The sequence below is a fragment of the Vigna unguiculata genome, chromosome 5, assembly GCF_004118075.2.
Source record: "Vigna unguiculata cultivar IT97K-499-35 chromosome 5, ASM411807v1, whole genome shotgun sequence".
NCBI lineage: Eukaryota > Viridiplantae > Streptophyta > Magnoliopsida > Fabales > Fabaceae > Vigna > Vigna unguiculata.
In genome coordinates, this window is record NC_040283.1 from 12,917,086 (window position 1) to 12,989,174 (window position 72,089).

The 72,089-nt window shown below is 35.4% G+C and overlaps 2 protein-coding genes across 6 annotated transcripts; one reads left to right on the forward strand and one right to left on the reverse strand.

Annotated features, from left to right (window-relative positions):
- The first annotated feature begins 6,831 nt into the window (after window positions 1–6,831).
- LOC114183774 (E3 ubiquitin-protein ligase PRT6) lies at window positions 6,832–31,617 on the forward strand. 3 transcript variants are annotated; one of them, XM_028070901.1, is made up of 19 exons: window positions 6,832–7,193; window positions 7,431–8,498; window positions 8,712–9,880; window positions 9,968–10,114; window positions 14,295–14,538; window positions 14,617–15,327; window positions 18,331–18,525; window positions 18,657–19,342; window positions 20,713–20,764; window positions 20,861–21,500; window positions 22,131–22,336; window positions 22,418–22,959; window positions 23,039–23,143; window positions 28,707–28,773; window positions 28,964–29,041; window positions 29,549–29,617; window positions 29,707–29,813; window positions 29,903–30,034; window positions 30,982–31,617. In XM_028070901.1, exons 1-17 carry the CDS (start codon window positions 7,122–7,124, stop codon window positions 29,779–29,781), a joined length of 6,126 nt encoding a protein of 2,041 aa, XP_027926702.1. In that variant the 5' UTR covers window positions 6,832–7,121; the 3' UTR covers window positions 29,782–29,813; window positions 29,903–30,034; window positions 30,982–31,617. The 3 variants fall into 3 exon arrangements, with proteins under 3 accessions (XP_027926702.1, XP_027926703.1, XP_027926705.1); XM_028070902.1 differs by having other exon boundaries at window positions 30,985–31,617; XM_028070904.1 differs by having other exon boundaries at window positions 9,974–10,114.
- A 4,374-nt stretch (window positions 31,618–35,991) lies between these two features.
- LOC114185334 (transcription factor MYB3R-3-like) lies at window positions 35,992–45,614 on the reverse strand. Of its 3 annotated transcripts, XR_003604781.1 has the most exons (11): window positions 45,450–45,614; window positions 44,828–44,997; window positions 44,573–44,624; window positions 44,285–44,342; window positions 42,970–43,064; window positions 42,790–42,893; window positions 42,419–42,547; window positions 40,710–41,817; window positions 38,846–39,060; window positions 38,578–38,726; window positions 35,992–36,746 (listed from the first exon to the last, which is right to left on the reverse strand). XR_003604781.1 is itself a non-coding variant. In XM_028073002.1 (9 exons), the coding sequence occupies exons 2-8, from the start codon at window positions 44,974–44,976 to the stop codon at window positions 40,722–40,724; spliced, it is 1,683 nt and encodes a 560-aa protein (XP_027928803.1). In that variant the 5' UTR covers window positions 44,977–44,997; window positions 45,450–45,614; the 3' UTR covers window positions 36,307–36,746; window positions 40,710–40,721. The 3 variants fall into 3 exon arrangements, 1 of the variants encoding a protein (XP_027928803.1); XR_003604780.1 differs by having other exon boundaries at window positions 38,578–39,060; XM_028073002.1 differs by lacking the exons at window positions 38,578–38,726; window positions 38,846–39,060 and having other exon boundaries at window positions 36,307–36,746.
- Between the last annotated feature and the right edge of the window lie 26,475 nt (window positions 45,615–72,089).

Sequence of the window (72,089 nt, forward strand, 5' to 3'; positions counted from 1 at the left end):
AATCTGGTTGCTCCCATAGGATTTTTATCGTTCCTTAATATACTAATTGCTCTCATGGGATTTTAGGAGTCGTCTTCTTTATTCCTCAGGAGCCTGGTTGCTCCCATCAGATTTTTATCATTCCATAAGAGACTAATTGCTCTCATAGGATTTAAGGAGTCGTCTTCTTTATTCCTTGGGAGTCTGGTTGCTCCAATCAAATTTTTCTCCTTTCTTAAAAGAGTAATTGCTATGTCATTAAAATAAAATTTTCTTTTTGATCGTGCAATATTTGTCTTACAAATTACTTTGGTATATGCATAAGCATTTTTACTTTCTCTTTGTGTAGATAAAAATGGGCTTGCAAAATTTGGAACAGAGGTCCAAGCTCAAAGAGGTAAGATGAAAGATGTAAAAATAATTTTGAATTGGGAACTTGATGATATGAAGAACACCATCAGTATGATTACTGAAAAAATTTGCTCCTTACAATCAGAGCTTTCCAAGGAGATGGACTCTTTAATTAAGGAGAATGAAAAGCTTATGTCACCGGATTTTAGGAGATCTTTTTTATTCCTTAGGAGTTTGGTTGCTCCCATTGAATTTTTCTACTTTCTTAAGAGAGTAATTGTTTTGTCAATAAAATAAATTATCTTTTTGATCGTGCAATATTTGTCTTACAAATTACTTTTGCATATGCATAAATAATTTTACTTTCTCTTTGTGTAGCTAAAGGATGGGCTTGCAAAATTTGGAATAAAGCTCCTAGCTTAAGGAGGAAAGATAAAAGATGCAAAAATAATTTTGGATTGGGAACTTCATGATACGGAGAGATCAATTATGATTATTGAAAAAAGTTGCTCTTTACGATCATAGCATTTCAATGAGCTTAATTGCTTAATCGAGGAGACTAAAAATCTTATGTCAAGTAAGATTGATTTCTTTCTTTATTTTTCTTTTCATAAAAAATAATTAATTCTTTTGTTTATTCACCCTAGTCGCAACATAAATCGCGATGGAACAATGACAAAAGAATTAAATGTTAGAAAAAACTGAATTTGGAGTCACCACTATAGGTTATTTTGAAAAACCACGAAAAACCCATTAAATAAGACAGGTCTACAAAAATCAGATTTTGGGTCTGTGAGTGGCTACCCGTAGGGACAATTTAACATCCTAGAACACCCGTCGTAAGACCGTTAGTACCTTTAGTTAAATATGTGAAACAAATGTGATTTTTTTCAATGCTTTTTATTTCTAAAAAATAAGAATAAAAGAGTGCATAAAAGAAACAAAAATATATTTTTTAATTTTTAGACCCGACAAGGATTCACGTTGTTATTGCTCCTACATATTTCGCTTCAAAAATGAAAAATCAGATGTGATGTAGTTCGAATTCGACAAAACAGTATGAAAATGATTTTGAAGGATTTTTTGTTTTTTGGAAAGTGAACCCGACAAGAATCGGTTGCTCAACAAAATAATGATACAGAGTGTAAATCGTATGAATTATGCGAAACAAAAAGTGGGGTATGTAGAGGGAGTTTACAATCCACTAAATAAAACTCATGAGGTGTCACGTGAACAAAAAACATGAGGACATGCAAAGTAAATTAATAAGTAGCCAAGAAACATAAACAAAAAAAAAGGTATGATTTCTTTTCTTCTTTATTTTTTTCATAAAAAATAATTAATTTCTTTGTTTGTTCACAACATAAATTGTGATGGGATGGTGACAAAATGATTAAATGATTGAAAAACAGAATTTGAAGTCATCACCATATTTTGTTATGAAAAACTACGAAAAAAAATCATTAAATAAGACATGATCTACAAAAATTGGAGATCTTGGGTCTGTGAGTCGAAGGGTGTTACAACATTCATCCTAAGACGGTATTTATCTTTTTTTCCAAACATAAGAATAAAAGAATGCATAAAAGAAACAAAAAAAATTATTTTAATTTTTAGACTCGATAATAATTCACCTTACTCTGACGTATTTGTCTTAAAAATTGAAAAATCAAGGCCACTTAGTTCGAAATAAAAAAAAACTATATGAAAATGGTTTTGAAATATTTTGGATTTTGTAGGAAGTGAACCTGAAAAGAATTGTCTCGCAAACAAAATAGTGGTACAAAGAATAAATCATAAGGGGTGCATGAAACAAAGCGTGGGTATATGGAGTGAGCTTACAATCCACTAAATAAAACTGAGGTTAAGAAAACATGAGGATATGCAAAGGAAAATAAGTTGCTAATAAAAAAAAAGAGGTATGGTAAGTAAGTAATGGATGAGCTTGCAAAATTTGGAACAGAGCTCCTAGCTCAAAGAGGTAAGATGAAAGATGAAAGATGTATAAATAGTTTTGGGTTAGGAAACTGATCATATGAGCACCATCAATATGATTATCGTAAAAGTTTGCTCTTTATAATCAAAGGATTTCAAGGAGATGCACTCCTTAATCGAGGAGAATGAGAAGCTTATGTATGGTAAGCTTATTTTTGTTTATTTATTCACCCTTGCGCCACATAAATCGTGACGGGATGGTGACAGAAGGATTAAATGGTTGAAAAACAAAATTTGGAGTCACCACCATGTTTGTTTTTAAAATTTTAAAAAAAACCTTAAATTATACATGGTATACAAAAATCATAGCAAAAATCATAGTTTGAGTGTGTGAGTTGGTTACCCGTAGGAAGTTATTACCACCTACAATGCTAGTTCTAAGAATTAGTAATAAAAAATTAAACCTTTTTGTAGACCCTACCACCAAGAACCTGCTAAATAGAATATAAACGTCACAACAACTTGGTAAGAAAGTTACAAGAACATATAAGTTTAAATTCAAACCCCTACGGATAAATATGCCTACTAAAAAACAAAATGACTAGCAGAAAATTTTACTCTCATAATTGTAACACCCCATTTAATTTATAATCATAATTAAAGGTATCGTTACATAGGATAATACATAAGCGCAATCTTGGGGTTTAAACACCACTCCTTACAATAACCAAGGCACACCACGATGCCAAAAAGAAACAAGTTATAAAGTTTAATAGTATCAGATAGGAATTTAAAGGACAAACTAGTACATGGGCCATAGCGCTAAAGAAAAGCCCCAAATAAAACATGAAGTCCAGCCCAGGTAGACTATGCAGCAGAATCATCTCTTCCTTGTTGATCTCGAGTACCTCTCACATCTGTTCCATCAATAAATTGATGATCATCGTAAAGGTAGAAGGACAACATACAAAGCAATCAAACAAACAAAGGGTAAGATAAAGTAGAAAACAATTTATCATGTAATTACATGCTATTTCACAATCCAAGTAGTATATGTCATCCAAACATGTTATGACTCCTCAAACAATTTTCCATTGCTCAGGCATAAGGGTCTCACTCAGGCGAGAGGGACTCTCGCTCAAGCGAGCTCCCTTCACCTAGGCGAGATGGGAAGAAAACTACGTTTTCCCCATTTCATCCGACAACCACCACTTAGACATGACTAATAAAACGACTCCAACACCTATAGTCACTGGAAACTTTGCCTTTGTGCTAAGCGATATGTGTGCAACTGTGTAGATTGGTTTAGTCACTACTCTCGAAGTAACTTCCAACCTGCAACCTTAAAACTGGGATGCTCCTCCTTACCTACCCAACCAACTTGTATTTGATATACCGATTCGTCTATCATATGCTCTCCACTACCTCTTGTAGGTTTTATCAAAGTCTCAGATGACTTTAAGTCTCAAACTAAGCATGTTCGTTATCACTTCCCATCACCTTGTTTACTCCTTTAGGCCTCACTCCACTGACTTGATCATTATTGAGTTTTGGCCTACTGCCTCACCATCAACACTCTTGACCCCTTTTACGCATAACGATACTCATAACATCTTACTTCCTTTGTTGGCTTCAACCAAGGATACAAAGTTCCCTACCGAGTTATTCCATTTCCAATTTAAATCTCTCAACTGATTTCATCGCCATATCGTTTTGACATCCTATCGAAGATGTAACCAAATTTAATTTTTATATCAAAGTTATAATGATGTGAATTTTAATATATTATATAAAAATATTTAATAAAAAATGTGAATTTTAATATAAAAATTAAATTTGGTTTTAATTTGGAGAGGGACCAAATTGGTTAATGTTAACAAAAAATGGGACCTAATTGAACAAAAATAACAAATATAGGGACCAAATTGAATTTAGAACATTGACTTTGACACGTGGCACACTACTGACACGTGGACATTTAAAAAAATTTTAAAAAAATTCAAAAAAAAAATTCAAAAAAACCACAAAGTGACACGTGACACATTCCTGGGTTGACACATGTACATTTAAAAAAAAATTTTAAAAATTAAAAAAAAATTAAAAAAAATTAAAAAATTAAAAAAAACCACGAAGTGACACGTGGCAGTCACTGTTCATGGCCGTTAATGATTTAAACGGTGTTAGCAAAAAAGTATCCAATTGAATAAAATTGACGAAAATTAGGACCTATTTGAACACAAAACCAAAATTAGGATTTATTTGAAAAAACTTGACGAAAATTGGGATTAAAAAGGTATTTTAACCTTATTTTTATCTTAATATTTATATGTTTTAAGAAATTGATACAAAAACTTACAAAAGCCAAGAAAACTCTAATTTGTTCTGTGCAGATCTTACTCACAAATTAAACATATCACTGGGAACTAAAGTAACAAAAGTTCATTTATTTGGCGGAAATATCACATACAATAACTAAACCTCCCACATGCAAGAAAATTAAAAAGAAAAAAAAAAAATATATATATATATATATATATATATATATATATATATAACAAAAATAAATTCAAAACGAAAATGTTTAATAAGTAATTTTGTCCCTTATTTAGATATTTGATTTGTTTTAGTCATTATATTTGTTTTTGTCTTAATTGAGTCTCTATTTTTATGAAAAAAAAAAATTAATGTTATGTTAGATTGACGTTAACACCCAATAAAAATGTTATGTGTCAAAATCTAGGTTTATCATATATAAAAATTTAGATAATCTTGTATCTTAGAATCCCTATGACATGATAAACTTAGATTTTAACACGAAACACTTTCAAATAACGTTAATATTAATTTAATATAATTGAATATTTTTTACAAAAATAGAGATTCAATTAAATCTTTCTGAAAATAAAAACTCCATCGCATATATATATATATATATATATATATATATTATAATTATTAATTATGTCCAAAAAAAGTATACGTGCATTACTTTAACAAATTCTAATTCCTTTCTATCAAATAAATGATAAAAAAAAATCTTAAATAAAACAAAAAACTAAATGGTTTTATATTTAAAAAAAATAAATAAATTGACTCTATACCATATATAACCTTTAAAAATTTTATATATTAAAATATTTATTCTACATTTAACTTATCTTCCTTCTTTAAAATTATAAATGGTTTCTTATACAAAGTATAAATATAAATCAAATTAATCTATTTAAATAGAATTTCAATCTTATAAATCTAAATATAAAACATAAATTATAAAATTATATATTACATAGTTTTTAATTATTAATATTTTCCTTATTGAGAATTTTATTTTAATAATTAATCTAAAAATATTTAATAAAGTTACTAAAAATAAATGGTAAATAATTAAAATAGTCATCTTTATTATGAAAATATCAGTGGATGAATTAAAAAACGTATGCATAAAAATAATTGTTTATATAAATATTTATATTATTATCTATATCATTATAATAAAAGAAGGTTTTTTTATATTTTTTTATTATACTTCTTAAATGACTATTCTTTTAAATCTATACCATTATACTAATATATATATATATATATATATATATATATATATATATATATATATATATATATATACACACACCTATATATTTTAAATGACCATTCTTTTAAATTAAAATAATTATTTTATCAAGTTTAATTTTAAATTTAATCATTTTTTAAATTAAAATCATTATTTGTTATAAAAAAATATTTTTAGAAGAAAATAAAAACTATTTATAGCAAAATTGTTAATATAATATATATATATATATATATATATATATATATTTATATATTTAATTTGTAATAATAATAATAATGATTTTATTATTTTATCATAAATAATTGATTACACATGTGTAAAACATTATAGGTTCCCACTATAATAATTGTATAATAAGAATACTTATAACTTTTCTTCATAATAAAAAAGTTAAATTATACTAAAATACATCTAAAAAATAGTTATGAAATATTTTAATTTTTTTTTATCAATTTTTATAATTATACAATAAAAGCCTTTTTAGTTTTTACGGGTAGTTTTTTTTTTAAATAGTTAAAACTAAAAACTGGTAAATAAATATAAGGATATAAAAGATAAGAGGTAAAATAAGTGGACACAAAAAATAGCTGTACATTCCAATCTGCAATATTAATTTTTATAGACATTATAAAAAAATTTATGCCTAAAAATGACCATACAAATATATATTTTTTTGCTAACTTTAGAATGTTACAATTTTATAATAGAAATATCTATAACTTTTTATAAAATTATAATATAAGATGTATAAAATAATAGTTATAAATTATTTTTAATTTGATTAAGCATAATAATCATGCAGTAAAAATACTCTTAATATTTTATAGTCATGTTTTTAGATAATAAAAATAAAAGAGTTAAGCAATAAATATAAACTATTCATTAAAACTAAGAAACAAATCTAATTACTAATGACATGGATGACAGATAAGTTAAAGTAAGTGTTTACCTATAAATATCCTTATTTTTATGTACGTCATAGAGTAATACATAGAAGACATGAGACACGAGGAAAGAGTGTTCGAGTGTGAGTTGCTGCATTCAGCATCATCGTTATCACAATGATTCATGGGATTTCGTTGCGCACAAAAATTTGGGGCTTTCTTGAAATTCCATTAGGGTTTTAACCAGCGCGTATTGTCTCTTCGTTCTTCTCACCGTTCAATTTCTCGTTTTGCTGCGGAATTATTAAAGTGAAAGAAAATCAAACCTGGGGAGTGAAGGTTCCGGGTTCGATCCTCGCTCCTTGTGCTGTTGCCTCCTTCGGTTTTGTCGCTCCCTCATGGCCGATAACATGGAAATCGATTCGCCCTCCGATTGCCAACCCCTCAAACCTCGCGATCGTGTCGTTCGGGTAAGGCCTCTTCTACGATTCACCTGTTTTTTTTTTTTTTTTTTTTACTTTATCAAGATTCATATTCTTGGTGGCTTGGTGACTGTTTGATTCTCCTTGCATTTGACTAAAGAATTGTTTGGATTGGTTAAGCTGTTTTGAAATATTTCTGTCGTTTTGGATTGGATGAATTTTTTGGTTAATGGATACAGACTGTTGAATTGTGTGTTTGATATGTGGTTTTGGCTTGGTTTGCAGAGGCTTGCACAGTTTGGTGTTCCTGAGGAGCAGCTTGACCAGCCTGGTTTGGTTGCTTTTGTTAAGGATAAGAGGGCTTTGATACCTGAGCTGGTGTCTGTTATATTGCCTACTGATGCAGAAGTGGCAGATGCCTTTCAAGCATCTAGATTGACTTCTAAAAAGATGTCGGGTGTGATAATGAAAAAGAGGTTTCATGAGAGCATGGTGTGGTTGCAGTGGTTGATGTTTGAGGGTGACCCTGGTGGTGCTCTGAGAAGGCTTTCCGAGATGTCTGTTGGGCAGAGGGGTGTCTGTGGGGCTGTTTGGGGCCACAATGATATAGCTTACAGGTGTAGAACATGTGAGCACGACCCAACATGTGCTATCTGTGTTCCTTGTTTTGAGAAAGGGGATCACAAGGGTCATGATTATTGTGTTATATACACGGGTGGTGGTTGCTGTGATTGTGGGGATGTGACTGCATGGAAGCGTGAGGGTTTCTGCTCAATGCACAAGGGTGCTGAACAGATACAACCGCTTCCGAAGGAATTCGCGAGCTCTGTTGATCCTGTTCTCGGTTCTCTTTTCAATTGTTGGAGAGTTAAGCTAACATTGGCGAGTGAATATACTGAAAGAAAGCAGCCAGCAAATGAGCTAACCTATGCTGTGGTTGATATGCTTCTAGAATTTTGCAAGCACAGTGAGAGTTTGCTCAGTTTTGTTGCTAGATTGTTGCTTTCTTCTGATGGTTTAATTAACATGCTGGTGAGAGCTGAGAGGTTCTTAACTGAGGTTGTTGTAAAGAAACTCCATGAGCTACTCTTGAAATTGTTGGGAGAACAAAGTTTTAAGTATGATTTTGCTAAAGTTTTTCTCGCTTACTATCCAAGTGTCATAAATGAGGCCACAAAAGACTCCAGTGACTCTCCTCTTAAGAAGTACCCACTACTACCAACGTTCTCTGTGCAGATACTTACAGTGCCCACTCTTATCCCACGCCTTTTGAAGGAAATCAATCTACTAACCATGTTATTGGGATGCCTTGAAAATATTTTCGTTTCTTGCTCTGATGATGGACGGTTACAGGTAACGAGTTGTTACAATTTCGTAGTTATAATGTCAAGATGTGCCAGGATAAAGAATGTCTGTCTGGTTTTCATCCTTCTATAAACTTTTAAGTTGTTCTGGTATTGAAGTTGGTTAAGAATTTTATGTTAATGAATGTGGGTATACTTCTCAAGATTATTATGTTTCTAGTCTTCTTTCATGACATTTCATTAAAATAGGATTTTTTTGTAGGTATCCAGGTGGGCAAATATATTTGAGACAACAATACGTGTTGTTGAAGATATTCGATTTGTTATGAGCCATGTAGTAGTGTCCAAATATGTAACCAATGACCAGCAAGATATCTCGAGAACATGGATGAGACTTCTGTCCTTTGTACAAGGAATGAACCCTCAAAAGAGAGAAACAGGTCAACATATAGAAGAAGAAAATGAGAATGTCCACTACCCTTTTATTTTAGGGCATTATATTGCCAATATTCACTCTGTATTGGTGGATGGGGCATTTTCTGATGCTAGCAAGGGGGAAATAGATGGTGAAACTGCTTGGAACTCTAAAATTAATGATTCAGATGATGGGGATAATGTAAGGCTTGCAAAGGTAGGGAGGAGATCCGAGGAAAGCTCTGCATGTAATGTTACGAGCAGGAGTAGTGTCTTTGCCGCTCCAAAACTTTGTGAGATAAAAACTGATGCATCTTCAAATCTGCCTCTTCCACGTGCTGTCACTGGGTTGATGTGTGAGTGTTTAAGGGCTATTGAGAATTGGTTTAGAGTTGAGAATATCCATGCTGTACCTCCTAATTTATTATCTCCAAACAGTGGTAGTGCCTGTGATAGCAATTTTTCAGCATTTAAGAGAACAATATCTAAGTTTGGAAGGGGTAAATATGCGTTTGGTAGGCTTGCCAGTACAAGTGAAGATCATGGTAAGCAATGTTCTGAAAATAGTGAAATGGATTCGGAAAATACCTGTACTCGTGCTAGTTCTGATGATAATGCCATGGAAGAAGATTTTCTCGTGGAATCAGATGGTCCACGTTTTCTATCATTACCTGATTGGCCACAAATAGTCTATGATGTTAGTTCACAAGATATATCTGTGCACATTCCGTTACATAGATTGCTTTCCATGCTGTTACAAAAGGCAATGAAAAAATATTTTTGTCAATCAGAAGTCTCAGACGTGACTCATGCTTCTCCTTCTAATTCATTGTCAACTAGTTACAATGACTTCTTTGAACAAGCTTTACGAGGAAGCCATCCATTTGGTTTCTCTGCCAATATAATGGAGCATCCATTGCGGATTAGGGTCTTTTGTGCTGAAGTCCATGCTGGAATGTGGCGTAAAAATGGAGATGCTGCTTTACTATCATGTGAATTGTATCGATCAGTACGCTGGTAAGTCCATCTTGTATTACTATATACTTTATGAGGGTTGAAACTCATTCATTTCATTATACTATATTGTTTTGCTATTTCGACAAGCAACAGGTCTGAACAAGGTCTGGAGCTTGATCTATTTCTTCTTCAGTGTTGTGCTGCACTTGCTCCAGAAGATCTCTTTGTCAGTAGAATTCTGGAGCGCTTTGGGCTGTCAAACTACTTAAGTCTAAATCTTGAACGATCTAGCGAGTATGTAGTCTCTTGCAACAAAGAAAACTTTTCATGCATGTTTGTTATTTTGAAATCCTTAAATTTGCAGTACTATTGGAAGTTAATGGTATGCAAGTTCATAAACAATATAATGTTTTTCTGGATTGACCCGTTTTTGTTGTGGCCCTTTGTAACTTTAGTCAGTCCTTTGTTGTTTTGCAGCTCTTTTATGCTAACTCTGAATGTAAAAATGTTCTCATGAATTTCGTTGTCCTTGTATGGGATGCCTTTCTTTACTACATCTATCTTGTTGAACTCATCTAATTACCATCATTTTATAAATGTTGGTCTCTCTTCCAAGGATAACCCTTTCACAAAGGATTTCTCCTTTCCGAAAGCGTTTCTCCTTTTACAAAGGATTTTTCCATTTACAAAGAGCTAATGCTTAATATACAAACAAACAACTCTACCTCTATTCTGTCCTTCTTCACATATTTACACCTTACTAACACCTCAACTACCTAACTAATTAACTAGCCCATTAATATTCAAACGTCTTAACCAACTTCTCCTTTATACCCTAATAATACACCTGTCCTAAAATTCAGCGCCTCAAGCTTGGAATTGTGGAAACCGGATCCCATGGCTCATCTTCATTTACTGTCCTATAAGCATTGCAATGCATTCTTCCTATAGAAATTGGAACCCACTGGGATTTTAGTGTAATTCTCTGAGACAGTCATTAAAGTTGTTTACTTAGGAAACTTTGTAGCCTTGTTGTAGTTGTTATTTCTGGATAGCAGAGCAAAGTGACGACCCCAAAAGTGGGATAGAAAATAGAGGGATGACCACTACTCTAATATTTTGTATGTATAAATAATCAATAATATATATGTATGTTTGTATAATAGAAAAATAATCTAAAATTCATTCACTAATCATCATTAATTAGAACTCATAGTTCTTAAAACAAATATATTGTAGAAGGCCAAGGAAACAAAGTGCTTAATTCCCTTAACCCTCAAAAAATAAAGCCTCGAGTAACTAAAGACATTAAAAGTGCAAATAGACAAATGCAAAATGAAAATAAGAATGTTCAACCTCTTAAAGATCCAAATCATCTTGTCTTCCTCATCTATTAGAATTGTACCCTTTCGTTCGTGGTGTCTTCACTTGGTTCACTGTCATTCTCTTCTTCCCCAAATTTTCCCTACATTTGTGTGCACTAACGGCCTTCTTTTTTGTGTTTGTCTCCTAGTGTATTTCAAAAGCCCCCTAGTTCCTTAGCAACATCTGTCCGAGTCTAAACATCATCATAAAAACCAACTTATCTTAAAAATTATCATCTCCATCAAAGTCTAGCAGCGTCAATTTATTGTTATCATCATTGGCAATCAAAGGTAGGATCAATCATGTCATGACTTTAAGTAAATCTTTTGTGATTTTAAAAATAGGAATTTTACTGTCAACTTTCAATGCTTTATAATGATGATATCAGACTATAAGCACAACTTTAAACTGTTCTCTTTCACATTAATAGATTTAGTTGCATTCGCAAAGGTGTTTCAATTATGCTCCCATCCAATGTAAGAGCTTTGTTAACACTATGATTGTTATTGTACTTTACAACTTTCATAAATATGTTTTTTTGGGTGTATGTACCTGGTCTAATGATAGGATATGTTTTTTTTCCTTGTAATATACTCTTCGTATTTTTTCATGCAAATATACATCAGGTGAGCTTGGAACTCGTTATTTTTTTTATCACATTCCAAATTCAATTTGGTATGTGAAGCACAACCCAAACTTGGTTGATCATTTTCAGCTTTTCACCAGGCATGTGTCTCGTGCGCTGCCTTTCTGATGTTAGAATCATTCTAGATTATCGTTGTTTGTCTCTTTGTTGTCTTTTGGACATGTTTCTGTCTTTATTCTTTTGGTTCATTACACTTAGATAGCTAGTCAAGGCACTCCCTTCACGACTTAGTGTTTCTTCCCTTCTTAATTTTTGTGTCTCTGGAATGACTTCTACATGCTCCTTATTCTGCTGCTACGACTATTACCACGACAAAACTCAGTTGGAATAACTACTTATCTCGGTCTGTGTTTGTTGAGTTGTGATTTCTTGGTCAAATTTACCATGATCATTTGGAGAAGGAAGTAAGTGCTATTCTGAATGAAAAGATAAAACCTAGTTGCAGAAATTGGATTTCTAGTCATGTGTTGTTTATAAGGCAGTTAGTTGAATACGTAGTTGCAGAAATTGGATTTCTTGTCATGTGTTGTTATTATAAATAGGATGTGAAATATGAATAGACTGAATACCTTTCCTAAGAGCAATGGGGCAATTTGAAGTGGAGTCATGTGAAGGGGTTAATGGAGAAGGATCCATGGCATGTGAAGTTTTTGGAGGAACTGAGATTGGAACTAACTGATTTTTCATCACATCCAAATTCATGTAACTTTAATAGCAAGCTTTGGCAAGTGTGGTGCACACCCTCCACATATTCCACCACTCAATTGTAATACAATTCATATACATTGGGATTTATGCTGATTATCAAATAATAATTCAAGTTAACTGAGTTTTCCCACTTATCAGGAGCCATTTTAGTTCTTGCTTTTATTGCTGCAGGAATGCCAAACCCATATGCAGTTATGCAATAACAACTAAGTGTGAATGTTGTCTACAAACATTGTTGTCCTTTGTATCTTTGGAATTTTATGTATTCAAATTTTATTTGAGCAAGTTGAGTAACAAAATCAAATGGCTCCATTTACAATCACAACCAATTCAACAAATTGCTTGTCTCATTATATTGTTCAAAATAGTGAATGGCGAACCCTCTTAAAAGCTTTAGTTGTTAGTTGGAGACTCATAATAAATACAGTACTCCCCTTAATTCCAGCACCTTTCGAAGGTTTGAAGTATCGACAATTCACAACCCCACTTGAGTTTGTGTTGAAATTTAATTTTAATTATGAAGAATGAGAAAAAAAATGGTCGGTGTCTATATATATATACATACATATATACATAATTATAAGCTCTAGAGATGACACATAAACATGTTCTCACAAGTATTGTCCAAACGTTTCCCAATTTTAACTAGAAATCCCCATATTGATCGTGGATGGGTATAAGTATGAGTAATACACAATTTTTAAATTGAAGATGGGGATATGGATGACGATGGGTATGTACATATCCACCTCTGTCCTTATATTTGTCCTTGGTTTAAATTATATAGTTAATTAAGTAGTCCAAAAAACTTATTTTCACTGTTCACTCTTATCCTTCGTTTCATTTCATTTGTAAAACCTTTATTTCTTTCTTTTGCCCCAATTTTTCGTTCTCTCATTCAATTGATGTTTGACTTATTCAATATTCACAAAGTTCGCCTAGATCCCTTAAGGTTCTTTCTTTCTTGTCACAACGTTAATTACACAATTTTTCCTCAGTGTTGTTCAATTGATGAATTGTATTTCAGGAAATACAAACATCAATTCATTAAATCAAATAGTTTTTAGGGCACATATTTGATTATTTCTACTCCTTTAATATCTTTAGGGCACATGAGAATATTGTGCTTTCAATTTGAAGTGTTCAATTGTGTAAACCCTTAAAATGTGTCCTTTTTACATTGAATCCTTGAAAATAACATTTTTCCTTTGCTATGATTTTTATTTTTTGTAAAAAGATTATTTAATTCATATTTGAAATAGCAAGGGAGTGGATATATGTATACCTATTACTTAATGGGGATAGACATGAAATAGAAATTTCATATCTGTTGGGTATGGGAATGGGGATAGTCAAACCTGCCCTTGCCTTGTCCCGCTGCCATTCCTAATAAGCTCGTCTTGTTTTTATCCGAGTTTGATTAGGATCAAATGATGGTAATCTTAAGAACCCGAATGAGTGATAATGGTGTTTTAGTTGTATCCTCCTTGCCATTGTCATGCATCACTCGTCGCATGTTTTCTCATCAATAGTTTGATCTTTATACATAATTGGTACTATGTTGAAACTGTCAAAGACTGACGAGTGTCCATCTCACCTGAATATGTTTCCTACCTGTTGTAAAATTTTATTTTCTATTTGGAAACAGGGACATTTGCTGATTTATGCTTCATTCTTAGCATTGTTTCCCCTTTTTCCTTGCTCTTGCATGATTTACTTCTTTAGCTTTTTTAATGATTGTTTTGTTATTTTCAGATATGAACCTGTTTTAGTACAGGAAATGCTTACTCTTATTATTCAGATAATAAAGGAACGACGCTTTTGTGGGCTAACTACTGCTGAAAGTTTGAAAAGAGAACTAATTTATAAGTTGTCCACTGGTGATGCCACACATAGTCAATTGGTGAAGTCTCTTCCCCGTGATCTCTCCAAGTTTGAACAACTTCAAGACATCTTAGATGCAGTAGCCGTGTATTCGAATCCATCTGGATTTAATCAGGTTTGTTTAACTCTTGTAAAAAATTATCACTTTCTTTTATTAGCCTGATTGTACTGATATTTTTATTTGTTATATTAGGGTATGTACTCATTGCGATGGACGTTTTGGAAAGAATTGGATTTGTATCATCTACGTTGGAATTCAAAGGATTTACAAGTTGCAGAAGAAAGATACTTGCGCTTTTGCAATGTCTCTGCACTAACCACCCAATTGCCCCAGTGGACCAAAATTCATCCTCCACTGAAGGGGATAGCTAGAATAGCGACTTGCAAAGTTGTTCTACATATCATCCGGGCTGCAATATTTTATGCTGTTTCCACTTTTAAATCATCTGATTCTCGTGCTCCTGATAGTGTTCTTCTACCTGCACTACATTTACTTTCACTATCATTAGATATCTGTTTTCAGCAAAAGGAATCTAGTGAGGATACATGCCATGATGTGGCACAGCTTCCTGTTATAGCCTTGTCTGGAGAATTCATTCAAACTTCTTTTGGTGAACAAAGCCTGTTGACACTTCTTGTTTTATTGATGGAAATGCATAGGAGGGAGAATGTAGACAACTTTGTAGAAGCAGGTGGTTGTAGTCTATTTACTCTAATTGAAAGCTTACTGAAGAAATTTGCTGAGATTGACAACAGATGCATGACCAAGTTACAAAAACTTGCCCCTGAAGTTGTCTGTCATATTTCTGAAAGTTTTCCAAGTAGAGACTCAAGTATCTCATCATTGGCTTCTGAAAGTGAGAAACGCAAGGCAAAAGCTCGAGATAGGCAGGCTGCAATAATGGTAGGCTATTGTGTTATTCTGTTTTAATACATGGATTTAAAGGATGCAGTATTACCTTAGCTGATGTATTCTTATACATATATATATATATATATATATATATATATATATATATATATATATATATATATATATATATATATATATATATATATATATATATATATATATATATATATATATATATATATATATATATATATATATATATATATATGAAAAAGGTGAGAACATGTGCATTCAAAGGAAAAAGGATACAACCTTTGACCCTTAACCCTTAAGCTAGATACAACAAAAAACAGCTTTAATTAGGTTGTAGCACAAATAATAAACTATTTTAACACCCCCCTCAAGTTGGAGCATATAAATTGTTAGCAAACATGGAACATATAAATTGAATTCTAAGTCCTCTTAAAAGACTTGGTTAAAATGTCCAAAGCTGGTCATTATTAGAGCTGATAAATCTGATCCTAAGATTCTTAGACAACTCTCCCTAGCAAAATGACAATTTTTCTTTGTATTTGGTTTTCTCATGAAGCACTTGATTGGAGACAATGTTAAGAACTTCACAAAATTTCAAGTCTTTAAGGAGTTGTTGAATGCACACAAGTTCAAAAGTGGCCAAAGCCACAAATCTATATTCAATTTCTGACCGGAGTAGGTAACATGACGTCTCTAGCTCTTTCAAGAGATAATATTCCCTCTAATGAAAATACAATATCATGTGTGGTGAAAATACAATTTTAGAAGTTGATCAACTGGCACAAATCCTTTGAGCATTTTTTCTTTCCAAAAACTACCATGTCCTTTGACCATTTTTTCTCTATGGCAGTTGTTGTGCTATCCAAGTAGGTTTTACTCAATAGAAGCAGTCATATCCTCCAACATTACTTGCAACCTTGACTCATGATACATATGGTCAGGTCAACATTAGTTACAACCTTGACTCATGATCATGGTTATCAAACTCGTGAGTTAACTCAGACAAGTTTACGTGTCCACTCAAGGCTTCCGAGTCAACTCACAAGCAAACTTGTTTTTCATGTAGAATCGGTAGAATCGAGTGTAGAATTGGTGAACTCGTTCAAACTCGTGAGTTTGCAAGCGATTTGGTGAGTTTGTATGGAGGGCATTTTTGAAGAACGCTCACTTGATTAGGGCTCCAATGTCACTTGTTCGAAGTTGCAGCCTCTTGCACTACATCACCCTCTCTCGCACTCGCGTCACTGTGCTTGCCATCGACCTCGTGCTTGTTATTGTCGTCACGCGCTATTGTTGTCACTCGTTGTTGCCGTTGCGCCCGCTCGCTGTCACCGTAACGCCCGCTCGCTCTCACCGTAGTGCCCTCTCGCTGTGGTGCTTGCTCACTGTTTCACTCGCTCGCCATTGTAGGGTTGCCAAGGGTTGGAGGAAAGTTTGGTTAAAGATGAAGTTTAGGGTTCTTTGTTCTATTATGGGCTTTTGGGCCTGGTCCAACCACCTTTTGTTCTACATAAAATATAAAATATAATATATAATATAGAAACATATACAAATATTTAAAAATATAATAATCTAATAATAATGTTTCCTTAAAAAAATTAAAAAGTTATTTATAAAATCATATAACAATAAAATATTATAATATTTATATATATTTTAATTTTTTTTATTTAAAGTAAATTGTTGCTAGTTTATGATTTGAGTCTACAATTTAAGTTTACCAGACTCCCACGAGTTTGCATAAACTCTTGAGTTTGACAACCTTGCTCATGATCTAATAATAATATTTCATTAAAAAATTTTAAATAGTTATTTATAAAATCATATAACAATAAAATATTATATTATTTATATATATATATATATATATATGTATATATTTTATTTAAAGTAAACTCTTGTGAGTTTATGATTCAAGTTTTCGATTTGAGTTTACTAGACTCCCACGAGTTTACGTAAACTCTCGAGTTTGATAACCTTGCTCATGATTCACATAGGAAGTGTTAAATATATCATTTGTCATTATTTACTTTATAGCTCCAACAACCAATTGGCCGACATTATTCTCTCAATGGGTCTTGTGTTATTGACATTTGTAACAAGCTTGTATCGTATGATACATATTCTCCAGCTTGAGATGGAGTGTTGAAGATATAATTTGATTGCATTAAATGGGGAGATATGATGTTATTTGGTAGGGAAATATCTTACCATCATTTTAATACGAATGCCCATGTGTGTACACAACACACAAAATTCATTATATTCCTTCGTTTCTCTCCTCTCAGCATGGTACTAGAGCGATGCCATCCTTCATGACTTATAAGTAATCCTTTCAACAAGGTCCATGGGACTATGAATGGGCTTGCAATTTGTCAAACTTGTCTCCAGAATGTCAAGAGCATATTTTTATGTGAAATTAGAACACCTTCCCTTTGTTTAGTCACTTCAATAGCAAGAAAACATTTTAAACAGTCAAGGTATCTGGTTTGAAAAGGGCTGAATAAGTGTCTTTTAGTAGAGAAATCTCAGGGACATCTTTACCTGTCATAACTATGTCATTATAGGCCATTAGATAAACACACTTCTCAAGGGAAGTATGACAATAAAAGACTTTACAATCTGTCTCACTTTATTTCAATCCAAAAATCTGCGTAGTTTTACTAAATTTACCAAACCATACTTTGGGTGATAAATTCAGTCCATATAGAGACTGCCATAATTGACAAACTAGACCATACCATACATATGTTTCAGCCTGAGGGAGAGTGTTAAAAGATATGATTTGGTTACATGAAGGCAAATATTTTTCATATTTAATTATCGATTTCGTTTCTTGTTGTATCTGTTATTCATTATAAATATTAATTCCCATGTGCATGCAATGCAATTACAAGCAATCCTTTGTATAGAGCTCAACATGCTTTGGTATACGTTCTCATCTAAACATGTTGATCTGTTCTATTTTGCCAATTTGTCTGTCTTCACCCTTTGGTCATGTTTTCCTTGCTTCTAATGCAGGAAAAGATGAGAGCCCAACAGACTAAGTTTTTGGCCAGCATTGATACCACTGCTGATGATGGTTCTCAACTTGGTCGTGAAGGTGATTTAGACAATGAGCAAGATTCTGAAGAACCTGATACTAAGCAAGTTGTTTGCTCCCTTTGTCATGACCACAATTCTGAACTTCCCATCTCATTTTTGGTACTTCTTCAGGTACGTCTGGTAGTCATACCTACTATAGGCTTGATCAAGCATAGGTTGTAGTCTGTTGCATTGCCTTTTTTAAAACTTCATTTACGCTTATTTTATCACCTGGCCTAATTGATGTATTTTTGGTGTATAAGAAATCTAGGGTTGTGAGCTCTGTTAACAGGGGCCCCCCATCATGGGCCAAGCTTTGCCAATCAGATAAAGAACACACACCTCTTATCAACACCAAGGAGACTAATACATCGACAATGAACTGGAATACAGTTAGTTCAGAAACAACTTCATCTTCCCACTTAAATCAATTTGTACAGATTGCTGCAGAAGAAGTATCTTCTTCTGGGAAGCCTGGGGAAGTTCTTACTTTTCTGCAATATGTCAAGAATAAGTACCCAGCACTGGTAAATTTTCAGCTCCCAGACACATATTATGATGAAAAAGAAAAGGCACCACCATATTCTTTTGAGACTTTAGAGCAGTGTATGTACTTCTCAATTTATGATGAAATGCGTCTTCCATTATCTTCGATTTTGATGAATATGGATGACAGAGCTTCCACTGCTGGGGAGAATTCAAATATTGTAATAGACACTGGATCTGTGTTGCTTGGGAAATATACAGCTGATCTTGTGCTAGAGATGTCAGAAACTTCTTCTATGTCTGGAATTACTTCTAACGAGTCTGCTTCTGTGGAATCTACGTCACAGCATTCAACATATGATGAATTTGGCCCTATGGACTGTGATGGTGTTCATCTTTCTTCTTGTGGGCATGCAGTACATCAAGGGTGTCTTGATCGATATTTATCTTCATTGAGAGAAAGGTGTGTTTCTTTTAGACTTATTAGCATATCGTATTAGGTTTGTCCTGTGTACTTTTGACTGTAAAGAATATAAAGTAAATCCATATATGTGTCTCCATTCCTGATGTTACCTACAAATGTCCAGTCCTTGGGCATGAGGTTGTGTTCAGATGTCCCATGCTGTTAAAGAATATGTTCTCCTTATTCTAGGCTTGAGTTGACAACCCCACCGGGCTAGCTTTTAAGGTTGAGGAAGATTTAATTCATTTCTAACTTCGTATCAGAGCCTTGATGACTTCGTATCTAAGATTAATTCATTTCCAGTAAAGATGTTTAATTTTAATTCAGGGTATGGGCCTGTGCATTAATCCACACATCAAGGCCAAAGGTTTCTCACGTGATGGAGCACTTAGAAATATGATATCTAAAGCCTAGAAAGAAGCAACCTTAAAATGTATACCTTTGAAGCCACTATCCTCCATAGTTTTGTACTTTCCAACTGTATTTCAACTCTGGTATACAGGCCAACATGTGATCTCCAGATCAAACACAAATCTTAAATTTGCACTGCACCAGAATTTCAGTCGCATGGTTTGGGTTGTAGAAGCAGAACAAGAAAATGGGGAGAAGGAAATTAATGGTCATGTTCGGAAATTTGGCTTGTTTGCCTAAATTTCTGTACTTGCCCACCAACTTGCTATTCTATCCGTTGCATAGTTTTATTTGTAGTTGACGCATTTTTTATAGGTGGATAATGGTAATGATTTGTTACCACAGAACTAAAAGAGGATTTTGGGATTGAAACAGCTATAACAAGCTTTTGGAGTGTTGTGTGATGCCGTTGGACCATATTTTGATAACTGGTTTAACTGAATAGAAGCCAAGTTTATGTAGAAAACTGCTCTTTGTGTTATATTTTGTACGTAATGCATTGAGCATCTACCCACTTGGTGTAGAGCTCGTGTTTCTTTGAGTGGTTTCTCTTATTGTCATGTTAAGGGGTTAGGATCCCTATAGTTCATTATTACCTTCGTGTATTCTCTCATATGTATTTTCTTTTTTGTTGGAGGATCAATTGTTTTCATATCCTTCATTGGGTGGTATGCTGTGTTATGTCACTGTAAGTTCTTGCCTCGGGGCCTTGGAATGAATAGAGCCTTCCTTCACCATAAATTTTATGTACCAACCTACCAAAAATGTTTGAGAATTTAAGTTTAGTCATTATTAATCATTATTTGTACAGATGATTGAGTTCTTCAGTCAAATCAAAGCTGATGAACTTAAATGTTGCACACATATATAGGCAATACAGAAAAGATTACAAAGTAATGAGTCAATAGTCATTTTTTCTTGTTTTGCTCTGGAGTAATTATTGTTTTTGTGACTAACAGATCTGTCAGAAGAATCGTTTTTGAAGGAGGACATATTGTTGACCCAGATCAGGTTTAAGTCTTTTTAAATACCTATTTTCATTTTGTTATGATGCCTGTACAATCTTTTCACTCTCAGCCTTTTGAAATGTTCATTCCTTTTTTCAAGGGAGAGTTTCTCTGCCCTGTGTGCCGCAGACTTGCAAATTGTGTCTTGCCAACTTTACCTGGAGAATTAAAGAAGCCTTTGAAGCAGTCTATCATCTTGAGTGCTGGTTCAATAAATACTGCTCCCCCCTTGGCCGAATCAAGTGAATTGACTTATTCACTTCGCCTGCAGTCTGGCTTAAAGCTTCTGCAATCTGCTGCCACTGCAGTGGGGAAACTTAAATTCCTAAATTCTATTCCTTTGCATCACATTGACAGAACTAGGACAAATCTTGAAAACTTCCTGCGGGTACTGTCAAAAATGTATTCCCCTTGCAAAGAAGAAAAGTTATCAAGATTTTCAAGAATAAACCACTCAATGTTGATGTGGGACACTCTTAAGTACTCTTTGACATCTATGGAAATTGCTGCACGATGTGGAAAGACATCTTTTACTCCAAACTATGCTCTTAGTGCCTTGTATGAAGAACTCAAATCTTCAAGTGGCTTTATATTATCCCTGATGTTGAAACTTGTTCAAAAGACACGAAGTAAAAATTCTCTTCATATTCTGCAAAGATTTAGAGGTGTTCAACTCTTTGCAGAATCAATTTGTGCTGGGTTTTCTCCAAGTTATGCAAATAGTGACAATTCTGGGATAGGTATGATTCTTGTTCTTAGTCCTAGTTTGTTTGCTTCAAGCACAAAATGATATACTATTAGTGTATTTAATTTTATACTACTTTTCAATATGGAACTGGAAGAATACAACTTAATGTTTTGTTGTTCTCACATTTAACAGGATTACTTTTTTATAAATTTATTAGTTGATTAAGATCAATTTTTATAATTTGAAATTTGTTAGGCTTCAAAGCTCTCCACTCGTGTGGAATTTAAAAAGCTCGCAGCTCAATTACTTATTACATGAATAGAATTGTATCTTTATAAACTTAAATTGATAATAGGTATTGTATCTACCAAAAACGGGCCCTTATTTTTCATGTAAGCTTCTAATTTAGTTTCTTAATGCTAATAATAGTTATGATCCATCTATTTGTGCACATTATATGCAATCCACCCTGTTGAAATTTGCTTAAATATATTCTTTTGATTCTTTTTTATTCTACAGTAAGGTAGTTCTTGATCTGCAGACAAAATTAAATGGAGTGGTTTTGTTTTGCTCTCCTTGGTTCCTTTTTCTATTAAAAAGAAAATGCTCCACTCTTGTTCCATTCATAACTGTATTTATATATTACTAATGTTATCATTTCATATCTACTATATATCCACAGGTGACATGTTAAGTATCTTGAAGCATATTGAAATGGATCTGTCAAACACCGACAGCTTTTGGAGGCAAGCTTCAGATCCTGTACTTGCCCATGACCCTTTCTCAACATTGATGTGGGTTCTCTTTTGTCTACCACACCCATTTTTGTCTTGTGAAGAATCCTTGTTGTCCCTAGTTCATGTTTTCTATACAGTATCTGTAACCCAGGTTGGTCACACTACTTCCAACTTAATTAAATGTGCTCTCTTTCGGTGTGTCTATTTCTTAAACAATTTCTTTTGGATGCAGGCTATAATTTTGTATCATGAGAAATCTAAGCATAAATCATCAAGGGATTCAGATCTTTCAGGTTGTCTGATTACTGACATATATAAAGTTATGAATGAGTCTGCAAATGCCTCACAGTACATTGTATCAAATTATTTTGATCCTAATGTTGATATTAAAGATGCTATTCGGAGGTTTACTTTTCCATATTTGCGAAGATGTGCATTGTTGTGGAAGATACTCTATTCTTTTATTCCACCACCATTTTGTGATGAGGAAAATATATTGGATAGATCGTGGAGTGTCCCACAGGACACAGTGGGCAATGCCAACATTGAGATGTTTGAGGTCACTAAAATTCATGAACTCGAGAACATGTTTAAAATTCCCTCTCTTGATGTGGTTCTCAAGGATGAACTTTCAAGAGCTACAGTCTCTAGTTGGTGTCGTCATTTTTGCAAGGAATTTGAATCTGGTAGAATTCAACAAAATATGCATGTAACACCTGCTGTTCCGTTTGAGTTAATGAGATTGCCCAATATTTATCAGGATCTTTTGCAGAGGTACTTTTAATTATTATGTTGTGTTATGTAGGGTACCATATTCCTATTTCATTTACTCTTACAACATCTATACAAGCAGGTGTATCAAACAGCGGTGCCTTGCATGCAAAACCGTTCTTGAAGACCCTGCTTTGTGCCTACTATGTGGTAGATTATGTTCTCCAAGTTGGAAATCATGCTGCAGGTTCATTTCTTTCCAGTTTCTTCATTTATTGAACTCTTTATGCCAAGAATGCATTTTGAGCATTTAATGTTTTGTCTCTATTTTAATTTTCTACATCGGTTCAGATTGAACTGAACTACTTTCTCAAGCTTATTGGTGGCTGGAATGTCATTAACTCGGGCCTCTAACATAACTTTCTATGCATGAAAGTGTATTTTCTATTTTTCCACCTTTGCAGATTTGTTTCCGTCACCATTTCATCTTTAGACTTGAAGTTTCCTTTTATATTTTTATGATGTTATCTTGTAGTTTTCTATACTATTCTCTCGACTACATTTTACAAATGTGGTAAATATTTCGAGTTAGGAGACCAAGCTTGTTACAAATATAATTAATTCTCGGTCCCCGTAACGATTTATTGAAAATATCTGCTAATTGATCTCTTGAGTAAACGATTCAGTCTTAATGTCTCCAGATACAATCTTCTCTTGAATGAAATGACAATCAACTTCAATGTGTTTGGTCCTCTTATGAAAGACCGTATAGAATTGTATATGTTCTGAATGTATTGTGTGTATAATGTAGACCACACAATATGTATTTATACTATTGAATAAAATCAATTACAATAAAGACACATAATAATATGGAATCAATCACCCTAATTTACAAGATTACGTAGCGGTTGATTTCCTAGAAATATGTAACAGCTGATTATATTCCAACAGACAGGATTAGAACTAATATAAAGAGCATTTTGATTGTTACATATAAGTGTCATTTGAGTGACATCTCCAAATTGTAACTCTTAGCAATTGCTTAAGCCAAATAAGCTCACAAGTGGTTGAAGCCATAGCTTTATATTCTGCTTCTACACTAGATCTAGCTACAACACTTTGTTTCTTGCTTTTACAAGAGATCAAATTACCATCAATGAAGGCACAATATCCGGATGTAGACCCTCTATAAGAAGGAGACCCTTCCCAATCAGCATCTGAATGACAAACCACTCTTGTGTGATTATTGGAGCCATATAACAATCATTTTCCAGAAGATCCTTTAATGTACTTGAATATGCGAATGACTGCATTCCAAAAATCTTCACATGGGAAATTAAGAAATTGGCTTACCACACTGACTACAAAGGAAATGTCTGGACAAGTAATTGTAAGATAATTTAATTTCCTAACTAACCTTCTATATTGTTTGGGATCCGACACAGGCTCCCCCTAATTTGGTAGAAGTTTAATATTAGGATCCATGGGTGTGTCAACAGGTTTTGAATTCATCAATCCAATTTTCTCCAAAATATCCAATGCAAACTTTCTTCAAGAAATAACAATACCATCGTTGTTGGATTGTGCCACCTCAATCCCTAAGAAATATCCGAGTGTTCCAATATTACAAAGATGTTTCATCTGGGAGATTCCATGGTTGTCATTGCCTGTAAGAACGATGTCATCAACATATACTATCAAGTAGACATATCCAGCACTTGAGTGATGATAAAAGGTTGAATGATTTGCCTCACACTGAATTATACCAAATTGTTTAACAACATTGTTAAATTTTCCAAACCAGGCCCTAAGAGACTGTTTTAGGCCATATAAGGATTTGTGAAGACAACACACTAACCCAGTAGACTCCCCCCTGAGCAATAGATCTAGGAGGTTGTTCCATATAAATCTCTTGCAGATCACCATTGAGAAACGCGTTTTTAAATCCTAGTTAATAAAGAGGCCATTGTTGAAAAGTAACCATGACTATAAATAAACAAACAAAAGCCATCTTTGCCACGGGAGAAAAGGAACATCATAATCCAACCCAAAGATTTGTGTGTAACTTTGCCCACCAGATGTGCTTTGAGACATTCAATAGTACCATCAGGACCAACATGATAACAAAAACCCACCTGTAACCAATAATAGATTTCCTCGATGGTAATGGGACAAACTCCCAAGTTGCACTATTATGAAGAGCACTTAGTTCATTTAGTATGGCCTGATGCCAACCAAGGTGTGCTAAGGCATCATGAACAAATTTTGAAATAGTCGTAGAAGAAATAGACAAAAGACAAGCATACAAAGGTGAAGACAACCTATGATAACTTAAAGCAACATAATGCAGAGAGGGATTACGTGTAGAACGTATATCTTTTCGGAGGGCAATTGGAAGGTCACATGTTGAAAGGTCAAGCTTAGGTGTTGGCAGGTCAGACTCGGTTGTCGGAGCTAGAGGAGACAAAGTAGTTGGCATTTGAGTTGAGTCACTAGGTGGTTGTTGAGAATGATGACGATGACTATAAACCTGAAGTGGTGTTGGACAAACATCCTTGGAGGACCACAAATCATGGGAATAGTAACAGTACTAGGAATATGAATTGTATTAGATGCAGACGTATTGGAAAGAGATTCACTTTTAAAGTAAAAAGAAGATTCATTGAATGTGACATTTGCAGAAATAAAATAGTGTTTAAGACAAGGAGAAAAACATGTGTATCCTTTTTTTGATCGGGTAAACCCTAAAAAAACACATTTGTGTGATCAAGGAGACAACTTATCAAGATCAAGATTAAAATTGTGAATAAAACACGTAGACCCAAAAACTTTTAAAGGTAAGGGATGAAGAGGTTCACGAGGAAATAAAACGGAATGAGTATTTTATTATCTAAAACCGAAGAAGGCATGCGATTAAATGAGATAACACAGTAAGAACAACATCACCCCAAAAATATTGAGGAGCCTCACCATTGATTAAAAGAGTGCAAGCTGTTTTAATAAGATGTCTATTTTTACGCTTAGCCACCCCATTTTGTTGAGGTGTATACGCATAAGAAGTTTGATGTAGAATGTCATGAGGAGCCATAAATTGTTTAAAAGAATGAGAAAGATATTCACAGCCATTATCATTGCTCAAAATTCTAATAGGAACACCAAATTGAGTTTTAATATCATTAAAAAAAAGAATGGAATATGTTAAATAATTCAAAACGATTTTTCATTAAAAATAACCAGGTACACCGTGAATAATCATCAATGAAAATAATAAAGTACTAAAAGCCTAAAGTAGACGTAACACGACTAGGTCTCCAAATATTAGAGTGAACTAAGGTAAAAGGGGACGAAGCACCGTGTGAGACACTACGAGGAAAGGAACTACGACTATGTTTAACTGACACGACTCACGAAATTGGACAACTTGGATAAGGCAGGAACAAGTTGCACCATAATTGCATGAACATGTGAAGAAGGGCGGACAAGATAAAGACCATGAGACTGACATCTGGTGCCAGTCACCTGTCTTGAACTCTGGTCCTTTAAACAAACAAAAGTTTAGGTAAAGGAAATAACACAATCAAGTGAACGAGTTAGACGACTAATGGATAACAAGTTAAGAGGAGACCCAGAAACATAAAGAACATTATCAATGGACAAAAAAGGAAGAAAGATGAACAGCCTAACACCACGAGCTAAAACCTTGGACCCATTAGCCATTGTAACATAAAGTAAATTATCCGGAGAAGACAAAGAGAAAAACAAATATTTGTTACCAATAACATGATTTGTGGCTCTTGAGTCAAATACCTAAGGACCAATAGATGAAGAGTGAGTCAAACCAGCGAATGATGTACCTATGTGGGCAACAAAAGCAATGGAAATAGAGGGCTTACAATCCTCACACCATTGAAGAAATTCATTGAAGAGAGCAGATTTGTCGGTAGGAGCAGATGAAGGGGGATCCAAAGCAGATGATTTTGAAAGAGGATCAGTTTGCAGCCGATTGAGGAGGGCGACCATGTAAAACATAACACCTTTCAATTTTGTGGTCTAGCTTGCCACGATGGTCACACTTGTGACGCCCTTTGCTTGACTTGTGAGAGCGATTGCGATCATCATGTTGAGATGCCGAAGCAAAGAATCAGTGGTAGAACCAGGTGTATCCTTGGAAGGGTTAAATGGCACACACCAAAGGGTGGAACAATGAGAAGTAAAATTAGGTATAACAGGAGAACCCAAAATTTGATCACAAACATGAGAATATTTATCAGCAAGTCCGTGTAAAGTCAAAACCATGAAGAACTTTAACCGTTGCTCTATTTCTTCTGCAGGAGTAAAGGCGGAAGGTAAGACTTCATTAAATTCATGAAAAAGAGTATTCATCTTACCCAAATACTCAGCCATAGTGTTCCGAGTGCGAGGAGCAACAACATCAAACAGGTCGTGACAAGAACCATAGGGACGTTGAGTATCATTAGTGTACAATAATTTGGCATGTTCCCAGACTTCATAACAAGTACCATATGCACGAAACATTGCTTTGAGAGAAGAGTGGATGGTATTCTTGGTAGCCATGTATAAGTAAGCCTCAATTCGCTTCCAACGAAAGAAATCATCGAAAGCAACATTAGTTCTTTTGACGGTAAGATGATCTACCCATGACTCAAGCCAAAGTTTAACGTCTGATTCCCAAGTCGCATAATTCTTTCCATCTAACATATCAATGGGCAAGGACACATTGACAAGATTAGGAAAGACGGATAGGTCAGACACAATGGAGGTAGAAGAAACCGTTGAAGCGGAAAATGAAGCAGAAGACGCCCTTAGAGGAGAGAGGGAGAAACCCTAAAAATCCAAAGTGCGCCAACGAAGAAACCAAGCACAGATCCAGGAAGTCGAGATAGAGGTGAGTTCATCGATGGTGATTGATGCTGCAGACTATCGAATAGCGGGTGGGAGCGTGTTAGACCTTTGATGACGACGAAACTGACGATGTTGGAGTCGCCTAGCCGTGATGAGCAGAATGGTGTGGTCGTTTGTCAAAATTGGTGCTCCGGCGATGGTGACAACGGCAGATGGCGGCGGCAACGATGGGTGTAGAGATAGAGGCGATGGAAATTTTTTTGAAAAGAACCTTAGGCTTGGATACCATATTAAATATAGTGAAAATAGGTTTGAGATTAATATTCCTTGTATTGAAAATACACATAGGGTACTTTATTTGTAATAAAGGAAGTAATTGCTAAGCCCAAAATACATGTAAAGAATAATAACAAATGGATTGAAGATAAAGATAGTGATAAGATATCTAATGATATATCTAACAATCATCGTAGGAGTGAGTTCTATTTATCAGTTGCCGACTACTTATGGAATACAAAATTAGGTGTTCAAGGTGAAATAATGTTCAAAGGTATTGGAAATTGATGGCATTTTTAATTTGGTTTTGTTAGGATGATTCTTTTTCTTGGTGTCGCAATGAAGAGGATCGGGTCTTTCTCCTTTTGTAGTTATATCTAGTCTCTGCTATTGACTGGTTCGCAAGGATTATAAAAGTAATTTTTTGGAGACCCTTGTCAATGGGCTGCTTAACGTAACTTTCATTTCATGTAGTCTTGTGATATATACATGTTGCATGATGATAACGGTCAAATTAGGAGAATTAACTGGTCTACAGCTTTTGTAGTTGTATTCTATTTCTTAGTTTTGGTATTATTCTGAATAAGAAATTTTCGCTTGACCTTGGTTCTATTTTTCTAGTGCATTTGCTTATTTGTGTGAATTTAAAGGATTTTTTTAATCTTTAGGGAAAGTGGATGCCAAACTCATGCAGTAACATGTGGAGCTGGTACTGGAGTGTTTCTGTTGATTCGGGTATCATGTTCTTACTTGAACTTGATTGAGTTTTGAATAACTTGTCTGCTTCCGTTGTTATTCTTTTTGGCTTTTCATCTTGCCCTTTGAATCTTCTTTTTGAGCTATCTTGACACATCTCTTGCTTTTTATTAAGTAGTTATTTTTCTTGGATACTGAATATATAATGAGTTGTATTTGTGCTTGGCAGAGAACAACAATCCTACTACAGAGATCTGCACGTCAAGCCCCCTGGCCTTCTCTTTACTTAGATGCTTTTGGTGAGGAGGTAAGTTTACCTTTTGTCAAATTTACGGACATACAGAACATTATTATTTTTTCTCTGCAACTAAGAAGCTGGTAGAACCTAGAAAGTTATGTATAATTGTTAAGAAATCCCATGCTCGAGATGAGTATGCCTTGGTGTGAGAGCAGTGTGTTGGAAGTTCCACATCTAATAGAAATAAGGTCAAAATCATATTATATTTGTGAGTGTAAATCTCACCTTACTATGATTGAGTTAGATTTAAAGTTCACTTTTTAACAATAATTATTTAGAAAGCAGTTAAAGAAATATTTAGCTAGTTATAATCGTAAGGTTAGGCTCTCAAAGAGTGAAAAGGTTACAAGAACGGGAGCTCAGTCTGAAATTTTGCTTTAGTCTGAAATTCTTGTCTTGGAATTCTGTTTAAGCTGTCAGGATTTTGGCACTTGATATGTAACTGAACCTAAGAAGTTCAAATTTACCGTATTTACTTTCTTTAAATTTCTCCATTTGCCATGTTCTTTGCTTCAGGATTTTGAAATGTCACGAGGCAAGCCACTTTACCTGAAAGAGGAACGCTATGCTGCTTTAACTTATATGGTATGGAAATATTCTGTCTTTATTCCTTATCTTTCTTTCAATTTTCCTTATCAATTAACATTTTAAACAATGGTTTTTTATCTGCTTAGGTTGCTTCTCATGGTCTGGACCGGAGTTCCAAGGTTCTGGGTCAGACTACCATTGGTTCCTTGTTCCTGGTTTAATTCAATTCCACATGTTTACTTATAGTGTTAAGGTCTGATGTTTGAATTTGCAGTTCAAAATCCTCTTTTTCCTCCTTTGCTGTCTGCTAAATCTGTTGGTGGTGTGACCTTGTGCATGCAGATCTTTTTACTGGACCTGTGGAGGATGGAAATTGGTTCTAGATATGCTAATTTATCATGTCATACACTCTGACTAATCCGAAGATCACTACTCCATTCTGTGTCTTCTGTTAGAAATATACAGCCCATTAAGGTGTGCATGTTGTAATTGAAATTTGTTTGTAGCAATTTTAATGTCATCTTTGCCATGGAAGGATGTTGGATAATTGGATGGCCTCTTTTCACTAATATTTGTAACTGCCTCAAATGATTAAGAAAAAGTTCAGATTTTCTTATTTGGATAAAGGTTAATAGTTGTTGGACTGAGACTACTTGTTTATTACACCAATTAATTCAAAATCATTATGGTTTATAGGAAGGAATGCCATCCAGTGATCCATATATCCCTAGAAATTCAGTGATAAATTAGTTAGAAGTCTGTTAGTGAAGGAGTTAACTTAGTTGAGGGTGCTGAGATGGTAGAAAAATATAATAGGCATATTGACTATAATTAAGAGGGGAGGTTGAGACATCTAGTCATTTGTGACAAGGATAGACTCCTTAAGAGGGGTGAGGGGAGAATCCGGGTCTTTCAAATGTCCAGTTACAATTTATTTTTGTATTTTCCCTAGCCTAAAGCTGCTACTATATCAACATAGCAATTATGATTTAGAGTTCCTCAGAAAGCATTATTATGAAGCTTTGAAATGTCTGCTATGTTATGTGCTTCTGGAGGAATATGCTTTAAAAAGAAAAAAATAAAAAGATACAAAATATTACAACCAACCATAGGGGGCAACACCAAACCTATATAGCAATCAGGAAAACCTATATTCCGGTAGTCCTTACGGTTCTTAAATAGTTCTTGGTAATCCAAGTAGGCAATCCTTCTCCATTTTGGGCTGTAACTAATTTTCTCCTTTGCTATATTTGAGCCAAACATGAATCCTTTCTTATATTTAGTCCTACTCGCTGATTATCAGTTGTATTTTAGTCCCTTTATTAATTTTTTATTATACACTTTTTACTTGGCACCGAAGTAAAGTTGTCTGCAAATTTCATGAGTTTATACTTATATGACTATTTCTTTTCACATATCAGTAGATTGATACAGTTGCTGGGTAAAGATTTAAAACTTGGCTTCTGTCTGGGAATCTACCTGCTGGTCATGGCTGTACATATTTGGTCGGTGCTGACATAGCTGCAACTTTCTTCTGCTCCATGCTTACCATAAAGTTCGTTTTCCATGAAGTTGGTGCTCTGGTGTACATATATCATCATACTAGTGAGAGGAGCAATTGCTTCAAGGTATACTTCGTGGAATTATGGGCTTATCTTACTCATCAGTGGTTTATAATGTCTGAGGACAATCATGTTGGTTCTGTGTCTATTCTTCTCCATCTCGTAAGTTTGGATGTTGGTTGGGCCTTCCCCTCTCTACGCAGGTAGGGGAAACAAGACAATTGCCAATTTATGGGCATATTGATACAGGGTATATATACTCCGAATTTTACTGTCTATGTTTCCTGTTTAGTATATTTGAAGAACAATGCTAATAATAGACTGATTGTAAAATTTGGGTTGTTTTTCATTTTTAAGTGTCGCTTGTGATAATAGTATCGTATTTTGGTGAATTAAATAAACTAGAGAATTGATTGGATTGGAGTGTAAGCCTAGATAAGTATATACACTATCTAGCTATTGCTGGAATGCCATTTGAAGCGATTTTCAATTTGAGCTTTTTCGTAGGTATGTAAATCAAATAGGGCTATACTGTGTTCAAATGTTTTTATCAATTTTCATATCTGCGTTACTTGTACAGTGCAGGCTCGTTTGCTGAAAGAAATTTTCGAAGTTGTTTTTAGAATCAGATGAAAAAAGCAGACTTCAACTGTTTAAAAGGAAATTCTAAAATATGACGAGTGTGTTTTTATTTACTGCGTTTAGGTATCATAAGTAGATACAATTGCAGTAGTGGAAATCGAAGGAATTGTGCATATTCAACTTCTGTTTCTTTCTCAGAGCCACGAGGGTTGCCTGTATGGTTACTGTTTAACTAACGTTAAATCGCCAATAGCAAATCGTAAAGCTCTCCTTTTTGTCGGGCTTGATTTTTCATATATGGTTGAACTTTAGGCAAATTGAACTTGAGGCGTTGTAATAAAGCATCACTGTTAGTAACTAGTTTTTGAACTGACACAGAACACTCATATCTTATCACAATTGGTGGGTGGATCTTTGCCATATAATGCCTTGAATTTGAATGGAGACATACCACCAACCAATACCTTGATATAGAGAAGAATTGTATCAGGATTTAGCCCATGGTAGCATTAAATACCAAGTTCTTGGATTTTTTCAAACACAACACCTGCCATACATTTCCAATGTTTCGTTTAAAACTTTTGTCTGTCCATTTGATTATGGATGATATGAAGAACTTATGCCAACATTGTCCCTTAGGCTTAGAAGAAATGCAGCCAAAAAGAACTGATAAAAATCTTCCCTTGATCAGAAACAATTGATCTCGGTATTCCATATAACTTTACGATATTGTTAACAAAAGCATTAACTACAATCTTGTCAAATCTTTTAGTGGAATATGAATTTGGAAATTCTATCAACCACCACCATAATACTAAAGAAGCATGAGAAAGGTGAATTTGTGATGAAATCTATTGAGATATCATCCCAAACATGCTGAGGAATTAGTAGAAGTAATCCAATGGGTACGCTTGTTCCATTATTAGCAAATATGGCATTCAAGCACAAACTTGTGAATTTATTGTTGCATCCCTAGATTCATCAGTAATTCTAGTCATAATCTTTGACACACTTGCAAGATCTTTAAATCTCGAAACTTTTTGTATATTTATGAAAATTTCCTAAACTCAAATGTAAGGGTTTTTAAATCTCGAGAGTTTTTGTATACTTATGAAAATTTCCTGACATCAAATGTAAATAAGAATTTATTTCATATAAAAAATATTTATAAATAACATAATAATTTAATATTTATAATGTTATAATTTTTTATTTTTACATTATTATTAATTCATCATATTATATTTTTAATATTTTTTTCTAATATTATTATTCTTTTACCATAATTCTAATTGATTATATTTTATACTTTATATAAAAAGTTGTTGAAATTAAATGTTAGCTTAATAGTTCAACATAGGAAAAGGGAGACCCAATGGTCCAGAATAATAAGAGGTGATTTTGAAACCTTAATATGTTTTATGCCCCTGACCCTAAAATTAAGGCAGAGAGAAAAAATGAGGGTAGTGAGATATGGCAGACCCAGAAACCTTAATCCTACTAAGTTTTCTTCACGAAAAATAAAATAAATTCATGTTGAATTGTCAAATCATCCCAAACTTACAAGTTTATTCGATTGTATAGAGTTCGTACTTGTTCTATCGAGTTCACTTAAAATCAAGTGTGGTTTTAAATTGATTTGACATCCATGACTAGGAATGTAAACTTGTGTGAGTTAATGGTGAGTTATAAAGTTCGGACACATCATATTAATGACGTGTTCCGTGTCCGACATGTATCAAATACCAACACGCGTACATATTTGTACGATATACATATCAATAAAGTGTTCACTTTCAAAGATATTTTTTTGTCTTTGGTATGACTCTAACACAATGTTAATAACCATAAATTCAATGACTTTCAAAAAAAACCCATAAACTTGTAAATTTTACATAAATTTCTATTATAATTATAAAAATAAGGAAAAAAATTTATGTGATTACTATTTTTTTACTTTTTTGAATATTAGATAGATTAGATTATTTTTGTATTAGTTGACATTGTGTTAATTAAAAACTTTAAACTAATAATGAAACTCCTTGAGAAGGCATCTACATGTATATATCCTTTTATCAGTTTAGTAAAATCAAAACCCAAAAGTTTGGGTCCATTATTGTTGTTTTGGTGTTTTTAAGTGTTGTTCTAACAATTCTTTTAGGCTATTTTGATCAATTATTTTATGTTTAGAACATGTATTCAGAAACATACATATGATAGTCTGAAACCTACATATGAATTGATATTACAGATGGGACATCAGAAAAACCATTTATCTGAATGTTTAAAATTATCCTTTTGTGATTAATAGTGAAAATTAAGGACTCCCAAATTTCTTTATGACATTGTATTAGAAGCATGATATGCTACATATTCGACATTGCAAAGAAATGTGCAATGTTATTCTGGGACTCATCTTCTAGTGCTTGCATCTTAGTGCATTCTCCTCGCCACTTCAATTTCAATTGCGAAAATCCTATTGTGAATCGTTTCTTGTGTTCGTTTATCAATTAAGCTCGTTTAGATCTGTGTTAAATTTCGTATTTGTGAAGTGTTTTTAAAGTTGTTGACATTACTATTCATACCAAATGAAATGCCGATAAATCAAATGTTAATTATTAGTTACAACAATCAACAATTTGCACCAATATTAGAAGTTAATAATACAAGAGAAAAAGAAAATAGGAAAATTAAAACAAAATAGTAATGTTATATTATGTGATACATATGAAATATTAATTATAATTTTTACTATTTTAAAAGAACCATGTTTTGTTCTAAATATAATAATTAATAAGATCTTCGCCAAACTATTTATATTGTACAATAATAACTAAAAACTTAAATTGCTGTATTTTATCTACTAAAAAATTGGTTGTGCTTTGTCAATACAAAAAGTGTTTAATCGTTATATTGGTGCAAATTGTCGATCGTTGATTCGCTGTAACTAATAATTAACACCGTTGGAAGCCTTGAACGCACAAGTAATCTTTTCTCAAAATAGTTTCTTCCATAACAAAGTAATACTACCTGAATTTGAATCAATTGGTTAAGAGAAAAAAAAAAGAGATATCTAGCACACAATTTTTAGTTCATAATTTCTAATTAATTTTTTTACTAAATTTTATATAAAAAAAATTCAAATATTTTACAGAATTATCTATAAATTGTGTTGTGCATGACACACGTCACATAAATTTAGATTTTGATTTAAAAATATCATTTTGTAAAAGAAAATTAGTGTAACTTGGAAGTCTTATTTGTTATTGATTGAAATATTTTTTCATAATAATTAGTTATATTATTACCTCCAAAACATTATTAATTTCTATTTCTCTTGTTTATTGTATTTTAAAAATTATAGTATATAGGATAAACGATCAGCTATATATCCAATACATAACAATAACTAATACCTACAAATATTATTCTTCAAATTTACATATTTCTAATACAATATAAGAAAATATCTATATATTTAAATAATGATTGTTACTTGTTACACACTCTATTAACCAAATATCAAAATCTAAATATATTATTAATTAAGTTTAATAAATTATTCTGATAATTAATGTATGAACTACCAATTTATTCTCACAAAAAAGCATAATTGGCTAAAATGAAAAACAACTTACACTATTTCCTTTGATTTAAGACAAGTTACTCTAAGGATTCTGGAAAATTAAAAATGAAACATATTCACATTTAGATAAAATTTCAAAATAATACTCTGAGGAGCAAACTATTTTAAAGTAAAATAAAATTTGTAATCTCACTTATGTTTATATTTTATATTATGTATAAAATATAACGTAATTCGTACTTATTTACAAATAATTATTTAATTAGAATAAACTTTTCTTTTCTAACTATTTCAGTTATAATTGTCAAGAGGTGGAAATTTTTACTTTTACTATATTTTAAATGTTATACTATCATTAGCCATATAAAAGATAGTAAAGTCTTATACATTTTAAATTGCTTTTATTTATCTTACCATTTATTTAATACTTCCTAAAAAATATTAAAATCAAAACCAATCCAATTTAAGATTATCAAAAATTAAACCAAGCAAAATAAATGATAAATTAAAAGAAAAAACTAAAAATCAATAACTAGAATGACAACATCCAAAAATAGCTAACAATATTCAGATACTTCAAGAAAAGATACAGACATATGTAATATGAACGAGTCATTAACAAATTTATATAAAAGACTTAAACATCATCTCTAACTCGAACCTTAAAAACAATAAATTTATAAATTTTTTATATCTATATATTATTCAGAATAAACTCATACTAAACATCAATTTAAGGTCTAATTACAACATTCTTAGGTAGATACACATTATCGGCTAGTATCTCTATCATTCGGTGCTAGAACTACATAAGTATTTAATCTCATTTACTGCCAAATAGAGTTGGTGTTCTTTCCTATCTATAAGCATTTTGCCACTCCACTGAAAATTCCTTTTGTCCTTATCGTACAGGAGCTTGGTAGTTTGCTGCAACATTTATTTTTCTTTTTCTTTTATCAGACAAACTACGCCAACAAAATAGTTTTTTTTTTTTTTTCTAAAATACCCAGATTGCATTTCAGGTTGAGCATGTTCTATTTCCATATGCAGCACCTCAGTGATTATCAGAGTAATTTCAATGTAAAGTGTACATCAAACCAGCTGGTGCGATAAAGTAAGGATTACACACTTATTAGTAGCTCGGGCCAGAAATTATTTAGAAAAATGATTGAAGGAATCTAAGAACATTGATGACACTTGAGAAAATTTATTTTTCCTAAGACAACTGTACAAATATGATAAATACAACTAGCTATATGTATCCACAAGTAAATGGAACTTTTCAATTCTTATTCTACACATACCAGACCCCTACTGTTGCTGAATTATGTTGTTGAGGTGTGGACAAGTGCATGTCATTCTGACCTGTGCACTGAATTCTTTATAAAATTGGTAAGCATTTCAAACAATTTAGAAAACAATCAGCCAGTTTCAACACCAAGTCCAATCATGATCCCTGCGTCAATTCAGAGAAAGAGTTATTAGGATTCATAACTACGAGACTGATGATGATTGATTGACCATCAGATAACAAAAACTGCAAGAAAAATACTATCTCCTACCAAAAGAGATAAAGGTAAATAAATAAACCTGTTCAATCGTATTGCTAAAACTATTAGAAGTGAATTTTAAGTCTAACTCAATCCCACAAATCAAAGAAAAAGATATACTAAAATGCGTAAATAAATTCATGTGTGTGGCACAAATCAAAGAAAAAGATATACTAAAATGCGTAAATAAATTCATGTGTGTGCATGCACACAGGCGGGGTGGGCGTATGTGTATTTGTGAACTAAATGAGAGATCTAAGTTAAGATCTCTTAAGCTCTTAAACAATTTAAGGAAAGAGAAAGAAAAATATAATAGAGTTTACCCTAGGATTCTAATATAATAGAGTTTACCCTAGGATTCTAGTTTATGAATAGATGCACTACAAAACAACCATTGTTTAGAAGATAATATAAATTATTCTCATACTATACTACACCTCAAGCTCGAGCATACAAAATTGTACGTTCTAAGCTTAAAACATATAATTGATTTTGACATTCTCTCATTAAACATTTGAAGAGTTCTTTGATTATCACAATATATCCTCATTTTTTTAATTTCAAAAAACCTGAGCTCTTGAGGAAATTGTTTTATCCACATAAGTTCACAAGTGATTGATGTAATTGTCCTATATTCAACTTCAGCACTTGATCGAATATCTTATTTCTTAGTCTTCCAAAGAAATAATATTCCCTCCAATGATAACAGATTATCAAGCAGTAGAACTTCGCCCACTCACAGCATGACAATATCTAGATATTAGATACTTTCTTTATCTTCATATAGTAGACCTTGCCCGAAACTCTTTTTATGGTAGATGAGAATGTGAATGACAACATTCCAGTGATAAATGAGAGAAGCCTGCATAATGACTAAGCACACCAACCGCAAAAGATAGTTTAAGCCAGCACAAATATTTTGTATCTCTTTGGATCTTAGAAAAGCTCACTTTGTTATGCCAATGGTAGCATTATTAATAACTATATCATTAACATACACAATTAGAAATACCCATTTTCTAGGAGATGTATGACAAAAAAAAAAAACTGAATGATTTGCTAACTGCATTTTAGCCCAAAGATGTTACTATAACTAAATTTTCCAACCAAGCAACTGGAGATTGCTTGAAACCTCTGAGAGACTATCTCAATTCACAAACCAACTCAAACTTCCTGGTAGCAAAACCAAGAATTGCTCCACATAGGTGTCTTCATATCACTATGAAGAAAAATATTCTTAATATCCAGTTTGTTGAGGAGGTGAATGGCGAGTGCTGGCATAGAAAAATGGATAATAGTCATTTTTGCTACAGGAGACAATATAACTGTAATCCTAACCATATATCTAAGTAAATCCTAACCATATAATATATTTTTTTGGCCCAACTTTAATGGCGTACACCCATCTACAACCAACTGTCTTCTGCCCAAAGTGGAAGAGGAACTAAGTCCATGTCTGATTATATTCAAGAGTTTGAATTTCAGCAATCATGACTTTTCATCCAGGATAAAAGTGCTTTGGTCACATTTTTAATAATAATAATAATAAAAGATGGAGAAAATAAATGAGACATAGGAAGGAAATAACCAATAATAACTTAGAAAACTGATAAAAAGATGAGGATTCCAAGGTAGAACAAGTGCATTTTCAAAAAGCAATGAGCCAATAGGAATCTTCATTATCATGGATCATGGTATTAGGTGACGATGGTGAAAGAATTGATGAAAAGGACTCACCATGTAATATTGGACGAGTCACTTTTGGCCAACGGTGATGATAGGTTGCAACAATGATTCTAGTGAGTTAGCTTCCAAAGTAGGACACGAACTGGGACAGGTGGGTTGACTGAACCAGTCATGAGGAGCAAGTAACAAGGGTTGAACCACTAGTAAGACATGTTGTACAGAGTCAACTTCTTAATGATTAGGGAAGAAAGACGTCTCTTTAAAAAAGGTGAAACTTGCAAAAATGGTATTTTTTGTTTCAAGAGAATAACAATGGTACCTTTTTGGAGGCGACAATGTTCTAGGAACACAATTTAATGCCTCTTTCAAAGACTTTGTTCAGATTTGGAAACATGCCATGTACAAAACACAACCAAAGACACAAGAAGTAGCACATATAGAGGATCACAACAAAATATAACTTGTCCAACGTCTGCTTGATTTCTCCTTGTGAGTCAGCTAAGAACATCTTTAACTCCTCAACAAGAGATTGACCTTCAATGATGAAAAATGTCATGCCATTTGTTTGTTTGATAGATGCCAATTTATGGGCAGAATCATAAAGTCTTTAAATGTCATTTACAAAGATATTATGTCTTCTTAAAGTATTTACATGTTTTCAATAATCTAAGGGTTCCACATATTGTCACAACAAGGCACAAAGTTGTACAACACTTTATAATATTTCACTGTTGTCTTTTTCCAAGTGATCACAGTGTTAAAAAGTGGATTTTAAGTCTACAAAACCAACTTGTAAGGTGAGGTTTACTTTCACTAATATACTATGCAATTGCCTTATCTTTAGTCGATGTGGAATTTCCAACACACACCCCTCATGCCGAGGTATATACATCTCATTCGTAGGACTAGATGTTAATGGATGGTCCGATAGTGGCCCAATAGCGGGTGGAACTATATGTCCAACAAACACAAATCTTGTTAGGATATGCTTTAAACAATGGCTATGATACCATGTTAAGAAGTGGATTTTATGTCTAACTCAACTACACAAAACCGGCTTATAAGATGAGGTTTGCACCCACTTATATATTATGAAATTGTCTTATCTCTAGTCGATGTGGAACTTTCAACACACAGAAACATAGATGAGAAAACCAAAGCTGAACATATGCAGACAAAAATTAATAATGTTTACCATTAAGTCTTTTTGAAGTGATTGTTGTAGACCTAGATGAGCATGTAGGTCTAGCATATAGATGTTTCATAACCAAAAGTCTAATAAAAAGGGAGAGAAGCACGCTAGGTTTCAAGAGAACCAACACTTGCACAGATCCATAAAGGGTAAGTATGAGGGTTGGAACAAGGATAAAAAAAGCTATTGAAACTAACGGAGGCAACAGGGTAAGTATGAGGGTTGGAACATGGATAAAAAAGCTATTGAAACTAACGGAGGCAACATAATGGTATTTTGGTGACGGGAAGGTAATGCGTGGTCTACATGCACCTAAGTGAGACACAGAAAAGTGGTGCATAACAAAGCATGAGAGAAAACCAGCCTTAAGGAAAGAAAAAGAAAAACATAATAAAGTTTACCCCTAAAATTCTAAGTTCATATGTATAGTACAAAATAGCTTTTGCTCATAAGATAATACAAACTATTCTAAAACAACCAAAGCCTCTCTTCGTATCATTTTGGTTAAAAACATTTTCTAACACATAATGAGCTAATCTAACCATTTTGTGTCTTGCAAAAAGAAGCGAGATTGAAATGAGATCACAATTATAGGTCAAAAGAAGAGATCTGATGCAAAAAAGATTATCACAATCAACTTTGATAACTGAAGGCATAAATAAACAACTTCAAGTAAACAGAATGAGATAATCATATTAAATAACATCTAGTTTGAGCTCATAAAATTTGTCCTCTCATTTGGTGGAGAAATAAGACTTCAACAAATTGTATAAGAAAGACAACTATATGAATCGGATAACAAAAATATCCTTTCTGTTGCAAACTTTCTGACATAAAAAAACTAATGGATTGAGTTTGTTATTCTGGATCAACTTCATCCTACAAGAAAGCTTGGTTATTCACTAGTAGACAGTCATGTATCTGATGCCTTAAGGCTTAAGCAGAAAGATAATATAATACATTTAAAGAACAATAATTAGCAATGACTTACAATTTTTTAGCACTACGTGGCAACCAATTTTTTTTCATGGAGACAATCTTCCGTCATGACATTGCTTCTCTTGTCATCATTCTTCTCTTTGTCAAAAGCAAACTCCAGTTGTTTCTCCACTGACTTAACAATCCCTGTTCGCTTGGATCTTAACCTATATGGGGGAGATGCATTGAATGTCTTATTACTGGGAATGTCAATCACATTGCCATGGCTTGCCGGACTCCTGGAGAAATGCCTAGAACCAGAATCATCATTGGTTCTCTCTGTTTCATTAGAAGAACGTGTATCATTATCTACCTTCAAAACTTTACTGGGACTAGTGAGTGCTTGGAACCCAGTTTTCCTCCTCCTCAATATGGAAGGAGTATTTGGAAAAGTATTGGCAGCCCTTTTCAAAATTGATTCAGGTGTCTCAGTGCATAATTCATCACCCTTTACACGAGGTGGGGTGAAGAAACCAAGAGGTGACAAAGTTGGACTCGAACAAAACTCATTCTGCTGGCAGATATAATTTAAATAAAGAGAATCTATGGGAACTGAACCATGTAACTGTGGTGGCTCATAACACAGAGAACCACAGGTTGGACTTTCTTGCAAAGATGTTCCAATTAACCTCGTAGTGCTCATGTTACCATTGTTTGTACAATGCTCAAAAGTTGAGTTTCCATTGAGTCCAGAATTGTCAGGTCTTGGCCCATAAGTTATTGCCCAATTAGCTTTTGACACTTGTTCTGAGTTGCTACAGCTAAGATCGATGTTGGAAGATCCAGGCTTGCATTCTACACAGTCAGAATCGGCAGATTCATTTGCAGGAACACTTGAAGAATCACCAACTTCTCTAACTGTTACCGAGGACTCAAATTGATTCCTGCCACTGTCATCTAGCTTGCTAATGGCTGTAGTTTCAGATGATGTTTCAACAGCTGCATTTAATTCTTTATTTGAATAAACAAGTATTGATTTACTAGCAGAACGTCTAATTGTATCTTTAACAGTAACTTGTGGACTATTCTTGGGAATTGGTGGAAGTCTTCCTGTAGCTAAATAAAAATCTAACTTTTTCTTTAAAGAACTATTCCAATGATTCTTTATTGCATTATCAGTCCTGCAAAAGAAAAATCACAGGCAAATATTAGCATGCGTCGCAATAAATCAAATGGCATGCCATTCCATCACAAAATTTATCTTCTACCTGGACGTCTAAAATCAACATCGAGTGCCATCCCTCTTACATAACTTATATATTCACTGAAGTATCTTTTGTCATTCTTTTTTGCAGGGATTTACTCTAAATATGTTTTGAAAAAAAAAAATTAACAGCTTAGTCAACTCCTTAAAAGGTGGACAAATCTTCAGAACTTTATGTTCCGGATTAGGTAGCTTTGTTGCATCTATTTTATTTTATTTTTATTCTTTGTTTCTTGTTTGTCTTACATTAGAAAAATATAGGAATATTTCCCAGTAATATTTTCTTATCTTAATGAATTTCTACTTTTATTTTAAAAAGTATAACAATATATCCTTTCAAGATATTAATACTGAAATACATCCAGAATACCACCACCAGAAAAACAAAGCTGCTTTGGACACTAGCCCAGGTGATACTTCACCATTCGAATAACTCAAAGATTACATTCCATGACTTTTTCTATGACCATTGACCTCAATTTCCTTTATAACAACTACCGAATTGAAAGAAAACAGACCTTCCATGAAGGACCTTAGCTATTTCAGCCCATTTGTTCCCATGTATGCGATGAGCATTCATCAGGGCTAATTCCTCCTCCAAAGTCCAGGCATCCTTCTTTATCTCAGGGTTAAGATGATTGTGCCACCTGAAAACAGTTTAAAAGAAAAAACCAGTATAATCTGAGTAGTCCATCTTAAAAGCCAGTCTTTGTATTCATATTGTCAGTCTAAACAAAAGGACATTCACATGAAATTAAGATCTTCAAAAGTTGTAGTATGCAAGAAACAAATCTAAAATTTACATTTAATGATATAGAGGGAAACATTTATTTATCAAAAAAACATTCAAAAGATACAAAAACTTGCACATGATCTTCAGCTAACTTACCGCTCTCGACATTGTTTGCCTATTCGACCAGGTAAAGACTGGGCTATCAAAGACCATTTTGTTGGCCCATATTTTGTCACCAATTCAACAATTTTATCATCCTCCTGTAAACCAAGAGGACTTATTAATTGAATAAAATTGTAGGAAAATTTATAAAGAAGGAAAGGACAAAGTTTCCACCTCTTGTGTCCAAGGTCCTTTAACAAGTTCTGGATTAAGAACTTTTTGCCATCTATGCAAACACTGGACTTCTGATCTATCAGGAAAAAACTCAGCTGCATTCCACATTTTAAATATGTCACCAAAATGAGCATAGTGTTTTCATGAAACCCACATGACCAAATTCCTAGGTTTATATATATGACAATAGTCCATCACAGAACAAAAAATGAATATATTGAAAGATCCAAAAACAAGTTTGAAAGGTTTAGTTGTTTCATTCTAACTTTTTGAGCTCTAAAGAAGTGAAAAACATCGGGAATCCATGTTGCTTGAATTTGTTTCATTTCTTCATATGCATAATCAATCTTTGAGTGTGTTTCATTTCTTCTAACATAACCAAGACAAGAGAAACTTGATATTAGAGCCCTAAGATCTGTTTTATTGGGTATTCTTCCACTTAGAAAGGACCTGAGAAAATCTACAGTGACAATAAATCAGTAATCAACATAGCTCATAACACTGTCAAGCATGATAGACTAAGAACGTTGAAGTAAATAGGCATCTTAGCTAGGAAAAACTTGATATTGGCTTAACAATTACTCTACATGTAACCCACTCAAGAACAGCTTGCACAAATCTCATGAAGGTTGAGCAGCTCCACATTTGACAGAATTGTAACCAAGATGGGAATGAAGAATACATATTCACTATCTTGCTCAGGACCGTAAGAATCTGTATGCTGTTTAAAGAATATAATATATATATATATACATATATTATATATATATATAATATATATATATATATATATGCATGTATGTATGCACTTTGTTATTGTATAACTAGTTTTTAATATGCAATTAGTTAGTAACCGGTATAAGTGCCAAAGAAATATGTATCCCATCCTAATTTTCAAGCCTAACTAAAATTATCCTCAAGAGTTGTGCCTAAGTTGAATAATTATTTTTTTTTCAGCATTCTCTTGCTTCACTCTGCTATAACAATAAAAGCATCAATACTAATAACATAATTTGAATATAAACAAGTTTCATTGTGTAACGTTTCATGTTCCTAACGCCAGCTCAATCTATCCCAACACAGATGATGGATGGACCTGCTTTACATATTGAAAACACTGACACAGAACTTTGCAAAACAATATATTATCACGATTCTAGTTCATGCTAGTTAAATTAGTTTGGAGATCCAAATCCTAACTTTTCATTCATATATATTGGTTACGTTCAAATACTCACTCCAGTACCAATCAGCATGCATTGCAGTTATAACAAGTTATGTCAGAACTCTACCTACAGTAAATATTAACAAATACCTATTTTCTTCCAACTTTTTCCCTTAAAAACTGCCACAGCATTCCTTAATGTTTCATCCTGTATCATGTTAAATAGAATATTAAGAAAAATAATAATAATTATGATGATTAATTTCTATAAGACGAGCAATAATTGAAAAGATAGGCATAACAGTTTTGAACTACACTTGCACAAATAAAACCAACTGAACTGAATTCACTATTTAATCAGCTTGCTAACAACCAAATATTTAACCAAAAAATTGATAATTAAACAAGCACGGCTGTCTCCAATGAGTAAAAACTAACCTCCTGTGCTGTCCAACCACCCTTAGCACGCCTGATAGGACCAGTTGTCCTCCTGTGCCAAAAACATTCATGTAACGAAAGTCAATGCATATAGATCACAGCAAGGATCAAAGTGGAGAAAATTTTCCACAGTATGAAGGGACAGTCACTCCACATAGATATGCAGCAAAGAACACTACCATCAAGGTAGAGCTTAATGATCACAGTTCATGACTGTTACTGCAATGAAAAAGTAAACAACTTAACGGATGTTACCGATGGGAAGGTGATGTGGATGCAGGGCTACATATCCCTGGAGACTTGTGAATTGCACTGCCACTGCCTTCAGATACAGAGGAGCAGGAAGCAGCAGTGGACTGCTTATTCTCCTGGCAACACTCCTCCGATTTCACCACCTCAGCCATATGCTTCAAGAGCTCAAAATCCTAACAAAAAAACCATAGCATACATCCTTAGAAGAAAATTCGTTAAAAAAGAAAAAGCAAAGCACAAATTCTCAGAACAACCCCACCATACGCCAACCGTCAAAACATCCTAAAAACCCAGCTCAAATTGAATTTTTTCTAAACTTTCACAGTGAAACACAAATATAAACAGAACCCAGATCTTAAAATCTATCATCAGATCAAAACCTTCAACACCCCTTCCCAAAAAATATCTCCCATGAAACATGGTAACGCCCCACCCAAACAAAATCTATTCGGAGGAGTCCTTTGTAGCAAAAGAAAACTGAAAGACTTCGATCAAATCAATAGAAGGAAATTAACATCCGAATTTTGCAGAGTAAATAAAAAAAAACGGAAACAGATAAGAAATAACAATAAATCGAGAAAAAAAAAACAAAAAAGAATCGTGACTTTTCCTAACAGTGAAGTACCTATGCTTGCAGAGAAGTGGCGGGAATCGAAGTGAAGCTCATAGAAGAGAGACCACGATGGCTTCTCTCCCTTTCTTTCTCTCTTCTCTGAGCTAAGGTTTCGAAAAATCCTCGAACGTTGAAACAATGGAAATTAAAATTTAGTTTTAAAATATAAAAACGGAGTTTTTATTTATTTATTACTTACTTCGTAAATGTGAGTATGTGTAACGAATATATACATAAGAATAATAATTAAAATTTAGTTTTAAAATATAAAAACTGAATTTATATTTATTTATTACTTACTTTGTGAATGTGAGTATGTGTAAGGAATATATACATAAGAATAATAATAATATGATTATAAATAAATAATAGTATATCATAATAAATGTTTGAGCACCGACGTGAAGTTGCCGTGAACTACCGTTACTTGTGCATAATGTGGTTTCAGAGTTGTCAGTTAACGGCTGGTTTTGAACGTTACTTAGGGAAACAAAAGTTTGAAACTCAAACGGCACTTAAGGCGGCGATAAAGGTCGAACAAGTTTAGAAACCAGATTTGTGTCTTGGTGATTTTGAACCGTAGGATGAGAGGGAGGGGTGGAGATTTGAGGTTTGAGAAGGAAACGTTCTACCTGATCGGAAGGTTAAAACAATGTATTAATTATTAGTAACTAATACAATAATTAATTAGGTTGGGATGACACAGCAACGGCTAAAAGCAAGGGGTTATTATATTAATGTGTCATTTATGCAATACTTTATATAATAATACCTTTTATTTCTATCTTATTTTTAACAAATTGTATTATATTTTGCATACTTTATTCTACATATTTATGTTTAATATGAGAAATAACTTTTATACTAACTAGCGAAAACACAGGCGCTTCCGTGCCTGTGTGTTTGCTTTTTTTTTATTATGTAGCTATATATATAATATTAAGAATAATAAATGACAATTTATGATGAGTATACTACATAGATTGGTTGAATAAGAAAACAGTAAATTACTAATTCGTAAGATTGCATATGAACTAATATTTAATACATTTGATCAAGATTTGAGTTAATGAGCTATATGTGATGGAGTCAATGGTAGTTGTCTATAAATATACAAACTACTTTAGTAGGTGTCTATAAATATACATTCGTTAAAAAACTGAAATATATATTTACTACATACATGATGTAGAAAAAAATTAGTAAATGAAAGTATCATACATTTACATCCTTAACCATTTCTTTAATTGGGAGGCCAAATAAAGATTGATGTCTAAGACCCATATACAGCTGCTACTTAAGATGTAGTTGGAAGATTATACTATGATTGATTCGCAGGACGCTCTTTAATGAATAAAGAACATATCTGAATATTTGGTTATTAAGTAAGTTGTCATCGTTTCCACTGCGATAGAGGAATTTTCCCGGACTTGTCCAGAATATCTTGGTTGATTACTTTTCCACCATAATAAATTGAAAAAGGATAGGAAAAAAAAATGAAACAATAAAAAAACATGAAAAGTGAATAATCATAAATTGGACAATTGGGTATTCAATAAAGATTTAATAGAGATAATCATAAATGAAAAGGAACAATGGAAAATACCTTTTTTGTTTTGTCCAATAAAGATAAATAGCATCAACAAAGTGAGTGTGAAAGCAAAGCCAATAAGCAAGGTAAGACAACTTCATGAAACGAACAGTAATGAAATGATGTTGTTGCAGAGAAAAACAAACGGTAGAATAACAGTTACATGTTAAATTATTTTAAAAAGACGAAAGAATAACCATTAATAAATAAAGATGAAGAGAAGAAGCAAAGACATCCGATTTTATAAAAATCTTGTAAAAGTAACGGTCAATTTTTAAAAATTTAATAAATTATTATATTTAAAGGGTAAAATGGGTATTTTGAAATGTGGACACAAAAAGGGGAATCCCCTTTATATATTGTTATAGATTATAACAATTAAAGACCTATATTGATATGCACTATTTATTACGAGGTTTAATTTGGAGACAATAATTCACTCATTTTCCATGCATGTGACTATTTATGATGAAAAAAAAATTACTTAAACTGGAAGTATTATCATTAAAATATTCACTATTTATTAGTGAAAGTCACCTTTCACAAGCATAAATTAAATATTATAAGTTTTGGGACATTGTAAAATTAGTCATACCATGAAAATTATTTATTAGGAAAGTTTATCAAGAAAAGATGACACGAAATTATATTAGTCAACATTTAAACCATTTAACTTAATTTCTTGTATAAATTTAAATTTATATTTTATTAATCAAAATTAACAAACTAAATTAAAGTTAGATTAATGGAAACATGATGTTACGCATGTGTTCACTTTAATATAATAATAAAACATAATAAAGTTATAATTATAAAAATAAATATAATAATAAAAAATTGTTTTTTTATTTATTTTATACATGATTTTTTAATTATAGATAATTATTTTAATTTTAAAAAATATTAAATTTTAAAGAAAATGATCAAATAAAAAATTACTTAAAAAATAAAATTAGTAAATTAATTATTTTAATTTAAAATACAGGATAAAATTGTAAATGAAATATGAACACCAAAAAAAATTATCTAAACTATAGATAATTAATTTGGTCTTTTAAGGGACTATTTATTTGATTACATCAAAATCTAAGAACTGGCTTATTGATATGTTATTGGGAATTTGAGTTCATGGATGGTAAAACATAAATAAAAGGAGAATTTTACTAAATCAGTCAAGTTTTTCTTGATAAAAATAAGGTTCACAAAATGTTATTATTAGAAATTTTGTATACAAAAAATCTAAGAACCAATCTCTTTTATTTTTGAAATGTGCGACTTAATCTTATAAAAGTCATTTTATGACCATGTTTTTAAGGCAAAGTATATACGATTTTTACTGACTTATAAATTTTTTACTGACAATTAATTTTAAAATAGCATTTTTAATAAAATATTATCTCTCGGTCATTTTATTTTTATCTCTAAAGTTTAAATTTAAGTAGAAGCTAACTAGAACTAATTTAACCATTTTAATGGCTGAATCCATAAAGCTGACATTTTAATAAGACTAGATAAGTTTGATTAATAAATGAATGGATAAATTATATCAGAACATAAATAAAATAAAAATATATAAATTATGTTGAAAATAAAAAATAGAGTCAACCATACTAAATATACTGTGCTGATAAAAGAAAATACTAAATATAGTTTGATTAATAAATGAATGGATAAATTATATCAGAACATAAATAAAATAAAAATATATAAATTATGTTGAAAATAAAAAATAGAGTCAACCATACTAAATATACTGTGCTGATAAAAGAAAATACTAAATATGATGTGTTATTGACACTTGTATCTAAAATATCAAAAATTAAAATATTGAAATTGAAACCTTTTTGACTAAAATTAGGTATCCTACAATTTACTAAATTTTACGATTAATTCCTAAAATCACTTATTAAAGTAATAGAGTATACAAATTTGTGAATTTATCTATAAATTTTTATGTTTTTTCTTATAACATATTTATTTACTATTCTTATATTTATTACATAATGAAAAAACAAATATCATCATTAATTAAAAACCTTATAAGTTATCTCTCAAATCATCATAGTTATTTTGGATTTAATCATATGTTTGACTATTAATAAGTCTTCTTTGTATGAAATAGTATTCTCACTACAAGAAAATTTCTATTTTGCTAGAGAAATTAGCGAGGGAAAATATTTGTAGCTAATTCCTCGCTAATTTGTGAGAAAAAAGTGAAAGAATAAAATTATAGCAAGTTTGTAGCAAAATAGCTACAGATTAGCCAGAATATATATTTGTAACTAATCTCTCACTAATTTGCGAGAAAATGGCGAAGGAAATAATTTGTAGCTTTTTCGTAGTAAAATAACTACAAATTTACTAGAACATATATTTGTAGCTAAGATGTAGCTAATTTGCGATGAAATAGCGAATGAATTAAATTGTAGCTGGTTCGTAGCAAAATTGTTACAAATTTACTAAAAAAATATATTTATAGCTAATCCTTCTCAATTAAAATATACTATGATTATTTTTAATTTTAATATAAATATATATTTTTTAATTTAAATTTTTTGAAATTATTTTTAGTTTAGATATTTTAAAATTATTTTTAATTTAAATATTTTAAAATTATTTTTTTAAATATAATGGTATATATTGAAATATAAACTATAAATATAAATATTAATAAATTAATTAAAATATATAATAAAATAAGATAGGAGATTAAATATACAAATTTCAATTTTACTAAAAGAATTAAAAGTTTAAAATAAATATAAATTACTTTATATTTATTATATTACTTTAATAAAATATTATTAACATTATAAGAAATTAATTAAATATAAACTTATCGAGAAACTAATTATAATTAGTTATTTACTATATCATTTGTTATTTTTCATGAAAAAAGTATTTTTTACCAGTTTTTAAATATAATTATATATATTGAAATATAAATGATAAATATAAATATTAATAATTTAATTATAATATAATATATTATATACTTTTAAAAAATATTAAATTATTGATTATTTAGTGTTATGTTATATTTTTAATTTTAATATCGTTATTGTAAAACATAATTTAAAATTTATTTGTGTTTCTTAAGTAAAAGTTTAATTTATTTTCAGTACCTCCGTATCCAATATAATTTTCAAAGTATTTTCATAAAAACTCTTTCTCTTTCATAAAAGCTTTCAGTACTTTCCTTCTGCAACCTTTTTTCTCTTTCTCTTTAAGTTTTTCCTCGCTGCTTGAATTTGTTCATCTTCTTTTCGTAGCATCACCTTCGTATGGGGAAATCTAAGAAGAAATTTCCTCGCTGATTGAAGAAAATGTAGAATTTGTTTCGTTTATCTCCATCTCATACTGTTCACTGTGGGTTCTATCTCTTACCACCGTTCGATCATCTCCGTCTCACTGTTGTTCGCTGTTGTTCTTCCTCTCACCATCGTTCGAGTAGTTGCATCTATTGTTTGCTCCTATAATCGGTAATTTACTCTTCTATTTGCTTTTCAATCTTCAATATTCCATCACTCATGACAATAATTTTCGTTTAAGAGCTCATGGGGTCGTTCAAATGAGAAAGTTGTTAATGATTATTTTCAAGATGATGGATCAATGGGAATGACAAATATTGTTTTGGATGACGAGGAAATACAATTGTTTGATGATAATGCCCCAATGGAAGAGGTAAACATGGATGATGTTCATTATCCGATACACAATGTGCATAATGATCAATTTTTCAATGATAATGATGAGCTTCTGGATGAAGATATAGAGTTAAATGATTTAGACGAGGAGTTGGATGATTCAAATAATGATTTAGATAACTCAGATGATGAGTGGCTATGAATGAATCTACGTAAGTTTATTTAATAGTAGTGATATTGTGTTTTCTTATGTGATTGCTTATGAAAGTATCTTTTACATTTCATAAGGTAAGTAGATGTGCATCAATCACTTACTGCTATTTCTGGCTATTCTTGATTGGATTTGAAACAAATCTTGAGTGAATTATTCTACACTACACTCACTTTAGTGTTAACTTTCCTGCTGTTTTGGATTTGTCAGGGACAATTGCATGTGAAACATTGTTGTGGATTCTTGTCGCTCAACTTTCCTAGTTTTGTCTCATTAACTTCCTTCTTACTGGTTGGATCATTAATCTTCGAGCTATTTTACATTTACTTTGATTTTCTGTACAAGTTGGAGTAATTAACCTTATACTGTTTGAATGGTTATCCCTACCTGTGTTGATGGGGCTTTTGGATTTTATACTTGCATTTTAATTTTTAGTGCAGTTTTGTAGTTTCATGTCTTTTAACTCATTTTGATTTCTAGGCATTGGATGTTTTCAAGTGAATTCTTGCGGTCACTTTTCAAATATCTAGGCATTGGATTCTACATACCAGGAAGAATGGATGCGCAGAGTAAGTGGCTCTCTATAAATAACCTTGCTTTTACCATATTACCATTCTTGTGGATGAACCAATGGAGGTGAAAGTTGGTATAGTCTATAGAAACTGATAGAGTTTGGTTTTAATAAGCATCTGTATGATTCATTGGTCTTCTTTCGTCATTCCATATTAGAGTGAGTGTGCGATGGTACAGTCTCTTTCCATATAAGAGTGAGACAGTAAACACACAAAATTATAAGTGAGTCATTTGTTAATTAATTATAAGTGAGACAGTAAACACACTTTACCTCTGTCATATGATCTGCATATGGTCCTTCCCTGCTTTTGGTTGCAGTCTGACATTGCACATGATTCCATACCTTATTTAAATTTTTTACTAACTTCTATTCATGATATCTTTTAAGGTTGAAAATGTTCATAAACATGTTAATGCACTCTTCATCATCAACATTTTCAAATCAACACCATTAATTAAACTCACATTCTTATTTTTATCATGTAGTATCCTTTCATGACCACAAATTAAAATCACAGATTAGCTACGGATTAGCGATAACAAAATTGCGACAAATTAGCTACGGATTAGCGACAACAAAATTGCGACAGATTAGCGACAACAAAATTGCGACAGATTAGCTACAGATTAACGACAATAGAATTGCGACAGATTAGCTACGGATTAGCGACAACAAAATTGCGACAGATTCGCTACAGATTAGCTAGAAAATTTAAAACTTTTTCACTTCAATTAAAGATGGAATAGAGAGGGATTAGCTATGAATTAGCTACGAATTAGCTAGAAATTGTAAAACTTTTTTACTTTAATTAGAGAGGGAATAGAGATGGATTAGCTATGAATTAGCTACAGATTAGCTACGAATTTTATCCCTCTCTAATTAGCTACCTGTATTTAGCTACGGAAAATTCCCTAACAAATTGATAGTTAATCTATCGCAAAATGGTTTAGCTACGGATTAGCTACGGATCAGCTACGAAATTGTCCGTAGCTAATATATAAAATTTTTGTAGTGTCTTTATCATCACAAGAAGGTGAAAAAGAATAGGAGGGAAAATAATGTTTATTATAAACTAATCATTTTTTTTCTCAAGATTACAGTTATCTTGGTAGAATAATTAGAAATAATATGTCCATACACTAAGAATTTGAAACATTTAATACAAGGAAACATTAGGACTATATGATTTATGTGAGGAATTAGAAGTGATCTCTTTATAGGACTTGAAAGAACTTTGATGATGTTTGTCTCTACTTTGGTCCTTCCAATATGAGTTATAGTAGCTATTACAACTAATTTTTTCGTAAAAATTGATTTTCTTTTACATCTTTAGTTGCTTACTGAACCAAGTTTTTCAAATAGTGATATTCGTATAACTCTACTAAATCTTGTTGTCCTTATGAAAACCACTAAAAAATCTAGACATTTTTTGCATTGTGGCTTTGGACATGGTAGTTTCCATGTCCTTATAGTATTCATGATATGATCTTGAATGATCATAATTTTGAGTTTTCTTTGTAATTTTGTCTTTTATATTAAATGTGGAAAATAATTAGGGATGGCAATGTGAGTCAGGCCGACTTGTTTAGGCCCAGCCCGCATAAAGGCCTGCACGTCGTGGGCTGGCCCATCCCGCAAAATTTATGCGGGCTGCAATCACTGGCCCGCCCCGCACATCACATGGCCTGTGGGCTGGTCCGCTTTTTTTTTTTTAATTTTTATGATAAAACTTTCAATGTTTAAAAATTAGGAAACTTTAAGAAATTCACAAAATTAAGTAAAGACTTTGGGGAGTTGGATGATAAATTGATAATTCAACATTTTCATCATATTCATATTCATACTATGACATGCACAATGTATTCTTTAAATTTTAGCACATTAAAAAATAGGTTTAATTATGCCTTTAGTCCCCATTTTTATAGCAAAATCTTAATTTGGTCCCTCTATTTTTCTTTATCTCAATTTGGTCCCTGTTTTGGGAAATTTGATCTCAAATTAGTCATTTCTGTTAGTGGTACAGTACAACGTTAAATAGGATGCCACGGGTCAGTTTTTGAATTTTTTGAATTTACTTTTGAATTTTTTTTTTATTTTTTTGAATTTCTTTTTTTTTTAAATTGTCACGTGTCAAGTTGTCGTCTTGTCACGTGACAGTGATAGAGTGATGTGGCAGTGATAATGCCATGTGTCAGTATTATGCCAGATGTCATTTCCTCATTCTCAATTTGGTCCCTCAATTCTAATTTTTGTCTCAATTTAGTTCTTATTTTTGTAAAAATAGTGCAATTTCGTCCCTCTCCAAATTGATACAAAAAATAATTTTTATATAAATGTTATACAAATATTTTTATTAAATTTGATATTTTTATTCAAATCGATATTTTTATTATATATTTTTAACATAACTAAGTTTATTTAAATTTGTGTTTCACATTCAATTTTACTTAAAATTATTTTCAAGTTTTAAATTTATATGTTTTTTATTGTTACATGAACTAGTTAAATTATTTTTAAAATTTTTATAATTGTTATTGTTATTTTTACACCAATTCAAACCTTTGTGTACAAATTATTGAACTTTACACATTTTAAAAATATATAATTATTTGAAATATAAATTCAAATAAGAAAAATACTAAAGTAGGATGTAATAAAATGTCAATATAATTTATGATTTTTTTCTATTAACATTATTTTCTATTAACAACTTTATAATAATATTAAATAAAGTTCCATGTAAAATATTAATTAAATAAACTTAATTTTGTTAAAAATATTTACTTGAAATATCAATTTTGCTAGAAATATTTGTGTACATTTATATAGAAATTAAATTTGATTTCAATTTAGAGAGGGACTGAGTTCCATAAATATTTTGATTCTCCAGAGTAGTAGAGTTGTGGTTGTTGTCAGCCATAAGTCCTTAAGATTGTTGCAAATGCTGACAAATCGTGAATAATAGCACTTCTTAAGGTGTGTATATTCACTGCCCTTAAGGACTTATCTGCGGTGTATTGCACAAGCCCCCTAGGATACAACAAGAACTTCCTGAATTTTCCTCGAGGATATCAGAACTAGCAATGTACTCTTAGAAGAGTGAATAATTAAACTCAAAATAAAGAGAGGAAAGAAGAGCTAGAAAATATAGAAGAGAAAAAAAAATTCAAGTGGTGTGTTTTAGAGGAGGCAAATGACATCTATTTATAAATGGAAGAGGAACTTACTAATGGTACAAAACCCAAGGCCAACTGAGAAAGCAATGGCAACAAATTAAAACCAAATCAAAACGGTTTGTGAATAAATGACCATATCCAAACTGGAAATGCAAAGATTTTATGACTACAGTAACGTAAAAAAAAAAACTTTTGAAATGTTATAATGTGTATTTTACAACAAAGATCAAGGGAAATAATGTTATCATCGAGATTGATATAACTAAGGCCTTTGATACCATTTATTAACATTTCTTAATTCAAGTGTTGCGTTGTTTTGGTTTTCATGAAGGTTTTTTGACGTGGATTCTTCATATCTTGTAATTTGTTCATCTTTATATCTAGGCTACTGTTGGTTTGGTTGGTTACTTCGCTTGTGGTAGAGGGGTTAGACAAGGGGATCCTCTCTCTCCTTTATTTTTTTTGTTTTGATGAGGAGGTTTTGAGTAGGGGCATTTCAAATATTATTTCTAAGAAACTTATGCTCCTCATGGTTGGTTCTAGGATGCAATTTTCTTCCCATACTCTCTATGCTGATAATATATTTATTTTATGTAGAATAGATACAAGAACCTTGCAAAATTGACATCTTTCTTGCATGAGTATGACATTTTCTCTTGCCAATGGGTGAGTTCTACTAAAAGCCACATTTACACTGCTAAAACTTCTTCGCTTCTTCTTCTTTCATTAAATGTCTCAAGAGGTTTCTCTCTTGTAATCAAAGATCTCCTCCTTTTATTTATTTGAATGTGCTAATTTTTGTGAGGGTGCATAAGGCACAATTTGTTTTAGTCATTGGTTGATAAGATTTGTAATAGTTGTTAAGACTTTGGCAAGTGTACCAAGTCGCGCAAGTAGTAACCGGTAAGACCGGGATATCGTTTCCCAAGAGACTCATGTATACTAAATATTTGCGTAACTAGTGACTAATTTAAACTAATGAATAAATTCATAATTTGGGTTTTTGTATGAAATTAAATTTTGCCTAAATAATTAAAATTGAACTTGGATATTTGAAGACTCTAGGAAATGGTAAAGACTAGTGTACCGTACCTAGCCAAACTCGACCAAGTAAACAGTGTGCATATCGAGACCGCCAAGTACCCAGGCTAGGCCGAGTTAGCACTTCATATCACCAACATAAGCCATCTAGGCAAGTAGTCGCTCTAGACCGACTACTCGAGCATATCTGGTAAGGTTAAAGTCCAGGCCGACTACTCCAATAAACTTAAGCAAAAATCGAAGCCCCCGCATTCAATAGGTCTCAAGGGCCTGGGTTGGGGCCTAGGCCCACTCATGGCCCAAACTAGAGCCCAGGTCAAGACCCAGCCCATGAAATGGTCAAACGTCATTAATGTTCTATAAATACACGTGGACCCCATCATTTAAAGGTACGCATTCATTAATCACTGATTTGACTCTCTAAGAGCTTTGACTTACTTGAGCTTCGGAGACTCTTCTACAGGTAACCCCTCCTGGGTTCAAGTTGACATGTATCGACCGAGAAGAGGCCAACTGAAGAGATAACAGACTACATGGTAAGGTGACGCTTGTGCCTAACCTATCTTATTTGTTCTTCTGCAGGAACAATTGGCGCCCACCGTGGGGCACGAGACGAACACCTTTAGTACTCGTTTTTTCTCTGAAGATGGTTTCTACCCGCAGTAGAGCTGGAGCGAACAAGCAAGCGGACGCTAGTCCCTCTGGACCTCCCAGCATCACCCTTGACTTGGCCGCCATCCTAGACGACCAGGCAAAGATGCAAAAGGAACTCGCAGACCTAAAGAAGCGCAGTGTTGAGGAAATGGAAGCGCTAAGACAAGAGAACTCTCACCTCAGGAGAAGGATCGAGGCAGACGCCAACCTGAAGGGAAAAGCCAAAGAAACCTCTGAAGCTGTGAAGTCTCCGGCCTTCCAGCCTACAGAGGAAGAAAGTGAATACAATCCCACCCCCCACACCTTCACCACCACCCAACAGACACCCGTTACCTCTACCCATCCCCATCACTTTCCATCCGGTCAACCAAGGCTCACCGCACCCCCAACTCCCGCCCCCACCATCCCAACCACCCACGCCCCCTACAACATACCCACCGCCCTCCATACCACACATATCCCACCCTACAACCCAATATATCTTCCCACAACCCACATCCCTCCTCACAACATCACCTCCACCTTTCCTGCTATGATCAACCACCTACCCCCACCCCACATGCCCCCCCCTCACCAGCCCAGACGCCGCCACCCATTCACGGATTTTATCGTCAACACCCCTCTCCCGACCCAGTGGGAACCATTCAACCTGGATCGCTATACCGGCGAAACCGACCCTGACGAACACCTGAAAGTCTACATCACCCACGTCGCCCTGTACACATCTCAAGACGCAGTCTTTTGCAAAGCTTTCCCCACTAGCCTCAAAGGCCCTGCCCTAGAATGGTTACCACCCTCCCGCCCTACTCAATTGATAGTTTCGACATCCTTTCCCACATGTTTTCCACCCATTTCGCTGGAAGCCGCCCACATCAAACCACCACCATATCCCTACTGGGTATCAGACAGGAACCCAATGAACCACTCAAAACGTTCATCGATCGCTTCAGTAAAGTCGCCCTTCGTACACCACACCTCAACCAGGAGATGATACTCCAATGTATGACTCTCACCCTACAGCCCGGCCCCTTCGCCAACAACGTCTACCTCCACCCACCCACCTCCATGCACGAACTCAAGCTACGTGCAGCCGACTATATACAATCCATCAACCATATCACTCATTTCCATCACAGACGTCGTATGCCCCCCATCGTATTCACGGATGACGACTTCCACGACCTCGACCACCAGCAGGACGACCCCATGGTCATCACCGTTGAAATCGAAAATTATGCCGTTAAGAAAGTACTCGTGGATCAAGGCAGCTCAGTTGACATCCTCTACTGGGCCACCTACCAAAAGTTACAACTTCTTGACACCACCATGATACCATATGATGAGCCCATATACGGCTTTTCCGGCGAACAAGTATCCACCCGGGGCTACATAGACCTCCATACCGTCTTTCGGGAAGGAATCCAAACCAAAACCATCCCAATCCGCTTCCTTATAGTCGATGCGCCAACATCCTACAACATACTCCTGGGCCGTCTTTCCCTCAATACACTTGGTGCAGTCGTCTCTACCCCTCACTTGGCCATGAAGTTCCCAGCCCCATCCGGCGACATCTTGACCATCCACTGTGACCAACGCCTGGCACGCGAGTGCTATATGGCAAGCTTAAGACCACAACTCCCAATCCAACAAACAAACCATATCGAACGACCACCTAATTCCCGCATAGCCCTATCCGGCGAGGACCTTGACCCCAGAATAGGCCGGGATGTCCGCCTCAAACCAGTCAAGGACACCACTCCCCTGGAACTCCCCAATGGCCACTCCATCAATTTAGGCACCGGTTTAAACTCTGATGAGCGTGCCACAATCACACCCATCCTCATCAATAACACAGATCTTTTCGCCTGGTCAGCCGCCGACCTCCCTGGAGTAGACCCCCAGGTGGCATCCCACAAGCTTTCGATATATAAAGAAGCCCGCTACGTATCCCAGAAAAAGCGCAAGCTTGGGGAAGAACGCAGACAAGCGGCCAAAGTAGAGGCCGACAAGTTACTGAGCGCAGGGTTTATAGAAGAAGCTCAATATACCACTTGGCTTTCTAACGTTGTCTTGGTAAAGAAAGCCAATGGCAAATGGCGGATGTGCGTAGACTACACAGACCTGAATAAGGCATGCCCTCGCGACGCCTACCCCTTACCCAACATCGATCGACTCGTAGACAGCGCAGCAAGAAACAAGGTGCTTAGCTTTTTAGATGCATATTCAGGTTATAACCAAATCCCCATGGCCACAACAGATATGCACAAAACCGCCTTCATCACAGACGATGCCAACTACTTCTATAGAGTCATGCCCTTCGGCCTTAAAAACGCTGGGGCAACTTACCAGCGACTAATGGACAAAGTCTTCAGCCATCTAGCAGGACACTGTGTCGAAGTCTACGTCAATGACATGGTCGTCAAGTCCCCAAGCCATCATCAACATGCTAAAGACTTAGAGGCAGTGTTCTCCGCCCTGCGCCAATACAACCTCTGCCTAAATCCCGATAAATGCGTATTCGGCGTCGACCGGGGTAAATTCCTTGGTTTCATGCTAACCCAACGCGGCATAGAGGCTAACCCTGAAAAATGCAGGGCTATCATCGAAATGCGCAGCCCCACTACTGTCAAAGAAGTCCAACGCCTAATCTGCCGCCTCACGGCCATTTCTCGCTTCCTACCCAAACTAGCGGAACAAACTCAACCCATAATCCAGCTCCTAAAGAAATCCGCCCGGTTCACGTGGACTGATGATTGTGAACAGATCTTTCAGAAACTCCACAAACCAGACATCAGCCAACCCCTGCTGGTATATATCACGGCCACCGACCATACCGTCAGCGCAGCCCTTGTCCAAGAAGTAGAAGGCACGCAACATCCTGCATATTTCGTGAGCAGAACACTACAAGATCCTGAAACCAGGTACCAAATGGTAGAAAAACTAGCCCTATCCTTGGTCCACGTCGCACGCCGTCTACGCCCATATTTCCAAAACCACACCATAACCGTCAAGACCGATTACCCAATCTAAAAAATATTACAAAAGCTGGATCTAGCCGGACGCATGTCATCATGGGCCGTGGAGCTGTCAGAATTCAACATTCGCTATGAACCCCACGGCCCCATCAAAGCCCAGTGTCTCTTAGACTTCGTCAATGACCTACAACAAACACCCGTTGAGGACCAGTGGACACTTCATGTAGATGGCTCCTCAAACCCAAGGGGTGTCGGCGCTGGCATCATGTTAGAAGGCCCCAACGACATCCTCATCGAGAAATCTCTTCACTTTGCTTTCAAAACATCGAATAACCCAGCCGAGTACGAAGCTATCCTCGCCGGCCTTTCCCTAGCCCGTGAAGTCGGCGTCAAGAAGTTAACATGCAAAACCGACTCCAAACTCACTGTAGGTCATCTAAACGACGAATTCCAAATCAAAGACCCCATCCTTCAACAATATTACCATCTAGTCCGCGCGATTATTCAATCCGCCTTTGAACAAGTCCGCGTTGAACACATCCCAGAACCGACAACGTCAGGGCCGACATCCTTTCCAAATTAGCCAGTACCAAACTCAAAAACCGTAATCGATCCCTACTACAACAAACACTATCCACACCTTCCATCACACACACTTGCCAAACGTTAACCCACACCCCATCAAACAACATCACCCCCACCCAAACCCAAAACTGGACCACCCCTTACATTCAATACCTCAAAACCGGCAACCCACCCCCCTCGACGCGGACAAAACTTGGCTGGCCAAGGCCGCCAGGTACACTATGGTAGGCAATGACCTCTACAAACGCGGGTACGGCCAACCCCTACTTAAGTGTGTCACGGCAGAGCAAGCCCAATATATCATCAAAGAACTACACGAAGGAATTTGTGGTTATCATTCAGGCGCACGCACCATGGCCACAAGTGTTCTCAGAGCCGGATACTTCTGGCCCACGATAGAAGCGGACTGCCAGGATCATGTCAGGAAGTGCAAGCCATGCCAGAAGCACGACAACCTTATCCATCAGAAACAAGAACAACTACACCACATACTGTCCCCCTGGCCATTCGCTAAGTGGGGAATGGACATCCTCAGCCCCTTCTCACCCAGCAAGGGGCAAGTAAAATTCCTAATCGTAGCCGTTGATTATTTTACCAAATGGATCGAAGCCAAGCCATTGACCACCATCACGGCCCAGCAAGTCCAGCAGTTCGTGTGGAAGGACATTATATGCAGATATGGTGTACCACATACCATCATAACAGACAATGGCCGACAATTTATCGACAAGGAGTTAGCCAAATTCTACATCGGCTTAGGCATCAAACACATCACAAGCTCTGTAGAACATCCACAAACCAATGGGTAAGCGGAAGCAGCAAACAAAGTTATTCTCATAGAGTTACGCAAGAGGTTGGATACCGCCAAAGGCCGATGGCCTGAAGAGTTAATAGAAGTACTATGGGCTTACAGATGCACCCCTCAATCATCAACAAACGAATCCCCATTCAGCCTAGTCTACGACGCAGACGCCATGATACCGATAGAAATTGGCGAACCATCCCTGCGCCGAGAACTATACGACCCAACTCACAACCACCAAAACATGGCCTTACATCTCGACCTCCTTCCCGAACTCAGAGAAAAAGCCCAAATACGCAATCTAGCCGCCAAACAACGAGCTGCCAGGAAATATAATGCAAACCTACACCCACGATCATTTGTCGTCGGGGACCTAGTATGGAGAATGGCCAGCAGTGCTAGAAAGAAGGATGGCAAGTTCTCCGCCAATTGGGACGGCCCGTACCGCATACAAGAAGACGCAGGAGGAGGGGCTTATCGCTTGGAACAATTATCTGGGGAAGAGATTCCCAACACATGAAATGTATCCCACCTCAAGTTCTACTTCAACTAAATATGTATCATAGTTGAACCAATACTTGTAACCACGGGTGTACTCTTTTTCCTCACTTGGTCTTTTTTCCCTAAGGAGGGTTTTGGCCAAGGAGGTTTTAACGAGGCACCCCTATTCAATAAATAAAAAGAAGGGTTCCCTACTTTATGACTCTATGCCTTTAATCTTGGTTCATTCGTTTAAGTTCCCCACCCTTACCCCAAGTAAGCGGCCTGAGTCGAACACCCTTTAATCTTGGTTCATTCGTTTAAGTTCCCCACCCTTACCCCAAGTAAGCGGCCTGGGTCAAACACCCTTTAATCATGGTTCATTCGTTTAAGTTCCCCACCCTTACCCCAAGTAAGCGGCCTGGGTCGAACACCCTTTAATCTTGGTTCATTCGTTTAAGTTCCCCATCCTTACCCCAAGTAAGCGTTCTGGGTCGAACACCCTTTAATCTTGGTTCATTCGTTTAAGTTCCCCACCCTTACCCCAAGTAAGCGACCTGGATCGAACACCCTTTAATCTTGGTTCATTCGTTTAAGTTCCCCATCCTTACCCCAGGTAAGCGGCCTGGGTCGAACACCCTTTAATCTTGGTTCATTCGTTTAAGTTCAAATAAAACGGTCAGAGTCGAACAACCTCAATAATAAAACGAATTCGCCAAACATCACATACATCAAAACACCCGCTCATAATTATACCATACCGCTAACGCAACACTATCATACAAGTTATCGGCATCTAATAACAAATATAGCATACACAAGGCATTCATCATATTAAGGGCAAAGTAAAATAATGTACGCATTATTACAAACAGAATTCAAGTTCCAAATTATAAAAATATGAAGTTCCTACATCCCCTTGTTCTCATCACCCCCCATGGCAGCTCCCGCATCCTTCTCCTCCTCTGCCGCCTTCTCCTCCACCTGCTCAACATCCCCCTCATCCTCCCTCACCAACTTCCCACCAACTACGTCCTTATCTACGTCAAATCTAGAATCCAAGACATCCACATCTGGATGGAAGAAGGCCGCCTACCGCAACCCCTTCTCGAAACCATTAATATGCTCTTGGATGACGCTATTCTTCAAATCGTCAAGCTCCCCAACAGCCCCATCATACTTATCCTTCAAATCTTAATAGTCTTCTTCCAACTCCCCTATACGCTTGTTTAGCTTTTCCTCAGAGTCCAAGCAACGCACCTTCCATGTTGCCAACCTTTTCCTTTCCGCTTCCCAGCCTTCTTTCTCCTTTTCTAAAGCCGCCTTCTCCTCCTCAAGCTTATCCACCTTACCCTGCAACTCCCCCACCTCCTTTACTTCCCTTCTGTAAAGAGACCCTACACGACGACTCAGGACTAAGGCCTTGCTTCCAAACTCTACCATTGTTCTCACAATATGATCCACCTCCATGTTATCAATAGAGTTAACAACGGTATCCGGAAGGTCGATCGAGATATCCTTCCTAACGGATATCTCTGACAACTCGATCAACCCGGCCTCAGGCAACTTCTCTCCACTAGCTGACCCCGCCCCGCTAGCCGTCCCAAGAAGAGCTGCCCTTATCTTCTTCACGTCTTTGCCCTTCTCGGGTCGAGGCGGAAGCTCAGCTTTCCTTTTCGTCCCGCCGTGTACATGCACCTCCACAACCGATTCCTGCAGGTTGGGAACGTCAGCTTTCCCAGCCGCCTTGGCCTTAGCGGCCATTTCCTTCCTCAGTGATTGAAAGAGCGTCAAATTCTTCTTGCCAGATTGCGCCATATGCCCTGCAATAACATATCACAACTCAGATCAAAACAACTTAGCATTATTAACACAACTTAAGTAATAAACATATACCTTCAATATCTATTATCGGATGCACCGAATTATAAACCCTAACTAGACCCTTAGTGGGCAACTTATCCACAAACTTCAACAACACCCCCACCACCTCCCTATCACTAGCCGACAACTCCTCCACTCCCATGTCTTTATATCGAGAAGGATTGTTGGTCCAGCTAAAGGGAAACTTGGTACTCCCATCCACATTCAAAAAATGAGATTTACCCCCTTCCTTGACGACGACTTTGAAGTACCCGTCCTTGAAATGCTTGAATGACTGGGAGAAAGCATCCATTCTGCTGATGTTGGGGCGACTGATTAAAGAGAGCCAAGTAGTCGGTCTCTGGGGTCTGGTGTCATAAAAATATAAGAAAGCATAGGGAGTAGGCTCCAAATATAAGGACTTGCACAGAATGCAGAAGGCCTGCAAGTAGGCCCAACTATTAGGATGTAGTTGGGTAGGTGCCACATTCAACGCCCGCAGCACACCCATAGTGAAATCGTCTAAAGGCAGTCGCACGTGAAGCTGAGAGAAGTGGTACATATACATGTAGAAGAATTTTTCGGTAGCCCCCTCCTGCCCGTGGCATACCCGGTCGACGACACTCACCCTCTCCAGCGAAACAATGTCTCCACTGACACCCTTGGACATGACGGGTGTGCAGTTCAGCCAAGAGTTAAACAGACGAGACCACCTGAATAAAGATGATTGATCACGGACATCAGCAGCAACCCACCCATAACCGCCTTTCGCCGGCCAGTTACTCTCCTCCAACTCTTTGGGAGAATCCTCTCAAACCTCCCTCACTACCTCCATCGGCATCCCGCTCGTAACAACTCCAGAACTTGTACCCTCTCCGCCAAGTCGTCCATCCTTACTTCTATCTGACTCAGTACTTTCACTACTACTAGACGAAGACACGCTACCACTACTGGACATACCTGATTTCATTTTTTACGCGCACCCGGTCGAAATTGAGGACTAGTCGGACACTTTTACGCGCACAAGGTCTTTAAATTCAGAATTCACAAATGAAACAAGTAACCCCTCATCTGTTTGCAAACACATATTTATAGCCCACAATCCCAAACGACGAACCTCTTCCCGCCAACACCATACCACAGACCAATAGACACCATCATTGCAAAAGATATGACACTTCAAAACGACGGCGCCAAAACTTTTTCGATTTGACCAACTGGCACCCTTTCACCTACCTTCTGACGGTTACAAATTCTAAGCCTTAACATTGTTCACCACACTTAAAGGCTGGGGGACTGGTGTATCACACCTAGCCGGTTCTGCTAGCTTATCAACACATATCATCCTTGACCGACAACCCATATCGGACAAGGCTGGGGACTGGTGTACCGTACCTAGCCAAACTCGACCAAGTAAACAGTGTGCATATCGAGACCGTCAAGTACCCAGGCTAGGCCGAGTTAGCACTTCATATCACCAACATAAGCCATCTAGGCAAGTAGTCGGTCTAGACCGACTACTCGAGCATATTTGGTAAGGTTAAAGCCCAGGCCGACTACTCCAATAAACTTAAGCGAAAATCGAAGCCCCCGCATTCAATAGGTCTCAAGGGCCTGGGTTAGGGCCCAGGCCCACTCATGGCCCAAACTAGAGCCCAGGTCAAGACCCAGCCCATGAAATGGTCAAACGTCATTAATGTTCTATAAATACACGTGGACCCCATCATTTAAAGGTACGCATTCATTAATCACTGATTTGACTCTCTAAGAGCTTTGACTTACTTGAGCTTCGGAGACTCTTCTGCAGGTAACCCCTCCTGGGTTCAAGTTGACATGTATCGACCGGGAAGAGGCCAACTGAAGAGATAACGGACTACATGATAAGGTGACGCTTGTGCCTAACCTATCTTATTTGTTCTTCTGCAGGAACAACTAGAAATGCAATGGATTGATATTGTTGGAGTTAGACTTCACCTACTTCACTCTCATGTATATTAAGCAATAAGACTCTTCTCCATTAATTACTAATGTCAACCCACAAGTTTACTCAAACTCTAATCCCTTAGTTGAATGAGCCTAGGTTTCCTTATTTAGAGTCAATTCCTTGATAGCATTCACACAATTCAACTATGGGGCACAACCTCTCACAGGGTATTTGGGTTCCACAATTGTCAACATATGCCAAATCATTGATCACAATTAAACTCAAGCATCACTATATCAAAATGAGAACAACCACAAGCTCATGCTCACAAGCCAATTCAACATCATTTCATAACAAGCACAAAAGATGATCATGAAAAGTACTAATTCAATGCAAAAGATTAGTTCACCACAACCAAGTTACAAAGTTCTATACTAAGCTACAAAGTTAAATACTATCAAAAGAAAGTTAAGACTGAAAACTAAAAGCATAAATAAATCAGGACTATCAACAAAACAAGTCCTGCAAAAAGTGAATCACTCTCTCCAAGTGCTTAGGCTTCATCCTCGCCCTCTTCGTCTAGATCATCATCCTCATCATCTGCAGCAGTTGAGGCTCCACCTCCTCCAGTAGTAGTGGCCTAGGCCCCAGGCCAAGCAACAGTGCCAGAAAAATCCTCAGCTGATGGGGTGTGCAACTCGGGAATCGTTAGGGAGATGCCCTTAAGCATGTCTGCATTAGCCATCCCCAGCCGGTATAAGGCTTGCATCTGGGGTTCCAGGAGCTGAAGGTGATCAAGCTTGGCCTCTAAAGCCTGCAGCCTCATGTCAATGGTGGGAGTTGCCTCGGGCTCAGGCTCAGGCTCTGGCTCTGGCTGATGGCGCCTCCTTGGTTTGGGAGCAACTGAACAGAACCTCTAAAAATATGAAAAGTCAAGGTCCTGTGTTGCTTTCTCCAACGGGGGTACAGAAATATCCACCCCTGCCAAGCTACAAAGATGGGTGATGAGAGAGGGATGGCCAAGAGCGGCCTTGCCAGCGGCGTTAGCACACCGGTGGATCTCATTTGCAATAAACTGCCCTACATCCATCACCCGACCTGTCAGGATGGTATACATAATGGTGGCGCGTCCCTCTGTATGATCAGACACATGGGAGCACGGGGAGATGTTGGCGTGCACAAATGCTGACCAGAAACGGGCCAAGGGGTGAAGGGAACCTCTCAGAATCGTGCCCCTGTGAAATCCTTCACCCGCCAAGCAGAGTGCTTGGATCAACTCTCCAGACGCCACGCCCTCATCATCCAACACTGAAAACTGGCACTCCACATCATCAGCCAGCTGGGTGCCCAAAAATTCATTGATCATGTCCGCATCAAAGGGCACCCTTTTCCCCCGCACATAGCTGAGAAAGGTGGGAGCTGGTGAGGTGGTAACCTTGGCATTAGCATAGAATTCTTTTACCAAGGTTACACTAAAAGTGCTAGGATAGCTACCCAGCATTTCCCAGCCATGCCTGATCAACTCCAATTGAAATTTGTTGACCTCCCCGGGCTTGAGAATCACTTTCCTCTCTACCACCAACTTTCGTTGCATGACCACTTGGAAGCAGTCCTCATTATCCTTTGTGAGGAAGTAGTGAGAGTAAATTCTCTCCTTTCGCTTTTGCCCTTTTGAAGGGTTGCCAACGATGGTCTTCATTCTTTTGGGATTTAAGGAGGATGCCATCTGCAAAATAAACATTGGTACAAAGAGGCAATTTAAAGTTAGCATTGGAGTGAGAGATTCAATCAAAAAGAGAGTTAATTGCATCTAAAGACTAAACTAGACAACAAAACATAGATTCATTCAGATGCCAAAACTATTGCAGCTCTAAAGTTTGACAATCTAAAAAGAAATTGAATGAAAATGGGAAAAAAAGAGCAAAAACAGGGGCCACCGCCTGGCCCTTCCAAAACAGCCGCCAGGCGCCAGCTTGCAGCAGTGGGCACTGCTAGGCGCCACCGCCTGGCGGTAAAACAGGTCAAAATGACCACCGCCAGGCAGTACATAACAGGACAGCCATAAAATGTGGTCAACGAGCACAGAACAACAAGGAACAATTACAATGGCAGCACAAGAACAGAAAACAAGAGCATGTATGACAAATATCAACAGAAACAACAAGTATATGAAAGCAAAATAAACCCTAAGCTGATGAATCAACAAAGGAGTAACAACACAAAAAGCAAAAATGCTAAAATGAAGAGAGCGCAAGAAAGCCATTTTACTTGAGTGGAGTGCAAGAGGAAGTGCTGCAAGAAGAGAGATTGGAGTTTTCGTGAAAGAGATTGGGTCGTGGTTTGTGTAGGGCAGCGCCTGGCGAGAGCAAAGGTGGAGTGTGAGTGAGAGTGAGTAAGGCACGGGAATGGGGTTTGGCAAGAGAGTGAGTTCAGATTGGGGGTTAGCGATTTGAAATTAGGAGAGGAGTTGGGAAAATGAGAGTGAGATAGAGACTTAGGGTTTTGCAAGGTGAGAGTGTGAGGGCAATGGTGCCAAGCGTGAGTGGAAGTTAAGGTGAGGGGTTGGGCCAGTTGAAAAACACGATTAAAAAGCCCAAACAGACCTCGCGCAACGTTACCGCCTGGCGGTAGGTCACGAGCCGCCAGGCGGTATACCGGTAAAATCACTCTAGGGATGTTTTCTGGTGTGGCGCCAGGCGGGCGCTAGGGAGCCGCCAGGCGCTATGCTTCTGCAGTGCTTCCAGTGGTCAATTTCATATATATCGCCAGGCAGGAGGGAGTGTAGCGCCAGGCGACTACTGCAGTGGTGGAGATTTTTGTGTTTTTGGCTATTGGTTGGGTTGGTTTTGACTCTATTGTACTCCACCCAACATTTAACTCTTGCAAGCATCTTTTTCAAACTTTTCCAACTTTAAATCAAGCATTCACACTCAAGCAAAACATTCAATTCACATAACACATGCACACTTAACTTAAAAACACAAATTCACTACACAAGCTATGCTACTATTATTCTCACAAACAACCAATTTTAGACTACCACATTCTACGATGCACAAAGGTTGAATTCCATCTAAAATGCAACAACAAGCACATGTTATCACATCCTAAAACTAAACATGCTTAACAACATTCTAGGCTATACTTCCACAAATTCACAAATGCATGCAACAAAATTAGCACAAAGTTCAAACATCAATTCAAGCACAACAATCTATGCTAACACACTTCACACATGCATAAAAACACAAAGCTATCTTAAAAAAGAAAATTAAAAGCTAAAATGAGTTTAGAGCACTGGGTTGCCTCCCAGGAAGTGTTTGTTTAACGTCACGAGCCTGACAGATAAGGCGCTTAAGCTTGGTTGGTGCTTTTGGTGTGCTCCTTCCCAACCTCACACCTATACAACTTCAATTGAGCACTAGTCACCAATTTAGTCCTTCTAGAATAAGGAGCTTCAATTTCAATCCTTCCATCAACTTTGATGTCTCTAATAACCCACAACCTTGACCATTTTGATTTGAATCTTCTAGGAGAAATCTTCAAATTTTCCTTTCTCATCACAATTGGTTGGCCGGGTCTAAGCCCATTAGTCCCCATCAAAGAGTGGTGGTGAACTAGAGCATCATCTTTCTCTTCCCTCTCTTCATTCACCTTCGCAGAGAAGCAATTGGCGCAGTTTTCAAGCAACTTTGAAGCTTGCCAAGGTCTACTAGTCACAGATAAGACTTCATTGACACCCTTAAGACTAGTTTGTTCATTAGTCGGTTCTTGCACAGCTTCAAGAACGTTGAAATTCACTTCCTCATCTTGGTCCTTCAATTTCAGCGTTCCCTCATCCACATTGATGACAACCTTGGCTGTCTTCATGAATGGCCTCCCAAGAATGAGTGGTACCCCTTCATCTTTCTCCATTTCCATCACCACAAAATCAACCGGGAACTTGAGCTTATCTATCTGCACCACCACATCTTCCACCACGCCATAAGGGTATTTGATGGAGCTATCTGCTAGTTGCAAGGTCATCCTTGTTGGATTGGCTTCGAGACCACCAATATTTCTAAGCATAGATATGGGCATCAAATTAATGCTAGCCCCTAAGTCAACAAGAGCTTTCCCCATATCTTGATTTCCAATGGTGCAGGGGATGGTGAAGCTACCCGGATCCTTGAATTTTGGAGGAAGATTTTTTTGAATAATGGCACTACAATTCCCTTGCACTTCAATGGTTTCCTCTTCTATGTACTTCTTCTTTTTGCCAAGGAACTCCTTCATGAACTTTGAATAAAAGGGTATTTGTTGCAGTGCTTCAGAGAACGGGATCTTGATCTCAAGTTGTTTGAATATGTCTTTGAACCGAGCTAACTGTCTCTCTTTCTCTTTTCTTGAAGGATTTTGAGGATAGGGAAGGGGTTTCAAACAACTTTCTCTTTTTGTCTTTTCTCTTTATCCTTCTCTTCACTTTTATTCTTTCCTTCTTCCTCAAAAATCTCTTCATCAACTTCTTCCTCTTGAATCTTTTCTTCATTCTTTCTCTTTTCTCTAGCCCCCACCTTTTCTTTACAACCTAGTCCAACCTCCTTTCCGCTTCTAGTGAAGATGGCCTTACATTGCTCTTTGGGGTTGGCTTCGGTGTTGGCGGAAAAAGAACTTCCTCGTTGATCAGCCAATTGCTTGGCTAATTGCCCCACTTGCACCTCCAAGTTTTTTATTGATGCATCAGTGTTCTTTTGATTTTGAATTGATATTTGCAAGAACTATTGCATCATGTCCTCAAGCTTTGAGGTTCTGTCAGTCAAAGAGGGATGTTGGTAAGTTTGTTGATGTGGGGGCCTATTGGAAGGTCCTGCTTGGCCCATGTTTTGGTGAGGTTTCCATCCTTGATTATAGTTCCCTGGTCGGCCTTGATTGCCCATATAACTAACTTCCTCTTGAGATGTGCTTGGCATAGCACATTGCCCATTGGTATGGTTTCCTCCACATAACTCACAACTTTGCACTTGTTGGAGTTGAGCTATAGAGGCATTTTGAAGCTCTTGAGAAAGTTGTGACAGTTTCTTCATGAGGGTCTCCAACTGCTGAGTCATAATCTTGTTTTGAGCCAATAGAGCTTCTTGAGATTGAAGCTCCAGAATACCCTTCTTTTGAGAATGGGCTCTCTCAGTATAAGCTTCATTATTATTGGCTGCCATATTCTCTATTAACTCATAAGCTTCCTCTGGCGTCTTCCACTTGATACTCCCACCGGCAGAGGCATCTAACATCAGCTTTGATTGGGATTTAAGACCTGCTAAGAAAAGAGTGAGTTATGTAGGCTGATCGAACCCATGAATGGGAGTTTTCCTCAGCAGTCCCTTGAATCTATCCCATGCTTGGCCCAAGGACTCGTCCATATCTTGTTGAAAAATCGAGATTTCTTATTTTCCCTTATTAACCTTGGAATGGGAAAAATATTTGCTCAAGAACTTTGCAACCACATCATCCCAGTTAGTGAGGCTATTTTCAAGAAATGAATTCAGCTAGGCTTTTGCAGGTCCTGCTAGTGAGAACGGGAAGAGACTCACTCGTATGGCTTCATCAGGAACTTGATGGATCTTCACAATATTGCATATCTCTAAGAATGTAGCCAGATGAGTGTAAGGATTCTCATGAGACAGGCCGTTGAACTGATTACTCTGCACCAGATGAATGAGAGTTGGCTTCATCTCCATGTTGGTGGCATTGACGTTTGGCCTAGCAATATTGTTGAAGTTGATATGGCTTGTGAACGCTGCATAATCTTCCAAAGTGTGTCTTTCATGACCTCTACCATCCCCATTAGGATTTTCAGCCATTTCTTCTTCTGGAAAAGAGTCAAGATTCTGAGAAGTAGATAGAAGAGTGTCTGAAGTAGAAGAGTGATGGGCAACTTGTTGTGCTTGAGCTCGTCTTCTCCTTGTGGCACTATTGTTTCTGCGGGCAGTTTTCTCTATCTCGGGATCAACAAGGAGTGGTTCTGAAGATGCAGTCATCTTTGTACGGATCCTACCCTGCATAAACTATAGAACAACCACAAAAAAAAGCTCGAACTACAAGTTAGCCCAAATAATGTGTATCTATAAGTAAACCGAAAGCAATAAATATGAATAAAAGAATTTAATCTAAATAAGTCAAAAATCACACAAAAGTCTAGTATTAGACACGGGTCCCCGGCAACGGCGCCAAAAACTTGTTAAGACTTTGGCAAGTGTACCAAGTCGCGCAAGTAGTAACCGGTAAGACCGGGATATCGTTTCCCAAGAGACTCGTGTATACTAAATATTTGCGTAATTAGTGACTAATTTAAACTAATGAATAAATTCATAATTTGGGTTTTTGTATGAAAATAAATTTTGCCTAAATAATTAAAATTGAACTTGGATATTTGAAGACTCTAGGAAATGGTAAAGACTAGAAATGCAATGGATTGATATTGTTGGAGTTAGACTTCACCTACTTCACTCTCATGTATATTAAGCAATAAGACTCTTCTCCATTAATTACTAATGTCAACCCACAAGTTTACTCAAACTCTAATCCCTTAGTTGAATGAGCCTAGGTTTCCTTATTTAGAGTCAATTCCTTGAATCCCTAAATAAACAAACTCGCTTTACAAATTAGGGTTTAAGACAACTAATGGGTCAAGTTCCATTCCTAGATACAAGTTCCATTAGGTATCTTGTTCCAATTCAAGGTTTCAAGAGATATTTTCCAATACCTAATGACCCAAATATCATGCAATGAATGGGTAAAACAAAGCAAGCTTTAAATGCATAAACAAAGATACTAGAAATCAATGGAAGAAGCATATATATATTCAAACCATTCAAAAATACATGAAAGTTCAGTGGCTACATCTAACCCCAACAAAAATGGGTTTAGCTCTCCATTGTCATGGAGAGCTCAAGCTTACAAAATGGAAAATGGAAGAGAAAGAGATACAAAGAGGAAGATGGAGTTGTTCCCACAAGCCCTAGCACTCCTCCAAGCTCTCCAAATCGCGTTGCTCAAGCTCCAAAATGTCCAAGATCCGTTTCCCCTCTCGAAAATAGAAGAAAAAGAGCCAACTTGCCACATCAGCGAAAACTAGCGCCTGGCGGAAGGGTCTCAC

Bases quoted from the DNA above. Each gene is read 5' to 3' on its own strand.
- LOC114183774 (XM_028070901.1), top strand. From the start codon at position 7,122: ATGGCCGATAACATGGAAATCGATTCGCCCTCCGATTGCCAACCCCTC. The intron at 19,343-20,712 runs GTGTGTTTCTTT...TGTGACTAACAG, and splicing joins TTATCTTCATTGAGAGAAAG to ATCTGTCAGAAGAATCGTTT. The intron at 29,618-29,706 runs GTATGGAAATAT...TTATCTGCTTAG, and splicing joins ATGCTGCTTTAACTTATATG to GTTGCTTCTCATGGTCTGGA.
- LOC114185334 (XM_028073002.1), bottom strand. From the start codon at position 44,976: ATGGCTGAGGTGGTGAAATCGGAGGAGTGTTGCCAGGAGAATAAGCAG. The intron at 44,343-44,572 runs GTTAGTTTTTAC...AACATGATACAG, and splicing joins GTGGTTGGACAGCACAGGAG to GATGAAACATTAAGGAATGC. The intron at 42,548-42,789 runs GTAAGTTAGCTG...AACTGTTTTCAG, and splicing joins GGCAAACAATGTCGAGAGCG to GTGGCACAATCATCTTAACC.